This window comes from Patella vulgata, chromosome 3 (assembly GCF_932274485.2).
Source record: "Patella vulgata chromosome 3, xgPatVulg1.2, whole genome shotgun sequence".
Classification (NCBI taxonomy): domain Eukaryota; kingdom Metazoa; phylum Mollusca; class Gastropoda; family Patellidae; genus Patella; species Patella vulgata.
In genome coordinates this window covers 42,376,337-42,448,425 of record NC_065881.2, presented here as the reverse complement: position 1 = coordinate 42,448,425, position 72,089 = coordinate 42,376,337, and the positions used below count along the sequence as shown (strand labels likewise).

General features: G+C 36.1%; 1 protein-coding gene and 1 long non-coding RNA gene across 2 annotated transcripts; one reads left to right on the top strand and one right to left on the bottom strand.

The window, feature by feature from the left end:
• Positions 1–42,500: 42,500 nt before the first annotated feature.
• On the bottom strand, positions 42,501–52,516 carry LOC126814895 (aspartate aminotransferase, mitochondrial). The gene is made up of 11 exons (XM_050540343.1): positions 52,405–52,516; positions 49,957–50,113; positions 49,683–49,811; positions 49,163–49,222; positions 47,457–47,530; positions 46,772–46,859; positions 46,556–46,624; positions 45,132–45,318; positions 44,676–44,841; positions 44,174–44,324; positions 42,501–43,842 (listed from the first exon to the last, which is right to left on the bottom strand). Exons 1-11 carry the CDS (start codon positions 52,482–52,484, stop codon positions 43,720–43,722), a joined length of 1,284 nt encoding a protein of 427 aa, XP_050396300.1. The 5' UTR covers positions 52,485–52,516; the 3' UTR covers positions 42,501–43,719.
• Positions 52,517–67,443: 14,927 nt separating this feature from the next.
• LOC126814902 (uncharacterized) lies at positions 67,444–71,168 on the top strand. The gene is made up of 8 exons (XR_007677791.2): positions 67,444–67,573; positions 67,706–67,726; positions 67,940–68,053; positions 68,643–68,737; positions 69,029–69,125; positions 70,186–70,356; positions 70,641–70,801; positions 71,055–71,168. It is a non-coding gene; the product is annotated as an uncharacterized LOC126814902 (long non-coding RNA).
• Positions 71,169–72,089: the final 921 nt, after the last annotated feature.

The following is a 72,089-nucleotide window of genomic DNA, read 5'->3' as shown; positions in this document are numbered from 1 at the left end:
TAAAAAAAAAATAGACTGACATTCTGTTGTTTAAATATCCTAACGAGGAATGTGTAAATAAGTCCATGAGCAAAATAACTTTTTTACATGTTAACGCGCTTTCGGCACGTGAATAATTTGTGGCTTTTAACTATTTCTTCAAGAATAAAAAAATATCAGTCTAGATAAGAAAGTTTGGCTTGAAATTAGGTTACTTACAAATTACACACTTGAATAATATACAGAAAAAACATACAACATATTATTATAAATACATCAGTAATATGCGATTTGTAATAAGATTACTGTGCAAGAGGGGGGTTGGATGGCTGAATGGTTAGCGTGCGCGCGCTGTATCATAAAGTCTGTCATTGAGTCGACTGGCGTGGTTTCGAATCCCCGGTTGTACGTGGCAAGGAGTAGGGTCGCCTGTCCAACCTCGTGGGTTTTCTCCGGGTCCTCCGGTTTCCTCCCACTGCTTAAGACCCCTACGCGCAAGCGAATTATGTAAATAAAAAATTAAAAACCATATGTTAGTCCCGAAATGACCTAGTCTGTGTCGAGTGGACGTTAAACCCCATTTCTCTCTCTCTACTGTGCAAGAATGGCGATAGGTGCATACATTGATCAGCACAATTATCTTTTCTATATTTTCAATGTCTAATAATATTTTGACATTCAAAATTTCGTAGTGTCATTTTCTTTGCCATTCTCTGATCTACGACTGACCTGACAACGAGAAAGCTTTTCATTGGTTGAAATTGTTGTAGCAATACGAGCCAGCCATATTGATTCAGCAACAGAAATTTTTTAATGATGATGCATTCGTCAACAAATTCAAGTCGTACGGGCGACAAAAGTAATGTAGAAATCGAAAATCCCTCTACCAAGTATAAGTCACAAGTATAGGAGTTTTTTGGATTTCCCGTTAATTATGACAATAATGGAATTTGTTCAGTGGACCAAGAAAACACCATATGCAGACGATGTTATCAAAAAATCAAATATTACGGCAACACTACAAACATGATAACACACTTAAGTCGACACCATGCTGTTCGAGATGTAACAACAAAACGAAAACCTGTCAACATGACGTTTGTGTCTGTACCTACAGATGAAAATGGGAGGGATTCGCCAGGTGATGTTCCAGTGATTGGTCAGTTGCGTATGCAGTCTTTTTTACAATCTCCATTAGCCCCTAATAGTGCTCGTGCGCTAGCAATTACACACAGTATTGCACTTTTCAGTAAATCAAAAATTAAGTGAGGCTCATTTTGCTAGTACCACCACAGATGGCTGGACATCGAGATCCACGCAAAGTTTCATAACTGTCACTGCCCATTATGTTGATAGCAAATGGAATATTCAGAGTTTTGTCCCGCAGACTAGAGTACTGAATGAATCGCATACAAGTGGAATACTTGCAGACCTTATAGAATGCGCACGAGAATGGAAGCTTACATGGCCAGGAACAATTCGTCGCGTTTCTGGGGAACGGATGAATCTGATATATTTAAGTATTGAGAATTATGCGTTTAAAATTTGCGTTCTGTTATCTGTAGCCACTGTCATGAAAATATGCTGAAAATGATGGAAAGTAATCACTCTTTCAATACAAATGTAAATTTGCTAAATTCACCTTTGTTCTTATTGACCCCAGAGGTCAAAAGGTCAAATTTTTCCATTTTGCACTAGGAAGATTTAAAGCAATAAATGTCAGTGTAAAATATAAAAACTAAAGCGAAACCTGTTCTAATTAATAATTAAAATTTATCTGTAGGTAGGCTTAGCACCGTATGTTTACACGGAAAAGATCTTGCATAACAGAACCAAAACAGCCACCAGCATGTGATGTTACGGTAGAATTAGGTCAGATGACTTGGGGGATAACATGTTTTATTTATTTAGATATAAATATTTCATAATGCTATAAACTAGTGTCAAACAGATGAAAACATGCATAGATCGTGTGAAATTCATTGTTATGAAATTGGCTGCTATTTGTCTTCCAACTATCTGAGTAACCGTACAACTGAACGAACAAACAGTGCCACTGTTAATGCTGTGTTATCGGTATCTGTGTTACGTACATCTGCTAATGTGATGTCACGATAAATAGCCAATATAAATTCCACACCATTCAATCTAGTTTTAGCTGTGCAGTTTGAGATCTAATGCGATAGAAAAATGCAGTCACAAGAACTCGGGAAAGAGACAAAACAATAAATTGCCACTTTCGATTATGCCGTGGATTAATAATAATAATAATAATGAGTTTTTGTATAGCACAGCTTATCCATAGAAAAGCTCAAGGCGCTTGGAGATGGTATGATTCGTATCAATATTACAATGTTCAGTTATAGTACGAGTTGAAAAGAAATGTTTTCAGTTTTGACTTAAAAGTTCAGAGATTATCACATCAATTGCATTCCAGAGCATTGCTGCAGCATGGGAAAATTACCTGTACCTGAAGGTCTTCATATTGTAGCCTGGATTGTGAAGTCTCAGTTGGTTTCTTGATCTGAGGTCGCATGTAGGAATGTAATTGTGTATCAGTTCATGAAGGTACAAAGGGGACGAATCATTGACACATTTAAACACTGTACATAGTAACTTATATTCAATGCCAGTGTAATCCTTTCAGAATAGGTGTGATTTGGTTGAATTTTGGAGACAATGATATAATTCTGGCCACTGTGTTTTGGACACCTTGTAGCTTGTTTAATAGATTTTGTGGAATACCCCACAGCAAACGATTGCAATAATCCATTCAGGAAAGGAACAAGGCACAAACTAACGTATGAGTAGCTTCATGACTTAACGAGGTATAGCACGAAAGTGGAAATAGCAAATTTTGCATAGATGGTTAACTTGTTTTCCCATCGACAGATCACTATCCAGGAATACTCCAAGGTTTTTGGCTGAATAGGAGAAAGCTATATCTGAGTCTCCGATCGTTATGGATTGTTCATGTATGTTTGACCGCTGATGTTTAGTGCCTATTAAAACCGCCTCAGTTTTGTCATCATTAAGTAACAGCATATTAGCGGTCATCCATGACTTTATCGATTTGGTACATGCGGTTATTTTTTCGAATTTCTGCAAAGATGCTGATGGCTCGAAACTTCCAATTATCTGAGTGTCATCTGCATATGCGTGATGATCCAGTGAATGATGGTCAATGATGTTAGATACAGATGCAGTATAGAGCACAAACAACACAGAGCCTTGTGGTACACCATGTTTTAACAGTACTGGTGGTGATACTGTTTTGCCGATTAACACTTTCTGCGATCGATTTTGTAAAAAGGATTTTAGCCAACTCAATGCAGCGTCTGTGATACCAAAGTGAGTGGAGAGACGGTCCACCAATATATCGTGATTTATAGAATCAAACGCTGCTGATAGGTCGAGCAAAACCAAGGCGGCACATCTTCCATTATCTACCACTACCTGAAGATCATTTGCTACCCTTATTAAGGCGGTCTCTGTAGAATGATTTTGCCTATAGGCTGTCTAATAGTCCACTTGTGGTTAAATGATTAATAAGTCGCTTATTTACGGCTTTCTCAATTATTCTGGAGATGAATGGAAGATTCGAAACTGGTCGATAATATCTTCAAGGTGTTAGGATCGAGGTTATCTTTCTTCAATAAGGGGCGTACTACAGCTGTCTTGTGTCAGGAAATGTAGAGGTTTCGAGGCTAAGATTGATTATTAAAGTGATCACAGGAAGTAGAATATCAATATGTTGAATAACAATACTCGTTGGCACAGGGTCCAAGAGACACGTCGTAGGTTTGGATTTGGATGACAGAACTATTTTCCTGAATTAAACATTTGTGAGAGGTCAAAAAAGCGGTTGATTATAAGACTCACAATCCTAATTATTGTAACACGACTGTGTTGCTAGCAAGCCAGTATGTTTTTTTTTTGTTTTTTTTGTATCTTCTCATTGAAGAAGGACGCTAAGTAATCATCATCTTGTTCTTTTGGTACTATGGGAACTTTTGTTTTTCCAAGAAGTTAGTTGATGAAAGTGTACGTCTTTCGTGAATTAAAATAATATGCGCGTTTAGCATCAGATATGGCATTGACTGTTTGGGTGCGTTTTTTGTGATAGATCTGCCTGTGAATCTCGAGACCTAATTTACGCCATGTTTGCTCAGCTTTATGACGACTGGTTTTTGACATGTGAACGTCTTCATTATACCATGTACTTTTTGGCCTAACAGTGACAATTTTCATGGTAGATGGTGCATGCTTGTCTAGTAGACCAGTTAGTGTATCATGATACAATTTGGCAAGGTCATTCACAGAAGATTTTGCAGTGTATACACAGGTATACAACAGCGATTTCAGTATCAACATCGGCAAATTGCCATCGTGATATTCTTAAATAAATTTCTACGGCAATTTCACTAAATACTACGCCAATTACCACAGGTGCCGTCGTGAATTTTGACCCCTGATAGTTTCATAGTTAAACTCCAGCCTTCAGGCCACGTGGATTTCGGGAATCCCAATCTGGGAAAACCGACATTAATCTGTGACTGGAAAACACGTATCTGACGACGTGATTAAAAGTTTGCAAATTTTTTATGAGTTTTCATGAATTTCGCTGAAACATGGGACACAGATAAAACCAACTGATGCATTGTACATAATAGCTCACGGAATATAAATGTCATATAGGTAAAAGTTTGACTGGATTCGTGACGCGGTCTGTAGGCTGGAGTCCAGCCATGAAACTATTCAATTGTTTTTTCAGACAACTAGTATCATTATGTATAGCATCCGTTGTGAAACTAAATCGGACAGATTTTGATTTGACAGTATTTACGTATTTTTGTATCAGGTTTCGAAGTGTTTTGGTTCTGTTATACAAGATCTTTTTCGTGTAAACATACGGTGCTAAGCCTACCTACAGATAAATTTTAATTATTAATTAGAAAAGGTTTCGCTTTAGTTTTTATATTTTACACTGACATTTATTGCTTTAAATCTTCCTAGTGCTAAAACAGAAAATTTGACCAAAATTTTACTATAGAAAAGTTGGGTCTGGTTTTGTGCCCATTTGTTGGAAACCCGCCCACACTGAGCCTCCAGACTACTGACATTAAATATGATACATAACCTGGAGGGGGGTTGGGTGGCTGAATGGTTAGCACGTGCGCGCTGTACCATAAAGTCTGTCATTGAGTCAACTGGCGTGGTTTCGAATCCCCGGTTGTACGTGGCAAGGAGTAGGGTCGCCTGTCCAACCTCGTGGGTTTTCTCCGGGTCCTCCGGTTTCCTCCCACTGCTAAAGACCCCTACGCGCAAGCGAATTATTGAAATAAAATTAAACCATGAGTTAGTCCCGAAATGACCTAGTTTGTGTCGAGTGGACGTTAAACCCCATTTCTTTCTCTCTCTCTCACATAACCTGGAATGTTAGATTTAATTGAGTGTGAATATTTGGAATAAAAAACTCAATACAACTTGAAGCCATATTCTGTTTTAAATTAAATACATGTACTTTATGACTGTTAAAAGATAAAATAAAAAATGTGAAAATATATTTCATGTTTTTTTGTTTCAGATTCAATGCTATATGTGTACATCTTTAGCTGCTCTACTTCAAGACTCTCAAAGGTAACATGTAAATACTAATTCTGTAATTGCTATCATATACTCAATTCATCCTAGGTTTGGTAACAGAAGGGGATCACGTGGCTAAGTGGGTAAGATGCTGGCTCGCTAGCCTGGAGGTCGGGTGTGATGAAACTCTGAGTATAGATTCATCATATCATTACCTTGACTAAGAAGCAAAAAGCAATTTGATTGGTCAAGACTTTGGAACATAACAACTTGGCTTTTAATTAAGTGAGGTAGAATGTTTAAACTTGATGTAGTTGTTCATTAGGTGAATGTCTTGACTGAGTTCAATGATTAACATTTCAAGCTGAAGCTAAGCAATTTCATTGGTCGATGCTTTGGGACAAGATAACTTTGATTCTATCTGATAGAGCTAGCTCGCTAGCCTGGAGGTCGGGTGTTCGATCCCTGCATTGGCCGAGAAAGTCCATCCAGATTTTCCGGCGTGGTTTCCCCTTGTCAGTGATGCAGGACGGAGGACCTGACAAGGAAAGCTGTCTAGTCGTTCGGATGGGACAAAAAACCGAGGTCCCGTGTACACATTGGCGTGCACGTAAAAGATCCCTTGGCAGTTGGAATTCGATATAAGAGTAGGCCGTAGTGCCGCTGTCCGGGCAAAATTTCCCTCATAGCACACTGTATGGCGTATGCCCGTCTTCATTAGCCCAGGTTAGGAGCAGAACAGTAGGACGTTAAACTCCATTTCATTTCATTTCATTTCTATCTGATAGAGAGTGATGAAACTTAGTGTATAGTTGATAATCAGTTTGATTGCTTGATACTTATGAAAAAAATAAATGTGCAATTAATATGTGTCATCTATTTATTTTGGGATTTCGGCGAGGGACATCAGCCTCACTGTTGGCTTGTTTATAATCTGTTTTACACTTAAACACAGTTTCAACTGGGGTGAATTGGGCCATATTAAAAAATTTAATCTGGTTCTCATACTTATACTTTCTCATCATTTGAAAAGGCTGCGTGAACTATTTTTATTTCTAAATATAAAACATCAAAACAGAACTGGACAATCGTGATTATCAGGAAATAATCTGTCTGCTTATTTAAGTTTTGAGAAAATCTTTTAAGTCCATACTACATCTAATATTTTTTGTATGATCTCAAATCAAATTTTGTTTTCATTCTAGAAGTTGATAAGAGTAGCTGTTATCTACTTTAAAGTCAGTAGATATGCGTGGCTTGCCATCCCATTCATTTCATTTAGTTCCTTATTAATTATATCCCAAGAAAGTTTGCTTTCTGGATTTCCCAGGTTTACTAAGGGTTATTGTTTATGTATTTATCACTTTTCATCAACTTTGAATTTCAGGGTGAGCATACATGCAAGCTGTAAATATTTCTATAGTAGTGGTCATCAAGCTTACAACTTTGAATTTAATTGCAGGGCCAGTGATATAATTGAATGTCAAAATGCTGTAAATACAGCTAGTGATTTATTAATGGAATCAACAAATCATAATACTCAGGAAGCTGCCATACATTTTCTCTCTTCTTTATCTATGTGGCATAGGTAAGTTGCAAATCTAATGATGATATTCCATAAGATCTCCTTTTATATATGATACTAATACATGCCTTTATCAGAATATGCCAAAAATAATTTTTCGATACTTTTTCAAAAGTAAATGCCTTGACCGAGTTCGATGTTTTCTTCTTAGGCTAAGCAGAGATAACCAATTTTGTTGGCCAACACTTTAGAACATTACAGCAGTACCATGATGAAGTTCAATAATGAGTATTTTCTGCTTAGGTTAAGCGGAGTGATAAACAATTTGATTACTATACTGTATAAAAAGATAACAATGATCTAATTCATGAAGTCAATGTTGACTTGTTATACATTGCTATGGTTGATTTTTGTACGCCCACATTAAAATGTGGTTGCATATTGTTGTCACCTCCGTCTGTCCGGCGTTATTGCGTCCACAATTGCTTGTGGACACTCTAGAGGCTAAAATTAATATCCAATTGACTTTAAATTTATAAACAGTGTTTAAGGTCATGCGGCGAAGAAACCTATTGATTTTCACCGATTTACGATAATTACTTCCAGAGTTATGGCCCTTGATCACGTTGAAAAATCTTGTGGACGCTCTAGAGGCTAAAGTTAATATCCAATTGACTTTAAATGTATACACAGTGTTTAAGGCCATGAGACAAAGAAGCCTAGTGATTTTCAATGAATTCCGACAATTACTGCCAGAGTTAGAGCCCTTGAAAAATCTTGTGGATGCTTTGGAGACCATAGTCATCATCTGATTGATTTTATATTTATACACCATGTTTACTCCTATATATAATTGTTTGAATTGACTTGAGATTGATACACAGAGTTTAAGGTCTTGAGACGAACAAGTATATTGATTTTCAATGATTTTTGATAACTTGAACAGCTAAATCCATGATATTAAGTGTTTTCTATACTAAAACTTAGCATAGGCCAAACAAATTCTAATGATTTTCTGATAATTACTTAACCCTTTCATTGCGTCTACCCGGTAGTACCAGGTATTATAAAATGTCGTTAAAATGCGCGTACCCGGTTTTACCAGGTACTTAGTACGGCTCTCGCTAAAATTAGCACCATAACTGCAAGTGCCATCTATTGTATTTTCTATACACTAGAACATATTTCCAAGTGATTCAAAGTGGCAAACCGTAAAATGGCTGAGTGGACAGTGACAACAGAGACGATGCACCCTCGGAGAAGTTGTGAATGACATCTTTGCTGACCAAGACAGTGTGGACAATATCGAGGCGGGTGATACACATATTTCCTTTCCAGTTAGTTGAAAATGATAGTAGCCAGGACAGTGATAGGTAGTATAAAGTGTGTGATTCGTTGTGCAATATTCCGCATATGGCTATGTCTCCCGTGCATGATGAACAAGCCCAATATGAACACGATAGCCCTGCATGTCTGCAGTAGATTCTGACGATAATTCTGATGTTGATAATATTAATAATGCTGGCCTGCTGGATCGTAAAAGACATAAGCAATTCCTGAGTCTCGAACATATAGATCTATTGACTGACTATAGTGATAATGATATGGGATTGTAATCCACACATGGACATGGCAGCGGGAGATGTGGTCTACGTGTTTGTGGTGTCATTGCTCGTGGCTGTTCATTTTATATAACTTTATCAAAATCCAGTAAAAAAAACAATATCCCATAAGTATTTCATGGAGAAAAATTCGTTTTCGTCTTAGCTTTAGTGAGAAATGAGAAATCCAAAATGGTCGCCATGATGTCACATGACTACATGATTATGCAAATTTCAAAAAATTTATTTTTTCCTCTTAGCCCAACCTCATGCCCATCCCAACACACAAAAAGAATTTCCATAACGGCTTCCATAAGTACTGTTTGGCATTTATTTCCAATTCCCCTTTTTTCCTCAAAAAAGGGTCTAGCACAGGCAGTTAATTCACATTAGCATTGAAAGGGTTAATCAGATTTTAGTGTATTATAAATATTTCATTACCAATAAAAATATGCGACAACTCTTGTTGACTGCCCAGATGATTTAGCTGCTGTGGGTGTATGTTTTGTTGCCTGGCAACCTATCTTTATATAATGATTATTCTATATTATCGTTAATAGTGCACAGAAGAAAATTAAACGAGAAGACGTTATATTATCTGTGATGAAATTTATGAAGACATCTTTATGTAATATAGTAAGATTAATACTAAATGGTTGATTTTAACTAGATTATATTTGTGATAACTAAAATCTCTTATTTTGTACACTAGGACATTACTGTTATTTTTTATGAAATAAAAACTCTTATTTTGTACACTCGGACATCACTGTTAATTTTTATGAAAAAAAAAAATGTATATGTAAAGGATTTTTTTCCATTGCTATTGCCATATGTATATTTCCTTTGTATATTTAACAGTGTTTACATCATGGTGTTATGTTATTTCAATATTTATCTCAAGCCAGTCGGAAAAATAAAACATTGTTACTAGAGAAAGAAATATTTGATGTTTTGAAAAGGTATGTAATACAATTGGAATAACATTTATGGAATTCATTCAAAATGATTAAACAAATAATTGCTCTGAGTGTTAACTACATGTGTTCTAGCTATAAAATTATAATCCAGAAAAGGTATTGAACTTTTTCCTTTTAAAGAATGGGTTGAGGAAAAATGTTTAAACATGTGCATGCACTGTCAGGGCTTCAATCCTGGGTTTGTATCTGACACGGACTGAAGGAGTGTGATAACCTGCCTCACTTCGTAGGTTTCCCCTACACACAAAGGAATTATTGGAATTAAAATAAACTGTATGTGGGTGCCGAAATGAGCTAGTTAGTGTTAAGATGTTAAACCCATTCATCTCTTTGTTTTTCAGGTTGATATCGATAAATATTGATCCTAAAACAAAGATATTATGTGAGGAGTTACAATCATCATTAGCTGTACGAACACCTCAACAAGATTTATCTTCAACAATAAACCATCAACAACACCAAATACCACAAACTAATGGCAATACGTAAGACTAGGTCTTCTTTTGTCTACTGATTATAATCTTATTAACAATTAAAGTCCATTATTGTCAAATTTTCTGAGTCCATTATTGTCAAATTTTCTGATACCATGTAATTACGTTGTAATAATTGCACATGCTTTATCAAGAACAGTCATATAAAAGAGAAAAAAAAAGGTAATTTTGCTCTCTTAGAAAATGATAGATACAATTGTTGGGTTCACAAGTAGGTCCTTCCTTAAATCTCCTAATGTTGATTTATAATATAAATCAATTTGAAATATTATCAGAATAAGTAGCTTTGTTAGTAGAAAAATCTGGCACTGTGCTATATGTATATAAGTATGGTAGTGTATAAGGCACTAGATGAAACCCAGGTTCAATTTTATATGCCCACATTTTCATATGGACGTATGTTGTCGTCGCCCCTGTCTGTGGACACTCTACAGGTCACAATTTTTATACGCCCACATTTTCATGTGATATAAAATAATTAATAGAATTCAATATCAAAAAACCATCGTTTTATCCAACGTTTCGTCAGTAAAAATACTAACTTCTTCAGTCAAAATTGATCCCATCAAACCGTCTGTATTTGGTTTGTGTTTCCTGTTTCTACTGATTGGAAGTTTCACATTTTCATGTGGACGTATATTGTCACCGCCCCTGTCCGTCCACAATTCTTTGTGGACACTCTACGGGTCACAATTCTTATTTGATTTTGACGAAACTTGAAATATAGGTTTATCTCCAAAAGATCTCGGCGGCTGTCGATATTGGCATGTATCGGATCGAAACTTCATGAATTATGGCCCCTGTTTGTACAAAAAATCACGTTTTTAGCTTGTGGATCCTATGGAGGTCACAATTTTAATCCGATTTTGTTGAAACTTGAAATGTAAGTTTATAACCCAAAGATCTTGGTTCCTTTCGATATTCGCACATATCGGACCGTAACTTCCTGAATTATGGCCCCTGATTGTACGAAAAATCGCGTTTTTAGCTTGTGGACCCTATAGAGGTCATAATTTTTATCCGATTTTAAAAACCGTATTATTATATCACTGTTACACCCTAAGGACAGCTGGGTTCGAATTTCGTGAAAATCGGCCTAAAATTGACAAGACAAAATGGCCGCCGTTCGTTCTCAAATAGCGTAAAAATATGGTATATCAAGGTTGTGGACCCTATAGAGTTCACAATTTTTATCAGATTTTGTTGAAACTTGAAATGTAAGTTTATAACCCAAAGATCTCGGTTCCTTTCGATATTCGCGCATATCGGACCCTAACTTCCTGAATTATGGCCCCTGATTGTACGAAAAATCACATTTTTAGCTTGTGGACCCTATAGAGGTCATAATTTTTATCCGATTTAAAAAAAAACGTATTATTATATCACCGTTACACCATAAGGACGGCTGAGTTCGAATTTCCTGAAAATCGGCCCAAAACTGGCAGACAAAATGCCCGCCCTTCGTTCTCAAATAGCGTAAAAATATGGTATATGAAGGTTGTGGATCCTATGAAGGTCACAATTTTTATCCGATTTTGTTGAAACTTAAAATGTAAGTTTATAACACAAAGATTTTGGTTCCTTTCGATATTTGCGCATATCGAATTGTAATTTCCTGAATTATAGCCTTTGATTGCAGGAAAAATCACTTTCTCTCGAAAATGTGGGCGTATCCTGCCTGGCAGGCGCTGATTTTCCTGTTTTGATGAAACTTGAAATATGGGTTTATCTCCCAAAGATCTCGGTTCCATGCGAAATTGCCATGTATCGGACCGTAACTTCATGGATTATGCCCCTGATTGTTCGAAAAATCATGTTTTTATAAGCCCACATTTTCATGTGGACGTATATTGTTGTAGCAACTGTCCATCCGTCCGTCCACAATTTCAATGAAACTTTAAATATAGGTTTATCATCCTAAGATCTCAGTTCCTTTCGATATTGGATTGTATCGGACTGTAAATTCATGGATTATGGCCCCTGATTGTACGAAAATTCACATTTTTAGCTTGTGGACACTGTAGAGTTCACAATTTTTATCCGATTTGGTTTAAACTTGAAATCTATGTTTATAAACCACAGATCTCGGTTCCTTTTGATATTTGCGCATTTCGGACCATAACTTCCTGAATTATGGCCACTGATTGACCTCTATAGAGGTCACAATTTTTATCCGATTTAAAAAAACGTTTGAATATATGACCGTTACATCCTAAGGATAGTTGAGTTCGAATTTCGTAGAAATCGGACCAAAACTGACAGACAAAATGGCCGTTACACCGTAATGATGTTTGATTTCGAATTTCGTGAAAATCGGGCCAAAACTGCCAGACAAAATGGACGCCCCTCCAATTAAGGTAATGCTTTATTTTGCAGAGATGTAATGCCACCAATAAAATGGAGTCAGAATACGTATAAGGTTATTGTAACAGTACAAGTGCATGGCACTACACCTGAAGATTTTACTATTAAAGAAGAGACTATTCACTTTAGGTGAGCTCATAATATTTGCTAGATTAATATTAACCTGTTTGACTAATAGAATCTGTGACTAAATAAGGTGTTCACATGTTGAACCAATTTGTTGTTCTTAATGAAGTGTCACATTATTCAACCCTTTATTTTTGTACACTTTGATTAATGCCATTTCTCATTCTCAATCTAGTGACTTTATTAATTCCAGTGCTAAATTGGATAACAAGAATTATTGTTTTGATTTGGAATTGTTTGATAAGATTCAACCTAGTAAAAGTCAGATTTGTATTATTGGTAACTGCTCCATGTTATCATTACGTAAACAAGAAAAGGGAAAGTGGAGTCGGTTGCTTAGACAGAAATCAAAGGTATGATATCTTCCAAATAGGGTTTAGTTTTATTTTCCAGTCTGATCAGAACAGTAGGATGTTAAACCCCATTTCATTTTATTTTTCTTTGATTAAAAGATGAGCTTGGAAGCTTTTTTCTTCAAGAATACTTCTCTTTTCTCGTTGTCTCATTAAAATTATTTTATCCTGAATAAAAAGTAAAATCATAACTTGCTATTATTTAAGAGCTTTCATATTATTCTGGACAACAATACAGACACAAGTATCTAAGGATTTCACTAATTGCCAGAACTTATTCCAAAATTCTTAATTAACTAACAAGTACCATTCATAGGATCTTAAATAATGGTCACAAATTCTCAATTGTTGAAGAATATCAGTTTGAAAGTGATATTTTCTACTCAATATTAGGTAGCGTGTATAGTGGTGGATCATGATAAGATAGTAAATAGCTCAGATTCTGAAGATTCAGATAATAATTTTACCTTGGTCAAAGGTAGGTACTGGTTATAATATTTTATTTGTACTAACATTGAATTATTATTCCTGACCAGTAAGCAAGTTCCTCATAACAACTTTCACTACAATTTATATAACATTTTATTATTTATTTGTGGTGTTGGATATCACAATTCTTGTGTAAAGTTATACAGTAAACTTTGCATAAGTCAGATCTAAGTGGACTGACCAATTTTATCCGATTTAAGCAAAGATCCGAGTTAGCCAAAGACCGAAATTCAATCTTAGCTCGATTAGAAATAAACTGCAAGAGCCGGATAATAATTGATTCAAAGGCACATTTCAAGCTTTTTTTCGTATATGCGAGTAGACAACTTCCGTTTTGGTGCGAGTAGATAACTTCTGTTTTGTCGCCATCTTTAAAAAATGTCCTAAATTTTTTCGTACAGCAGACAGCAAGTTTCGAATTTTCCGGGAAAATTCTATTATTGTGTCGCGTCAAATAGACTGATTTGAGTCAAAATCATAGGGGAAGTATTTTTGGGCTCTGTGCATGGAATACCCAACTGCATTTTTGACCATCGGGACAAAACTAACTTAGTCAAATTCTGAACATACTGCCGATCCGACTTGGGCGAAGGAAAAAAGCCTGAATTAGATCAAATGGACCAAACATTTTAATCCCAGTTGAGTGAAGATCATACTTTGGAAATCCGAATTACGCAGAGAAATTTAATAAGAAAAACGTGCAGGATCAAAAGGTCCAAATGATTTTATCCGAGTTGAGCAAAGATCCGACTTGTACGAATCTGACTTATGCGATGGAAACTAAATACGAGACTCCAAAGCATTCAGCATTACACTTTATTCCTCAATCTATATGGGATTTAGCACTAGACTTTATAGTTATTGCTCCTGGCAGAAAACATAAAATCCAATCTTCAAAATACTGCTGGTGGGCATATATACAGTAGAATCTGTATTAAGTAGCCACTCTAGGGAATTTGCATGACTGACTGCTTAACGGGAGTGATCTCTTAATAAAATCTCAGTGTTTGTTAGTGCTGACATCAAGTCAATTTTATGCTTGAATGCATTAGGCGCAAACATCGGTAAATTTGGCCGTCGCTGAAGCTTGCTTGGAACAAAAATTATTTGACTCAAATCTTTGATATAACTTGTGTAAACGTGTCATTTTGTACCAACATTGATACTACTGTCTACCATTGTGATGTATTCGATAATATTTATCCATTTTTTTGAAGAAAATCCATGAATTAATTTTATTTTATCGAAAAAGCACATGTCCCATAAAACATCGCTGAATTTGTCACCGATTTTCAGGGGGTGTAACTCTGTAAGTAATATAGGAGGCACTAAAACTTCTGTGTAGCAACAAAGTGGCAATGGAAAATAGATACTAGATGATCGTGACAAAACTCGGCTTTGATGGTACTTTTAGTTTATTTAATCAGTATCAAATAATGTTTCTCGTTACATGTGAAAACAAGGATCAGCAGATCAGGGTTTGTCATTTAATAAAACAAAAGATTAATTAACAGATAATCCCGGGTTTATTGTTATTTTCACAGTTCTTTTTAACTGATCGGTGTGGAGGGGGGGGGGCAGATAATTAACTATTAATCACGTGATTAGCGGAATAGCTACGAAGTTAACGAAGTACGACAAGATGGCATCATTCAACAATGACCGTTGAATTGGTGACGTTTTGTTAAATTTATTAGTAAAATAGTGACCGCTGGTCTCGTTAGAGGAGTGACCGTTGATTAAAGAGATGAAACGATGGAATTTCTACGGGGGGGAATTTATCGTGACTGCTTACAAGGAGATATCGCTGAATAGGAGTGGCTGCTCGTACAGATTCTACTGTATTTATTGACTGGCAATACTGTTTTCTCTTAATTTGATAACTATAATTTCATGTTTTTTTGTTTGTACTTATGATGAAATATTTTTTATGTAATGACTTTTGACAAGACATTTGATATTATATTGTCATATGGAAATCTGATTTTCAGGAAAAACATCTCGCTTGCCAAAAACTGGTCCCGTGCAAAAACTGAGAAGTCCATTTATGGACAATGATGACAGTGAATCATCACAGGACAGTTTAATATTACTCAGTGATGAAGAAAGATTTGAAGATGATCCTTATAATTTCTTTGAAGATAAGAATAAATATTAAGTGTATCACATTACTGTATATTTGTACAGTTGTAAATACATCGTTACCAAAACTACATTTGTTGATCAAACCTTCCAGTATTATTAAGTTTATGTTTTATGTTATTGTGATACAATTAAGTGTTTAATTAATTTTAACATGTATATATTAATATCTGCAGAACAACTTATGTCTTAATGATGGTGCAGGAGGACTGCACCACACACAAACAGAAGATAAACTTGCAGATAAAAGACACACAAACTACATAGACATTGCAAGCAATAAACAACAAACAAATCAAGTGATTGAGTACATAATAAATTATGAGCCAATAAGTTAAAAGTTGACCTTGCAATCATTTAAAACTGTCAATCAGTAATCATTAATGCAAATAGATTTTATTATTCTTATAGATAAATGTCAACATTATTGAAAAATGCTGTAATGGACTTCATTACACCCTGATTAACTATTTTGTTGATGCTTACTAATTAACAGCTTTGTAATATATTTATGGAAATTTTGAAATACAGCTGTCCATCCATATAGTAATTGACTTTCTTCTTTTTCCTATACTATTGTGGAATGTATAACATTTGTGTTTTTGTGCTACTAATTTTCTGTCAAGATCATATCTCACGAACCATATGAGTCGTCTTTACACCACTGTAGTAATTGAAGTAGATTGTACAAACTTGATGTGGAAGTTCATTAGGTGAATATCATAACAGAGATCTAATGGTATTCATAAGGTAATTATCTTGACTGAATTCGATGATGAATATAATTATTCTAAGCAGAGTAAGCAATTTGTCAATGCCTTAGATCACCATACATTTGATTCCAGTTGAATGAGAGTATCATAAAAACATGAGAGGTAACAACCATGATGTGTTTTCTGTAAAAATATTTTATTCTATAAAGATACAATGTCCCTAAAATATTTATCGGGTGGTTATTTCCAATAAAAGTATGACAAATTTGGTATGTATGGAAAGTATATACACCCGATCTTACTAGTAAAATACTGGATTACCCGAAAAACACTCATGGGGCAAGCACTGGGCCAAAATATCAGGTATCACTAACTGGCAACCCGACTGTTGTCTGCCAGCTTATTGTGTGCTAGCTTGACTGAGGGAGCAGTTGTTATGTCTTAATCATATTGTTAAGTGGTTTTGGGAACATTGAGGGGTGTCAACTTACAAAAGACTCTGCAATTAAACGGCGGAAAATAATTAAGAATTTACTTAGGCTTCAATATGTATGATAAATGGACAGTAAGTAACATAAAATACATTCTGAAAAATGGACTTGAGTTGACAGACATGGCATCTAACAACAGTTTATTTATAGCTTGCAGTATCTCCCGACAAATACAAAGTTTTGAGGGGGATTTGACTCAAATTTTTGAAAGATTAATAGTTTTAATATGTTTTTAGTCCAAATATATCATCAAATCACACAATTTGTATGCGGGAATGTATCTTTAACTATTTCTGAGATATGTCCAGAAATACCAGTTGTATACCAAAATTAAAGTCAGTATGATTTGGACCAAGCTTTTATACGCCCACATGGAAATGTGGTCGTATATTGCCGTCACCCGCGTCCGTCCGTCGTCCACAATTTCTTGTGAACACTCTACAGACTACATTTATCATCTGATTGTTTTGAAATGAAATGGGGTTTAACGTCCTACTGTTCTGCTCCTAACCTGGGCTAATGAAGACGGGCATACGCCATACAGTGTGCTATCGAATTCCAACTGCCAAGGGATCTTTTACGTGCATTCCAATGTATACACATCCGAATGACTAGACAGCTGTCCTTGTCAGGCCATCCGTCCTGCATCACTGACAAGGGGAAACCACGCCGGAAAATCTGGATGAACTTTCTCGGCCAATGCAGGGATCGAACACCCGACCTCCAGGCTAGCTAGCCAGGGTCTTACCCACATAGTCACGTGATTCCCCTGATTGTTTTGAAATTGATATATGTTGTTTGCATTAGTGTGATGGCGAAGCCTATTTAATTTCAATAATTTCCGTTAATTTCTTCGGGAATTGTTTCACTTTGTTGAATCTTGTGAACGCTCTAATGACAACATTGAATTTCAGCAATTTCCGTTAATTGAATCTAGAGTTATGGCCCTTGTATCACTTTGATGAATCTTGTGAACGTTCTTATGACACCAGTTATCATCCGATCTGTTTGAAATTGATATGCATCATTTGATTTAGTGCAACGAAGATGCCTATTGAATTTCAGCAATTTCCGATAATTACGCCGTGAGTTATGGCCCTTGTTTCACTTTGTTGTACCTTGTGAATGCTCTAACGACAAAAGTTATTATCCGATCTGTATGAAATTTATATGTTCGTTTAAATTAGTAAAACGAACAAGCCTCTTGAGTTTCAGCAAATTTCCGTTAATTACATCTAGAGTTATGGCCATTGGTTCACTTTGTTGAACCTTGTGAACGCTTGAACGACAAAAGTTATCACCCAATCTGTATGAAATTCATATGCATCATTTAAATTAGAGAAATGAAGAAGTCTATTGAATGTCAGCAATTGTCGTCAATTACTTCTAGAGTTATGGCCCTTGTTTTACTTTGGTGAACGTTCAACCGACAAAAGTTATCATCTGATCTTTATGAAATTTATATGCATTATTTGAATTAGTAAAACGAAAAAGCCTGTCGAATTTCAACAATTTCTGTAGATTACTTCCAGAGTTATGGCCCTTGTTTTAGTTTTTAGAACCTTGTGAACCCTCAAGCGACAATAAATTAAAATGTCATCTGTATGAAATTGTCTATTAAATGCCCCTAATTACCTACAAAAGAATAAATATATGACAACCCTTGCCGACTACTCGGCCGATTTAGCTGCTGTGGGCATATGTTTTGTTGCCTGGCAACCTATCTTTTTTTAAAATTAGCAAATGGCACAACTGCCAGTAATATAATAGATCGATGTCAGACAAGGCTCCCTTTAGTCTATGGCAATACTACTTACCTCATGATATCACTAATTTCAAGGTATTTGTCGTTTTTCATAGACTGGTGAGTATAAATGATATCATAATTGATGTCTCACTCATGCTTGGGCAAACATTAATATCCATCATCATCACCACTTTGTTGTTTAACTGTAGTTTCAACATCTACTTCCACAATATCTTCATTGTTGTGTGGTAATACTCCCCTCATTTGCAATTGGTTGTCCCGGAATAAAGTTCCTTATGTTTATTATCTTTCACTATTCTGCCAGGCTTTTGCTGAATATTTATGAGTTAAGTGGTTGGTTATGTCGAAATGTATAGCGAATAGTTACATGGTTGCTAGTATATGTTGCTTTTAGTTTTTTTGTCTCAAGATTTCTATGCTAAACCTTGTACATGCCTTAGGGCAACATGTTGCCACATCTGTTGTAAAAAGTGTTTAATCTAACGAAAAGTTAGAGTCAAGAATAGAGATACAAATTAACATTAAACTTAATTTGAAAATAACTAGTGATCTGTGACTGCAAGATAAAGTAGAAACTGAAAAACAAAACCGTTATTATTTGTGTGTGAACACAGTTTCATACAGGTTTCTTGATTGATTCTTCATCACCAGAATAATAACGGTAAACCTACAGGCCAATTTGTTTTTATGAAAATGTAAGTCCTAACTAGCAGTAGGCACAACTAATTAGATATAGGCTGTTCTACTTTACGTGGCGAGATATATGTATATAGTTTCAAAAATATATCGAGAAAAAATCTTGAGAATTTTCCCTTGTAGCAGAAGTTACGGCTATGGGTCATTCATTCCATGTCAAGTGGGTCCATTTTCAGAAATTTATCTGAAACTCGAGTAAATTATATATACATATTTTGTTTCGAAAACTTTATCAGTAACTCGTGAAACTCAATTTTCAAGCTTCAGACCACAAATTTGGCACGCTTTCTAGTTTTTACATGTACAATAACATATATTTTTTCGAAATTTTTTTTTTTTAAATGAGTTGATTTCCCACCCATGGAACACTTGACATGGAATGACCCCTATTAATTCCATTTGATCTAGACAAATACATCAATAGAAAGAAAAAGTTTTCCATATTCATACAGGTGTATGTTATTGCCACCAAGCCATGTGAACGTTTCAGTTTTTGATATTTCCATTTTAAATTTGCTGTAATTGTTTGTCTTCCCTGAATGAGGAGTCCATTCATGCATCAATTGTTTTTGTTGAGTTTTTGATGAATTATTAACAGAAGGAAATTCAGAATCATCAAAACATTGTAAACATGCTCAAAAGTTATTGAAAATTTGTATATTTTAAACTTGCTGATACCCGTTTGATGCAAAAAAGCGGACCCAATTTCATTTAATTTTACTTTTGTGTTTTATTGTTAAATGATTCTATTGAAGTGTAACCTCACAGGGACTGAGGTGTTTAGTTTGTTTTAGGTTTTATATGTTCAATAAGCAGGAAGCTATATGTAGGTTAATAAAAAAGCTCCTTTATATTTTGTTAAAAACAATTGATTTATCTGGTTGACAGATTGTGTAATTTGTTGACAAAGATGTAAACAAAATTAACTGCATAACTTTTTGTATCTTTTACATTATCTTGATTTAAACATAATTTGGGATAATCATGGCTAGCTGATAGAATGTATATAATTATCTTTTGAAATTCAAAACCATTCGTGGCCATATCTTTTTGTTTTATTTTGTAAAATAAATATATTTGAATTATGTGATACTGCAACTTTTGACAGTTTCACTAGTGAAGTTTTCATTGTGTTATGCTAAATTGTCTGTTTATGTTTATTAATGTTCATTTTCAGCACTGTTAAAATAGTTTTATGTAAATGAAATGTGTTGATTACAGAATGTAGTTACTGTGGCCCATTTTCTATGGGATATTATAAAGTATTCTACTAAATTTGGGCCTCTGTGGGAAGGGAGAGGGCTGTAGGAAATGTCATTGCCCAAAAATCAAATTATTCTAACAGACGAATCTATAGACTATTTTTTGTCCCCCGCCTTTTGAAGAAAGCAGGGGACTATTAAAATGGGTTCGTCTGTCCGTCTGCCTGTCCGTCACACTTTTTTGGGACACATTAACTCTCTTTCTAATTGAGCTAGAATGTTCAAACTTGGTGTAGGTGTTTATTAGGTCAATGCCTTGATGGAGTTCGAAGATGAGCATTTTCTGCTCAGGGTAAGCAGAGATAAGCAATTTGATTAATTGATCCTTTGGGGCACGATAATTTTAGTTCTAATTAAGGAAGAGTGATGAAACTTGGTGTATAGTTTCATTACATCAATACCTTGACTAAGTTCGATAATGAACATTTGCTGCTCAGGGTAAGCAGAGCGATATGCAATTTGATTGGTCGAGAATTTGGAACACAATATAACTCTCCTTCTAATTGAGCTAGAACTTCCAACTTGGTGTAGGTCAGCCCAAATTACGGTGTAACGGTGATATATTTGAACACTTTTTTTTAAATCAGATAAAAATTGTGACCTCTATAGGGTCCACAAGCTAAAAAGGTGATTTTTCGTACAATCAGAGGCCATAATTCAGGAAGTTACAGTCCAATATGCGCGAATATCGAAAGGAACTGAGATCTTGGGGTTATAAACTTACATTTCAAGTTTAAACAAAATCGGATAAAAATTGTGACCTCTAAAGGGTCCACAAGACAAAATGGCCGCCCCTTCGTTCTCAAATACCATATTTTTATGCTATTTGAGAACGAAGGGGCGGCCATTTTGTCTCTCAGTTTTGAGCCGATTTTCACGAAATTCTAACTCAGCCGTCCTTAGGGTGTAACGGTGATATTCTAAAAAGTTTTTTTTTAAATCGGATAAAAGTTATGACCTCTATAGGGTCCACAAGCCAAAAAACAGGGGCCATAATTCAGAAAGTTACGGTCTGATATGCGCGAATATCGATAGGAACTGAAATCTTTGGGTTATGAACATACATTTCATGTTTCATCAAAATAGGATTAAAATTGTGACCTCTATAGGGTCCACAACCTTGATATACGCTATTTGAGAACGAAGCGCGGCATTTTGTCTGTCAGTTTTGGACCGATTTTCACGAAATTCGAACTCGGCCATCCTTAGGGTGTAACGGTGATATAATCATACGTTTTTTTTAAATCGGATAAAAATTATGACCTCTATAGGGTCCACAAACCTCAAAACGTGATTTTTCATACAATCAGGGGCCATAATTCAGGAAGTTACAGTCCGATACGCGCGAATATCGAAAGGAACCGAGACCTTTGGGTTATAAACTTACATTTCAAGTTTCAACAAAATCGGATAAAAATTGTGACCTCTGTAGGGTCCACAACCTTCATATACCATATTTTTACGCTATTTGAGAACGAAGGGCGGCCATTTTGTCTGTCAGTTTTGGGCCGATTTTTATGAAATTCGAACTCAGCCGTCCTTCGGGTGTAACGGTAATATAATTATACGTTTTTTTAAATCGGATAAAAATTATGACCTCTATAGAGTCCACAAGCTAAAAAAACGCGATTTTTCGTACAATCAGGAGCTATAGTTCAGGAAGTTACGGTCCGATATGCACAAATATCGAAAGGAACCGAGATCTTTGGGTTATAAACTTACATTTTAAGTTTCATCAATATTGGATAAAAATTGTGACCTCTATAGGGTCCACAACCTTGATATACCATATTTTAACGCTATTTGAGAACGAAAGGCGGCCACTTTGTCAGTTTTGGGCCGATTTTCACGAAATTCTAACTCAACCGTCCTTAGGGTGTAACGGTGATATAATAATACGTTTTTTTAAATGGGATAAAAAATATGACTTCTATAGGGTCCACAAGCTAAAAACGTGATTTTTCGTACAATCAGGGGCCATAATTCAGGAAGTTACGGTCCGATATGCTCGAATATCGAAATGACCGATCTTTGGGTTATAAATTTACATTTAAAGTTTTAACAAGATCGGATAAAAATTGTGACCTCTATAGGGTCCACAAGCTAAAAACGTGATTTTTCGTACAATCAGGGGCTCTAATGCATGATGTTTCGGTCCGATACATGCCAACATCGAAAGCAACCAAGATCTTTTGGAGATAAACCTATATTTCAAGTTTTGTCAAAATTGGATAAGAATTGTGACCTGTAGAGTGTCCACAAATAATTGTGGACGGACGGACAGGGGCGACGACAATATATACGTCCACATGAAAATTAATACTGGTCCATTGCATGTCCCACTGGTCTACACCAACCGGCATAATGAACACGAGGTTCTCTATGCTAACGAACAAAGCAAAACATACCCCACAATTAATTTTGTACTTTTTTATGATTAATTATAGAAAATGTGTACTTTTGCGTTGATTTATACTTGACTTGATATTAGATTTATCTAATAAATTTAAGAATAATGGAATGTTGTAATAAGGATTAAAATATTCTAAAAGCTGTCTGGTTTGTTTTAGATGGGCATCACAGTCTTACCATTTCTAAATCTCAACAATGAACTGACCAGCAGACATCTAAGTGAAGTTTAATGGTTGAAAGTGAGACATTAAAGGACAATATTGGTGCCAGTCATTATCACATATGTGATAGAGCTGGTTAAACACATTCCAAATATAATTTTAACACAGAGATCATTGATACGATAGCTGAGTAATACAGGTTTCCTGAGTTGGAAGTGACGAACGCCAAAGGAAAACAAGAGTCATCTCTCTATAAAACTGACTGATGTGACGAGTGATAACGGATATACGGACGAATTTCTGCTCACTAATAATTCCATCGAAGACCAAAAGTTGATATATGGGACTGTAAGAGGATACCTGACAATTCAATAAAGTAATTGAATGTCATTAGATAAGAGAACACGAGAAAAATAGAAATAGTCTGTACATTCCCTTGTTTATATTCATTCTATATCTTATAAAAACATGGTAATGCACAGACTTTTTCTGTTTTTCTTTCGTGTTCACTTATCTAGTGGCAGTCAATTCTTTTCATGAATTGTCAGATATCCTCTCACAATCTCATACAACAACTTTTGGTCTCCGAATGAATTATTTGTGAGCAGAAATTCGCCCGTATATCCGTTATCACTCGTCACATCAGTCAGTTATATAGAGAGATAAGATAAGATTTTATTGTATCAAGACATCCATTAAGGACAGCATACAATATGAACATGTATATAAAAGATATAGTATAACAGATAATAGATATATACATGTATTTACAAACAAGACAAATGATAATTTTACATAATTACACATTTACTAACAGGACAAACAGTATGATAATCATCTCAGAATACATATTTACCACAAACTGGTCTGATAATGACACGACTTTCAACACAAGCATGATGGATGTGTATAAATATAATAAATACATAAATAACAGAAAGACTTAGTATAGGTTTTGACATGGAAATATGATATAGGAATGCTAGAAGCAAATTACATGAATCGATTAATAAAACGTGGAATAAAATATATCAATACATGGAAATCTAGATAATAATTTTGATACAGAAAGGTATATGTAGTGATACATGTACAGCTACACAATTTATGTTCTTAGATTCATTGCATGAAATACAAAAGCACTAACTGATTTTGAAACTGTTTTTGGTGGGTTAAATAGATTTTCTAGAGAATAGGGTAGATAATTATCCGTAAATGTTGGGTATATGTAAACGGTACGTAAATTTTCATACAATGGACATTCTAGTAAAAAATGTGCTTCATCTTCAGTTTTGTGCATAGAGCATTGTTGGCATATTCTTAGATCTGGGGGGACATTTTTGTATCTGCCCATTTCAATTTGGAGTGAGTGTGAACTAAGTCGGAGTGCGGTCATGGCTATTTTATAGTTCTTGTTATGTACATAACAGAGATATTCAGCAGGTTTATTGATTTCTGTTTTAAATAAACTGTAGGTCCTAAGTTTTGAAGCTTTAAATGGACTGGAGTGGCATGATTCGGTGAAAAGGGAGTTGAATTTGGATTGAAGTGATGATTTGATATTAACTTTAGTGAGGTTTGACGGATTTATATTGAAATAATTTATTAAGTGTGTTATAGAGGCAGTCCATGAGAGTTTAATATTAGACTTAGCTATTTTAATATCATCATTATAGGCTTCGGCTAGTAACGGATTTGAATCCTTCATGTCAGGATGGTTTAATCTTTTATAATAGAGTAGCATTCTATGGTATATATCTAGTTGCAGTGGGAAAATTCCCAGCTCAGCAAGACAACCCATATTAGTAGTTTTAGGGGGTTGGCACAATATTGACTTACAGGTTTTTATGGTTATCTTGTTGTGTTCTATATTACTCCATTTAGATAAATTTAATTTTACATTGTGCACTAACTGGGAACCCCAAACATCAGAGGCATACAATCCAATTTGCTTTACAACAGAGTCGTACAGTTTAATTAGAACTTCTGTAGGTAATTGATTAGAGACGCATACTTTACTTTTAATACTATACCAAGCTCGCCTTGCCTTTTTGCAAAGGTCAGACATAGCTCCTTAAAAGAATTGTTATAAGTTATATTTACGCCTAAATACATATATGAATTAACGATTTCCAGAGAAGTATTACCAAAAGTAAAATTTACATTTTTGCGCTTGAAGATTTTATTATCTTTGGGGGTATTTATGAAACACATTATTTTAGATTTAATTGGGTTTACTTCCAATTTCCACTTAGTACAATATTCATGCAGCTGGTTAAGAGATTTTTGGAGACCTAGCGAAGAAGTTGAGAATAATACAAGATCATCTGCAAATAAGAGATGAGATATTTTGAGATCACCAAGACAAGGAGCTGCTGCGTTACCAATATAAGTTTGCAAATCATTAACATAAATATTAAACAGCGTGGGGCTTAACACACAGCCCTGTTTGACACCGATATCTGAACTTATTTGTTTGGAAAGTCCATTGTTGGTTTTAACTATATATGAAGTACCGCTATACATTGAATGTATTATGTTAAAGATGTTTCCATTTATGTCATGTTTGAGTAATTTAAGTAAGAGCCCCTTTCTCCAAATGGTATCGAATGCTTTAGTAAAATCTATGAAACTGATAAAAACATGTTGATGCTTACTTTTATATTTATTTAGGATCGTTTTGAGAATGTATATATTGTCCGCAGTCCGATGACCCTTACGGAAGCCACCTTGTGCGGGATCTAACATATTGTTTGACTCAAGATAATCTGTAATTCTATTATTAATAATTGACAGGAAGCATTTAGAAAGACAACTAGCCAGGGCAATTCCTCGGTAATTCCCAGGGTCTTCCTTTGGACCTTTTTTATGTATTGGAACTATGTAGGATTGATTCCAGCTTGAAGGTATTACTCCGGAAGCGAGGATTAAATTAAACAATTTCATGTACTGATCTATTAGAATTTCTGAAGAAGCCTTTAGCATTTCATTTAGTTTAAGTCTGGGCCATTTGATTTTCCAAGTTTTAACTTTTTAAATGCATTTCTTACTTCTATGGCTGAAATTTCTTGGTTTAATTCAAGGTTTACATTATTTGGTATTTGGAGATTGTGAATTAATTTATCTATTTCCTGAGAGTCAGAATCGTTCATATTATTATTTTGGAATAATTTATAAAAATGCTGATGCCAGTTATCAATAGAAATGTCACTGTCAGTTTTAGGGTTATCATTTTTATCATCTAACAAAGAATTTACCAGCTTCCAATAAATTTTGGGATCATTTGTCTCTAACTCATTAAGCTTCTTAATAATTGAATTTTTAGCTTCACGGCTTTTATATTTTGTTACCTTTTTATAAATTTTCTTTCTGCTATAATATATTTCTCTTAAGTAATTATTCTGTGGGCTATTGTTGAAATTATGTTGGGCCTCTAACATGTCCCTACGGGGTCTTTTACAGTCTTTGTCAAACCATTTGTGTTTTTTTAGTTGATTTTCTGATCCTGACAAACCTGACACATGCCCTTGACGCGTCAAGTAAAATGTTGGTCAGATCTGAGTTAGCCTTGTCTGTGTCATTAGCATCAAAGGACTTCGACAAAAATCTGTATGCTTGAGTCCGGAGAAAAGGTTTATTTAGTTCTTTGATAAAGGATTGGTTCGAATCAGATTTCCATATGAATTTATAAGGTTTCTGTATAGGATTTGAGGGGGTATTTCCAGAAGGGTTACCTAATGTAGGGGATAATATGACCTGATTAGGTTTGGACAAAATCTTGCAAGATATAAGACAATGATCCGACAAATAGGTCAAGGCCGAAACTTTAAAACAATTAATTTTGTCAGTTAATGATGTACTTATAAGAATGTAGTCTACCGAGCTGCAGCCTATATAGTTAATACAAGTATGGTTGCCTAAGTAATCACCAAGTGTTCTACCATTAAGGATATACACGTCTGTTGTATTACACAGTTGGACAAGTTCCCTTCCCCAGGTATTTATAACAGAGTCTTTATTATTCCTAATTTTTGGAAGTTTATCTTTGTTTATATTATTTGAGTTGTCAATTTGTGGAAAAGGTTTATTACTATTAGACACATCTATATCTGAAATGAATATATCTGGGAGATTAAATGTTCGGGAATTAAAATCACCTCCTAGAAGTATATCGCCTAAATCTTTATATTTACTAATGTTATTCTCAAGTTCATCGAATGGATGGTATTTTTTCTTTTGCCAAATTGGTGAATTTTGGGGCGGAATATAAACAGAAGCAGTATAAAGATCATTAGTGATATTGAAAACAGATTTGTTTAATTTGAACCATATTATGTCCCCATCCGAGGAGTCAAGAATTTGGATACCATGTTTATATTGATCTCGTATAAATATTGCTGTACCGCCTCTCTGGCCGAATTTTGGAGAGTTATTTCCCTTTCTACTGAATATAAATCCTGTGTAACCACTAAATACATTTTGTAGTAAATCTAAGTTTTCATGCTCATCATTAGACCAGGTTTCAATTAAACAGATAATATCCAAATGACAAAAATACTGAAACATATCATTCCGAGCTTTGTCATTATTGAGTTTAGATATGAGGCCATTGACATTCCAGAAACCTATCTGTAAGGACATAATGAGTGAAATATGGCAATATAATAATAACAGTGTTATAATCTATAAACAATGAGTGTGATAATGAAACAAGCAAGCAATCACAATGAACATATAATTACTAACAGGATACTTGATGGTAATAGATTACACAAATATGGATAATTTTACAAAAGGGCAAACCTATAAATACAAAGTGTGGAAAAATAAAGTGAAATATAAGTACTTGGCGTACATGTAGAATATATACATTATATTATTGATACAGGCACATGTCTTTAACACAGATACATTGTAGGTACATTGTACCTCGATTAACCTTTGTGCATTCCTTTGCCTGTGCTTAGAGTGGGTACATTATCATATTTACAATGAGTAGTGCAAACATTTTACATTCATTTAATTAATAAAAATAAGCACTATATTGGCAATTGACTATATGGATAAATGGACGGCAGTTATATTGTACATTATGATACACCACACCTTGACAGCTATAGCTACATGTAGATTGTTATACTGTAGGTATCCTTCCTACATGTTTATTCTATATAAAAAAAAACCCAACCAACAAAACTGTCAAAGTCGATCTGGATTCTGGAACCACATTCACAGCACTTATTTTATAGCAGCACTCACAATATGCCTTTTAGATTTTTTAAGTCGAATTTTTAGAAAGTGTTTATACTACATGTATCACACAGGTACATGTATTATACACTGAATACACTACACACGTAAATATGTTTATAACTATCACAGGTATTACTACCCACGTAAATATGCTTTACCCCAAGCGGTAGTCTTGATTGTTGGTTGATACTTGTTGCCATAGGGGAAGGCAGCTGAATTTTGGACTGTAGAATTATATGTTTTGCCATAAGTGAAAGCAGCTGGATTCTTGACTGGTGCTCGATATGTGTTGTCAAAAGGAAAAGTTGGTAGATGACTGGGTGGCGGAAACCGCATATCTGCCATGGGTGGGAGCAGCCAAAATGGTAGTTGTGTGATCCTCGGGGGAGGGACCATACCCCTGTCATTGAATGCAGGGTGTGGAGATTTCATATTAGCCTGTCCAAACTTTCTTACTTCAAGGTTAAGGGTAGCTTTTAGATGACTTGCTAGTTTAGCTGAGCCTTTGTAGTTGGGATGTGTCCCATCAGCATACAGATATTCTTTGATTGAATTATCTTTAGTAAAGCAACTAACATGGTCTGAGATATAGGTACAATTATGTTCACTGCATGTCTGTTTAAGGACTGTGTTTAGGGATTCAAGCTGTTGGTTGAATGTGGTGGATCTTCTAGGCAGAGATGACTCGTGTTTTCCTTTGCCGTTCATCACTTCCGATTCTGGAAAACTGTATTACTCAGCTATGGTAGCAATGATCTCTGTGTTAAAATTATATTTGGAATGTGTTTAACCAGCTCTATCACATGTGTGATAATGACTGGCACCAATATTGTCCTTAAATAATATATTCATAACTGTGTGGTTTTCCGGATCTTTGGTATTAAAGAACACAACGTGAACAGAGTAGTGAAGTCCATATTGAACACAACGCGACGTCAAGGATTTTTGAGAGCTATAACACAAGATCTGTAGTGATTAATGATACATATTCTTTTTGCCATAAGCCTGTGACCAGGATTGGGTTACATTTTCGATCGGTTAATTTTGAAATTTTCATCTACGTGCATTTTATTAACTTACTGCAATCATAATTGTTGATCATTTCAAGCACATTAACTTTCACTGTAACATTGGTACCGTTTAATGTTAATTTCTACTCTGTGTCCAATTATTCATAAATATTGTTGAATTTCGGCGAATAGTGCTTAATTTTTACTTCGAATTTCAATCTCACTGTTTAATTTTGATTACCAAGCGTCTAATTAACTAGTGTTTAGTTTCTCGACACGTGTTGAATTATAATTAAGCGTCCCGTCTAATTAGCACGACTGTTCAATAATTAGTTGGACCGTTCAATTTCCCGAGCCGTGATTAAAATCAGTCAAGGTGTCCAATTACGCAAGGTGTTAAATTTTGTTGTCAAACATCTAATTTCATGTGCGATGTTCAGATATTACGATGTGTTTAGTTGTTGGTCATCGTTCAGTTTTGCAGCACAATGTTCAAATACTGTACTAATGTGGTAGAGTGATTTTATTTAGTTTATGGGTATTTTAATATGATCACAATACTAATGTAATTTTAAGTAATATGTCACACATCAATGCATCTTTAAACTATCCTGTTCTGTACACTCTTCTAACCAGTGAGTTCGAGTTCATCATCTGGTCACTGGGATTCAATTTTCACCTTTGACCCAAAGGTTTCTTGGATTTGTATTTCCTATCTCCTTGGTCACTTACTTATAGAATCTTGTAGTGTGAGGTTGAATATTTCATTCAACCTTGGTAGTGATTTTATATTTAAAGTTTCAATAGTTTCATTTATTCGTATCAATTGTGTGTATTTGGTATTGGAAGAATTATTATCTACAGATTTATTGTTTACAGTTTAAAGGTATGTGTGGCTATTTGTTTTATCAGTTTTATAAGTTTATATATATTTTATTTGTCTTTGTTAAAGTTGGCGGACATGTTGGTTTTTGTTAATTACATTCTGCAAATACAAGGCATACAGTTTATAATAGTAATAATAGTAACGCTATTTAAAGCATTTCGCTTTAATAATATAATTAATATCAAATACCCCATATTTTATTACAGACAGAGCTATAAGGTACTTCACCTTGTTTCCAGACTCTGGTTACTTTATTAAAAACCCCTTCATGGGTAAGAACATTATTATTATTAGTAAGATTATTTAGATTATGTCTGTATATTTCATACGGGCTAACAGGAGGTAGTTTCCCTTTAAAGTATTTATATAGACTAAGTATATATAAAAGTAGTAGTTAGAATAGAGATTTTAGTGTTAATATGTAATATATTATTTTAATGAATATGAATGAATTGATTTTATATGTTGGATTATGTTATTTATACTGTAATTATATAATTTCATGGTTTTTATTATAAGGTAATAAATTGCTGTTTTACTGAACCCTTGGTGTGGTTATTTACTTAATATTTGACCCCCTACAACATTTGGAGCCCGATAAGGGACTAATGGTAAACAGAAAAAAAAAACAACAGTACTGGTGTGAATTGATCAAACATCTCAACATAACAGTGAGCTCACACGCGTGCGCGTTCGCGAGATCTTCAATTTCAACAGATAGTGGCAGTGCAGTGACATTAACTTTATTTGTGTATTCATTTCTGTGTTGTTTCATATGTGGATTATTATAAGGATGTCTATATATAAGGTTCGTTACAACTTATTTAATTTTCATATATATATATGTATTGATGTGTGAATTATCTCCCTTCACAGTAAGCTTTATTATATTTTTATTTACTTAAGTAAGTTTAGATTTACTAGGTACCGGTAATTACTATATTAATTAGAATATATATAAATATAATATTTTCTGCTAGGTATATTCAGTAAACCTTTATTATTTGAACTCAAGTTCTATTTAGTGAAAATTAGAGAGCATTTGAAATTTTGGGTACATAAAACTTTGGCCATTTTGTTCACATTTTCAACTTCCTGTTGACATATTTATTTATAGCTACTTCCTGTTAACCTACATTAGATACTTCCTGTCCTGTTCACCTACATTTAGCAACTTCCTGTTTACCCATTTTATTCACTTCCTGTAAGTTTGCATACATATTTGTTTTAAAATAAAAAAACATTCTACATTTACATTAGGAAATAAACGTTAGTACACACTACAAACATTCAATAAATTTATACTATACTTATAAATTGGTGTTTTAAAATTAGTGATTGTTTTCAGAATTAATTGTGTTTTTCAGAATTAGTATTTTGTTTTCAGACTTTGTAAATTTAACTTTGGTCTTTACTTTCAATTTGTGGATTTTGATTTTCAGATTTTGGATTTTGATTTTCAGATTTTGGATTTTGATTTTCAGATTTTGGATTTTGACTTTTGAAATTGTAACTTCGTAAACTTTTCAGTATTTGAAATTGTGTTTGAGGTCAAAGGTTTTGTTTACATTTGAGTTCATTATCGATTGAAAGTTTTGTGTATTGAAGTTTGGGTTTGGTGTATTGAAGTTTGGACTTTAGTTTGTGGGAATTTATTTTCATGTTTTGATTTTCAGCATTCTTGTTGTGTTGATATTTCATCATCGTTTATTTTGTTTCGACTTTTCATTTTGTACTTAAACATTTGAAAAGTATATTTTCTTGTATTTATATGGAAGTTTTTGTCTTCTGAAGTATATATTCCACTCTGATCTGTATTTTTTTTTCCGTCTTCATTTCCGTCTTATACCACTGCACTTAATCACTAACTAACAACCTGCACTTATATATTTATTTGATTTATATTGAGGGTTGGGATTGAATATTGATGTCATTATTGAATAGTGTTTTGATTTGATTGTGGGATTTATTTGTCAGTTTAGTATTTCGAATTTTGTTTCGAAATTATTTTCAGTTTATACCGTTTTGATTTCATTGTGTTTTGTTGTTCTTAGTTGGTCGTTTGATTATCAACTGATGTATTTTACAGTGTGTACTATTAGCGAACAGATCCAGCATTAGTGTTTGTCGTTTCCTGATTCCAGTTTTAGTGTACTTCATACTTCAGGGAACAACGTGTTGTATTTTTATTTGGATTGCATGTATCTTCATATTTTGCGTTTTAGATTTTGATAACTTTGTGTTTTGCGTAAAGATGGCAACAGGTGGAACTCGCGAGAATCCTGATAACTCCTTGTCGGAACAGGAAAAACAGAATTTAATCGACGCATTTTCAAATATGGGTGTTAAGGCGAAAACAGAATCGCCAGAACATTTGATTGACTGGATGTTTGGATATCTGAAGTCACAGGGTAGGATTAAAGACGAAACACCTGAAGAACGAGTAGAACATCAACAAGGTCAACTACCAACAAATTCATCACCACCAGCCGCAGACAGATTTAAGTTTGTTCCACAGCTGCCCAGAGTATCTACTTTCTCAGGAGATCCAACGACGAAGGGTGATACGTCATTTGATCTTTGGAGATTCGAAGTATTGAGTTTAATGAAGGACAGACAGCATTCATCAGATTCAATCAAGTTAGCGGTCATGAAATCTCTGAAAGGGGAAGCTGCTAGAGTGTCAATGCGACTGGGACACAGTGTTTCAACAAGAACTTTGTTAGATAAGCTACAGAGCAGATTTGGAGAAGTTGAACAAGGCCAGTGTCTTCTTTCACAGTTTTACTCTGCTACCCAAGCACCTGGTGAGTCAGTTTCGAAGTGGGCCTGCAGAATCGAAGATTTATTGGATAAAGCCAAAGAAGAAGGTGAGGTTGACATCGAGACATTCGATACCAAGCTGAAATCAAAGTTCTGGAGCGGTTTACACCAAGATTTAAAAGACAGATCAGCTCACAAGTTTGACAGAATTATGGATTTTGATGATCTGCTAAGAGAAGTGCGCCGAATAGAACGGGATACTGCCGTAGCCTCATCGCCTACTCCTGCTAAGCCTCCTACCAGATCACACATGAAGATGGTACAGCAACCTGCAGAGGACGATTTGAGAACACTAGTGACTACTTTAACTGCGTCAGTGCAATCGCTACAGAAAGAGATGAAGGAGATGAAAAAGGAGAAGGAAAGACCATCAACATCATCATTTTTACCTTCTCAGGCATCAACACCACTACCACCACGTCATACTCCATCACGAATGTCTACGCAGCGCCAACCTGTACCCGACAATTTCCGCTGTTACAGATGTGGACAACAGGGTCATATTGCTTTGGGTTGCCGGATGATTTTGCCTGGTGATTTAAACTAGGAAATGTCTCTGTCGAGGGACAGCCAGATGACATTTGTAGTTCCAGTCCCAAGAAAGTTATTGGACACAGCAACACGACTGGTATAGAGATAAACGATAGAGTGTGTTCCTCCTTATTGGATACAGGGTCTACCATCTCAACGTTGTGTCAGTCGTTTTACGAGAAATATATACAGTCAGAAGATTGCGTGATGACTCCACTGGACCAGTTGCTTCTGATTGAAAGTGCCGGTGGCCATAGTTTACCATACCTAGGATGTATTTCAGTTACAGTCAAGATTCCCAGTTTAGAGTCAGAAGCCATCGACTGTTTGTTTCTTGTGGTTCCAGATACGTCGTTCCATGCTACAACACCAGCTCTTGTAGGAACCAATGTGCTTAAGCCCATGCTGAATCAACTTCTAGCAGTTCATGGCCACAACTACCTCAACCAGTCAGTGTTGCCGGAAATTTGGAATTTTACTTTTAGATGCATGCAAGTGCAGGAGAAACAATTGGATGGAAAAGTTGGAGTTGTAAGGTGCTCAGAAGAATTACCAATAAGGCTGGGTTGTAACAGATCAGTGTGTCTTGTGGGAAAGATCAAGGATTTGAATTTAAACCATCGGCAACGTTTGATTTTCCAGAATTCACCCGATTCCCTGATATCGACTTCGATTGAAGTGACGCCTACCGTTTTGGAGGTATATCCAGGGGAAGAGGAGAAAGAAGTTATCGTTCGTGTGTCAAATCTATCCTTGTCACCAGTGAGAATTTACCCACACAGTATCCTTTGTGAACTTCAAGTAGTAGACCTAGTTCGGAAGACGTCAGTGAATAGTGTTTTGCCATCATGTAACACAGACACCCCAACTACTGGTACTTTCCTTGATCAGATGGACTTTGCTTCTTCAGCGTTGACTTCTGACCAACTCCATTCCTTCAAGAACTACTTTCTTGAATGGTCGTCTATCTTTTCGCAGAGTGATAATGATATAGGAAGCATAAGCCTGGTGAAACATGAGATCAACCTGACTGATAATGTTCCTTTTAAACAACCACATCGAAGAATACCACCTGGGATGTACGAAGAAGTGAAAGACCACCTTCAAGATTTGATGGAAGCGGGAATAATCAGGAAGAGTCATAGCCCTTACGCATCACCAATAGTGTTGGCAAGAAAGAAAGATTCATCACTACGTATGTGCGTCGATTACAGAATGCTGAATAAGAAGACCATACGTGATGCCTATGCTTTACCCCGCATCGAGGAAATGTTAGACAACTTAGCCGGTTCCAAATACTTTAGTGTTGTTGATATGAAGAGTGGTTACCATCAGGTCAGCATTGAGGAAGCAGATATTCCTAAAACAGCTTTTACTGTCGGACCTCTAGGATTTTACGAGTACCAGAGACTTCCTTTTGGGCTAACGAACGCACCAGCCACGTATCAACGACTTATGCAAGATTGCCTGGGAGACCTTGATTAGAAGATCTGTGCTATTTTCATCGACGATCTTATTATCTTCAGTAAGACGTATGAGGAGCACCTTGACAGGTTATCTAAAGTGTTTGAGAAGCTGAAAGAACATGGCATCAAGTTATCACCGAAAAAATGTGAGTTCTTTAAGGAGAAAGTGAAGTATCTCGGCCATATTGTGTCTGAAGATGGTGTTTGCACAGACCCAAAGAAGACCGATAAAGTTGAATCTTGGCCTGCTCCTACCAATGTTGATGAACTTCGTAGATTCCTTGGATTTGTAGGATATTACCGAAGATTTATTAAGGATTTTTCGAAGATTGCCAAACCACTAAATGATCTGTTAGTTGGAGGTCCAACTAAAAAGAAGAGGGGGAGAAGAGTACAGGAGAAGGAAAAGAAAGAATGGAAATGGGAGAAAGAACAACAAGCGGCATTTGAGAGGTTAAGAACATCATTAGTGGAGCCACCAGTTCTTGCGTATGCTGATTTTTCAAAGCCTTTTATTTTACACACAGATGCCAGTGGTTTAGGACTTGGAGCAGTACTCTACCAGGAACATAATGGCTTAGAGAAGGTGATTGCCTATGCCAGTAGAAGTCTGAACCGGTCGGAACGTAACTACCCAGCACACAAACTGGAATTTTTGGCATTAAAGTGGTCTGTAACAGAGAAATTCCACCAATATCTGTTCAACAACTATTTTACAGTCTACACTGATAACAACCCTCTCACATACATCCTTACAACAGCGAAGTTGGATGCCACAGGACATCGTTGGTTAGCTGCCCTCACCAACTATAACTTCAACATACGATACCGAGCTGGAAAGAAGAACATGGATGCTGATGCTTTGAGTCGGAATATGAAAGGAGATTTCATAGAAGTCAACCAGGATGTGGTAGAAGCCATAAAGAACATCGACTTGGACGATGGCTACATTCAGACTGTGAGCATGTCTCATCAGGTGGTAACAGATATTCTAAACATCACCACACCTTTAGCAAGTGTCGCAGAGTGGCAGAAGAACCAACATCAGGATCCCTTACTGTTTCAGTTGTGTCAACATATAGAGCATGGAAGACCTGCTAATCACACTCCTACATCTCCAGAAGAAGCTGCACTTTACCGCGAATTTGAACACTTCGTTCTCAAGTCAGGTATTTTATACAAGCGTGCTACTGTAGCAGGAGAGGAAATACTTCAGCTGGTTTTACCTAAAGCCTATAGAAAGTCAGCCATGGAAGGGGTACACGACGAACTAGGACACCAAGGCAGGGATCGTACCATCAGTTTGGCAAGAGAACGGTTTTATTGGCCCAAGATGACAGCGATGATAGAGAGCTACGTTCAGAATTGTCCACGCTGCATCCGAAGAAAGAGTTTACCATCTACATGCCCCTTGACCAACATTACCTCCAGTCAGCCACTTGAACTAGTCTGCATGGATTATATGTGCGTAGAAGAGTCGAAAGGAGGCTACGACAGTATCCTTGTCATCAGTGACCATTTTACCAAGTATACTCAGGCAGTTCCAGTTCGAAACACCACCGCCAAGACAACGGCTAAAGCGTTCTTTGATTATTTCATTGTGCACTACGGGATTCCTCAACGAATACACAGTGACCAAGGTCAACAGTTTGAGGGAAAAGTGATCAAAGAATTGTGCCAGCTGACTGGGATGGAGAAATCTAGAACAACACCGTATCATCCACAAGGGAATGGCCAATGTGAGCGTTTCAATCGGACTTTGCTCAACATGTTAGGTACTCTACATCCTGAGCAGAAGTCTGATTGGAAGTCTTACGTTGCGCCGCTGATTCATGCCTACAATTGTACCAGACACTCTTCAACAGGGTATTCTCCGTATGAGTTAATGTTTGGTAGGAAGCCAATTTTAGCTGTTGATGTTATGCTCGGACTCGTACGGGATAAAGAGGCCGCTAAGAGCTATCATTCATACATTGAATCCCTGAAGGAGAGACTGGAACATGCGTATTTAACTGCCTCAGCCCTTGTGGATAATATGCACCAGAATCAACAAGATAAATACAACTTGAGAGCTAGAACAAACACCCTGGAGCCTGGCGATACCGTTTTAGTTAGGCGATTGGCATTTAAGGAAAGAAGGCATAAGATTGCTGATAAGTGGGAGGATAAGCCATACAAGATCCTCAGAAGACCCAATCAAGACATTCCGGTGTACGAGTTGCAGGAATTAGGTGGAAACAGAAAGAGAACTCTACACCGTAACCACCTTTTGCCAATCAGCAGTCTTCTAGCCATCGAACCAATCCATCGTGGTCCAACACCAAAGCCGAGAAAATTGCAACCAGCAAAGGTGACAGAAATCACAGAACCGGAAGAGGCAGAAAGTGACGAGGAGGAGCTTGTTTATCTGGTGGAAAGTGCAGATTTCCTGCACCAAGCTAGCCCACCAGAGTTACAGGTCACAGAGGATGTGGTGGAATCTGAGCTTAATAATTCACATCAAGATGATGCAGACAGGCCTGATGCGTCAGCCTCAGATTCAGAGACATCGGAGGAATCACACTTGCCAGAAGATCCTACTCCTAGAAGATCAGGAAGAGAGAGAAGACAACCAGCCCGGTATAACGACTACGTCATGTCGCAGCAACAACCAGTAGCTTCTACTCCACAGTTTCGTGCGGATTTGGCGAAGTCTCTTCTACCAACGGATTTCATGAGTTTGTCACCTGATCGGTTACAAGTTGTTTTAAATTCATTACCATCTTTGTGTAAGAGTCTGTTCCCGGATGTGTTTTACTAGTTTGATGGTTTAGATTTAAATGTTAGGGACAACATTTTCCCAAAGGGAGGGAGTATGTGGTAGAGTGATTTTATTTAGTTTATGGGTATTTTAATATGATCACAATACTAATGTAATTTTAAGTAATATGTCACACATCAATGCATCTTTAAACTATCCTGTTCTGTACACTCTTCTAACCAGTGAGTTCGAGTTCATCATCTGGTCACTGGGATTCAATTTTCACCTTTGACCCAAAGGTTTCTTGGATTTGTATTTCCTATTTGTATTTAAAGTTTCAATAGTTTCATTTATTCGTATCAATTGTGTGTATTTGGTATTGGAAGAATTATTATCTACAGATTTATTGTTTACAGTTTAAAGGTATGTGTGGCTATTTGTTTTATCAGTTTTATAAGTTTATATATATTTTATTTGTCTTTGTTAAAGTTGGCGGACATGTTGGTTTTTGTTAATTACATTCTGCAAATACAAGGCATACAGTTTATAATAGTAATAATAGTAACGCTATTTAAAGCATTTCGCTTTAATAATATAATTAATATCAAATACCCCATATTTTATTACAGACAGAGCTATAAGGTACTTCACCTTGTTTCCAGACTCTGGTTACTTTATTAAAAACCCCTTCATGGGTAAGAACATTATTATTATTAGTAAGATTATTTAGATTATGTCTGTATATTTCATACGGGCTAACAGGAGGTAGTTTCCCTTTAAAGTATTTATATAGACTAAGTATATATAAAAGTAGTAGTTAGAATAGAGATTTTAGTGTTAATATGTAATATATTATTTTAATGAATATGAATGAATTGATTTTATATGTTGGATTATGTTATTTATACTGTAATTGTATAATTTCAGGGTTTTTATTATAAGGTAATAAATTGCTGTTTTACTGAACCCTTGGTGTGGTTATTTACTTAATATTTGACCCCCTACAACACTAAGTGTTAGCTTTAGTACTGACCTGTTGCGATACGGTGAAATATTATTTTTCAGGATTCATACGACGGCAGGTATCTGTAATGCCTGTCATTATCCGGGGATTATTTTTCAAGATCACTACGGTGAAACAGATGTTGGATTTTTAATGGCGACAGAACGGTTCCGAAGCAAAGCCTTCTTGAGATGCACATACGTGTATTTATATATCCATTTAAAACAGTATTTCCCACACTGACAACACATCCACGAATGATAAATATCACGCATCTGATTTACATATGTTTCACGTCGACTCCCTACCAGGCCCGTAGCCAGAGGGGGGCAAGGGGGGGGGGGGGCAATCCCCGAAAAAATGTTTTGCCCCCCCCCCCCGAAAAAAAATTGCCAACCATAGCTCTAAAATACCTACTGTAGACTGTGCCAGGTGTGCCCCCCCCCCCCCCGCCCCTAAAAACTTCACTGCCCCTCCGAAGCTATAGCAAGCTGGCTACGGGCCTGCTCCCTACCCTGATTAAATCCTTTTGTTTAAATGTCTTCGCAATTAAGACTAACAGCATGGGTATTGCACCAGTCATATATTACATAATATGGGATCTATAGAAAGCATTTTGGGTTGAAGGGTAGTGCGATTATTTCTGGCAATAAACACAGAATGTCTGTCTGGCAGTGGTAATTCAGGATCTCTGTGGTGGTGCTGAACAACTTCCAAGCACTTTTAGGTGGTACGGACTTCAGCTAATCTAGCCTAGTTGGGGGGGGGGGGGGGGGGGCGTGGTATTTTCGTTGTGCGGTAACCCACCGCATAAACTGTCTGGCAGTGATCATTCATGGTTCCTGTGGTGGTGCTGAACAACTCCAAAGCAGTTTTAAGTGGTAGCCTACAGATTTCAGCTAATCTAGCCTAGCTGTGGTCTGGCAATTACATAACTCTGTCGGGGGTACCCCACCACTAGAAATGTCGGTCAAAATGTTTTTGTAATACTTGAAGATGTAAGGTTTACGCTGCTGTACCATTTTCATGTGGTACACTTGAGCTAATCTAGCCCAAGAATTCATGCCCAAAATCCCAGCCCTCACAGCCACACCCACCACCAGATACTCGGCAGACTTACTAGGCTAACCTCTTGGGCTCCCATTCTAAAATTTCCGGGAGTATGACGTCATGGTAACGGTTAATCTGCGGTTAAGACGCCATTTTCAATGAAATCCTGTTTAAATCCAAGCCATCCGTGGGTCTACATAGTTGTGTTTGTGCTTGTTGTGTAAATAAAGATCCAATTTATAATTTCTATGACATCTGAAGCCTAAATAAAGACTTGCAATAATCAGATTTAGCTCTTGCATAATGTATGTTTAAAGATACATTATGGGAGATTTTAATAGAGAGTTGGCCATTCTTGCTATAACAGTTCAAAAATAGATGATGAAAGAAGAATATATTGAAAATTTCAGTCAAATTACTTTATTCTGAACAAAGTTATCACCATTGTAATTTTTGACTAGAAATAGGAGTCAACTCTCTCTTCACCGTCTCCGAGAATGGCCGATCGATTGATTGACAGGCGTTAACTCCACCTACATAATCTCGATTATCAAGTAACGTTTTCAATGGCTGTGGTACCGTTAGCCTATTCGGTTTTAGACGGGGTTGCAATTCAATTCGTATCACATTTATTTTTACTACAAATTAAAAATAAGACTTTTAATATATAGATAAGAAGCGAAAGTTTGAAAGGAATGGACCAAATCAATGAGGCATAATTATATCCGACTTCTTTTTAGCCTGCGTGTACTCTTGTACTGTAACTGGTAGGCCTACGTAACTCCCAAAGTAGACAAATAGGAAACTGATCCAATGGGGCTGTAATTCAACTGGGGTGATGCGATGTTCAATTTCCATAATTTTTCTGTAAACGCAAGCGACAAAAGAGCGTATAATACTGACATCCAAACTCTCATATCAAAATATATCGAACTTTCAATCAAATTGACTGACATGCGGCCTCGCTAAACAGTGGCCTCGCTTCGTACACTCTATCATTTAGTCAACGTAACGGTTATTCTCCGCTTTCGACGCCATTTAAAAATTTAATCAGTCAATGAAATCCTGTTTAAATCCAAGCCGAATCCAAGCCATCCGTGGGTCTACAGAGTTGATTTTGTGCTTGTTGTGTAAATAAAGATCTAATTTATAATTTCTATGACATCTGAAGTCTAAATAAAGACTTGCAATAATCAGATTTAGCTCTTTGTCGTGTTGGTGGGTCGATGTCGTCGGGTTGTGAATAAGTCGAAGGCGACATAATTGACCCGACAAGTCGACGAAATGAAGGCGACGATCGTCAGGTTATTTTGTCGTGTAGGTGGAGTTAACGCCTGTCAATCAAATGATCGGCCAAGGTGAAGATACATTTGACTACAATTTCTAGTGAAATATTACAACTATGATAACTTTGTTCAGAATAAAGTAATTTGACTGAAATTTTCAATATATTCTTCTTTCATCGTCTACTTTTGAACTGTTATAGCAAGAATGGCCAACTCTCTATAAAAATCTCCCATAATGTATCTTTAAACTGGTTGGTAAACTTGTCAAGGGACTGGCTACGATACGTTTATAATGAATAAAAAACTCATTATTGCGGTTTGAAACCCTCTTAGACACATTTGTTCTAGCCCTTGCAGAACTATATTTAAAGCTGGGCGATACTTTTGCCCGGATATCCAAATGAACATCAATGAGTCCATTATGAAAACATTTAAATTAAGATATGTAGATTATGCATATATATCTAACTTTCTTTGTCGATTACTTTTTGCGAAACATTGGGCGCTACTGACAAAAAACCAACTGCTGTCGATCATTTGTAGGATGGTTTGTGAGGTCTGTAAAACAGTATATTCTGATCATCCATATACACCCAAATCAGCGGCAACATTCAACATACAAACATGGCCTACATGATGCGAATATTGGATTGAAAAAAAGAGATGATTTGCGCCCGTGTCTGTATCGGTTGATGTGCCGAAAATAAAGATTACTTCGCCTAAATTCGTAGTTAATTTCTGTACGTGCCTAAAACCATCAAAATGCCTTACTTCTTTATATTACAATAAATATTAGCCATATAAATTATGTATATGGGTGAGAAGCGGCATCCGCCCATTGATTCTTCATCGGTGAGTCGCTCTAAGTTTCAAGTCCAACAGTGTTTTGAATTCTGGTATTATAGTTGCTGTTCCTCTATACTAGAGAATCTTATTTCTGTAACCCTTACTCCCTAATCAAAACTGGCATAATTTCAAATACATATTGGTGTGTTTTGTCTATTAATTTCTTCTTCTAGTCGTTAGGGTGGTATGGAAATTCGAGGTCCTATGTTCACATTGGCATGAACACTAAACACAACCTTTGAAAGTTGGAATTTGAAAAAAAGAGAATGCCAAAGCACAGATGTCCAGACAAAATTTGTCTCACAGCACATTGCATGGCCTACTTCATTCACCCAGGTGGAGCAGAAAAGTAGGACTTTAACCTGCTTTCAATTCATTTCCCAATATCAGTTAAGAAGTCGAAAATGTAAATTGCCTGTGAATTGATATACAAAACCCAGATGGGTTAAAAGAAAAATAATGACTCTTTCTAAATATTATCTTTAATTATTTCACAATTATAAAATCCTATTTTCATATCACACAAATAAAGTCTTATTTATACAAACATCACTGATGGCTTGCATTAATAGATTTATAACAACATTATTGTATTCAATTTGTAGTAAGCAAATAGCAGGAAGTATAAGTTTAAATTATATACCCTAACCTTATTATATCAAATTAAGTTTTTAAATCCAATCTTGTAGACCACTTCATAAATTTAACATATTTTGTTTATAACATAATACAGTTAATCATTAAAAACAAATGGAGTATTTCACTAAATAACAAAACATAATTTGAGCACTTGATCTTAAAATTAATTATCACAACGCACCAATGTTCCAATTGCACCAGTATTATTTCAAATTGTTAATACAACTATTTACTATAATTTATGATTTCTACATAACAAAAACAAATACATATCAGATATTCACCATTATACTTAAGATAACTTTAATTTAATATTATGGCACTTTTCTATATTACAAACAAGGTTATCTGGCCAGAAAATAATGAATTGAGACATATGGGAGCTGGACAAAGTGACAGTCAGAAGAATGTTTGTACGACAAAGTCTGAATTTAATTCTGTGACAGGTGCCTTATTACTACACTATAGGTTTATGGTATAGAATTATTTTTGACAACTGGTTTCTGAAAAGATAGGTTGCCAGGCAACGAAACATACGCCCATAGTTCTTCCCAATGCTAACATTTAGTAAAAAAACATTTAACATCATGGATTTAGCTGTTCAAGTTATCAAAATTAATTGAAAATCAATAGACTTGTTCGTCTCAAGACCTTAAACTCTGTGTATTAATCTGAAGTCAATCAGATGATAACTTTAGCCTATAGAGCGTCACAAGATTTTTCAAAGTGATTATGGGCCATAACTCTGGCAGTAATTATCGGAAATCAATAGGCGTCTTCGTCTCATGACGTTAAACACTGTGTATAAATTTAAAGTCAATCGGATATTAACTTTAGCCTCTAGAGCATCCACAAGATTTTTTTGACGTGATAAGGGCCATAACTCTGGCAGTAATTATCGGAAATCGCTGAAAATCAATAGGCTTCTTCATCACATACACTGTGTATAAATTTAAAATTAACTTAAGGCCGGACGGGGGCGACAACAATATACGACCACATTATAATAAAATTATTTGACTATATTATACATCTCATTTCTTTTCATTTGGAAACTTGGTGAATGGCATGCGCCAAATATGCTACATTACTAGAAGCAATTCCAGCCACAGAAATTCTTCCATCTTTAGTTAAATAAATTGAAAAATCTTTTGTTAATCGCTCAACCTGTAAATACAGAAAGAAAACATTTAAATATGATATAAATACCGCTATGATAAACAGTGTTATAATGAAGGTGTTCTATAATACTTTGTTAATGATAATGTAACATTTCAAAGGGCAGAATATGAAACACAACCCAATGTTATAGTAAGACTTACTACGAATTCTAAGGAATATAATTAAATCAGATTAATAATCAAAACTGTGAGTTCTTATTGCGTCTGTTAATGTGGGTTGCATATTTATTATAATTGAACAGCAAATTCATGTTATATTGAAACTTATGAAAAGTATCAGAATTAAAATATAAATAACTACCAATGTACTATCTTACCTGATCAGGTTTAAGTCCAGTGAAACAGAACATGCCAATTTGATCAGTGATATGTTGCCAGTTGTGAGATGAACCTTCTTTCTTTAAATTATCTTGTAATTGTGTTCTCATACTAATAATACGATCAGCCATACCCTTTACATCTTTTAACCTTTAAAATAATAATAAAGCAAACATAGTAACACAAAAGGTTGATTTTTTAAGTCCAAGTTTTAATGGTAATTATTTTTAGTCAAATATAAATTTTATTGATGATTTAAGTTTTATTGATGATTATTTATAATTAGTAAAGTATACATTATTTTATAATTCTTTAGTATTGTTTTTTTTACGAGTTTTTAGTAAAATAAATGTTTAATAGATGATTCTGTAGTAAAATATAAGTATGACTTATGATTCCTAAGTAAAATATAGATATTATCAAGACCCCAAAAGAGATCACCAAAAACGATTTACATAATGAAAGCGTCCATATCTAGTATCACATCACAATATGACTTACCATTCTGATCTGAGATCAGGTGTATTAAGAATTTTTGAAACTAATCTGGCTCCATGTATGGGAGGATTGGAATACATAGGACGAATAATGATCTTAATCTGTGACATTACTCGTTCTTTTTCTTCAGCTGACCCACAAACAATAGTAAAAGCACCAGCTCGTTCACCTAATAGAAAAGAGTCTTACAATATATTGGTAATACCAGTACCTATTACTTTCCAAAATCAGATAAATGTAAATTTCAGAGAGCGAGAGAAAGAGAAAGATTAACAACCAATCAGGACTAATAGGTACAATTTCATTTCAATAATTTGTTTTAGGGGTATTTATCGGTGGGAGGACCAGGAAAAAACCGACTCAATGACAGACCTTATGATCTACAGCACACCCAGTAGCATTAGGCCATCCAATTCTCCCGCTTCAGTCTGACTATATACAATCTGTTATGATACATACCATAAAGACCCATATTTTTAGCATAGGACTGACATAAGGCTATTTGGTGACCTTGCTCAAGGAAATGACGAACAGCAAAAGCATCTTTATTAATATCACCACTTGCAAAACCTTGATACGCCATGTCGAAAAATGGAAAAAGTTTCTTGTCTTTCATAACTTGGCATATCTCCTTCCACTGTTCAGGCTACAAGACAAGATATAAAAATACTAATTAGTTTCCTGTAAACTTGTCCACCACACCCCATCAGGTGTTTTGACTTGGGCAAAAATGATTTAGCCAATTACAATGACCAAAATAGGACTATTCATAAATACTGGTAGTTGAATCTTCATGTCAAACTAAAATTACACTTGAATGAAATACAATTTTAATTAAATTTTGAGTTCAGTACATGAGGCATAATATAGTAGTAACTAATGCAATATAATATAATTATCAACATGGTATTTCATGCAAGTGGATACCAGATAACTACAAGTACGTCAGATGACAATCGATTAACCTTTTCATTACCGGTACTTGGGCTCCGTTTCAATAGGACACAGTTATATTATTACAATAGACTATAATAGCAGGGATGTGCCCACGCCGGGCAGCACTATTTTTTGCCGCCCAGCACAAAGAAAAAATCGAACAAAGCCGCCCAGTCGTATTTAAACACCTTCGTTCTTCTCTGTACATAAATTCAGCGCTCGAAATTTACCACAGCAAACGGCAAAGCCATGGTAAACGCCGACGCAAACCATGTCTGCCACGGCATAATTTATTTTTGTGTGCCGTAGTAGACGCAATCATCCCAAATTAGATTAAAGAAAGAAATATTGGTATTTTGTTTATTTATTTTTAGAAGTTGTGTAGGTCTATTCATTTTACAATTCTACGGTCTTTAAATTTGTATATTTGCCATAAATAGGTCACCCAGACTAATTAATGGTACTCCAATGTTAAAGGTTTGGATGTCGTACTTTCGGTTTTACAATCAATTTTTAATGTACTCATTCTACCGTTAATTCTACCGAATCTAAACTAAATCCTAGAGACAGCTGGGCTACAGCCCTTTTTATTTACACTTGCCACAAAAAAATAAATTAGGCGGCAAGGCGAGCATACTGTTTTACTTGTTCACTTATCACTAATAAGAACGAAAGGCTTTTGACTTTGAAACAGTTCTTTTTGAATTTGGTAAAAATTTGAATACATAAATGGAAATTTGATTTGCACAGAAGCAAATACAAAAGGCAGCAGATGCTCTGAAAATACACCAAGAAGGGTTGAATTTTCATAAAAGACCACGCCACCCTCCAAAATCCTGGGCACATCCCTGTAATAGAAATGTTAACAAGTAACAAAAGGATTTTTAAACGAATTTATCGAGTTCAATAAATATTCATAAGAAGAATTTAGTCTTGTCTATGTTTACCTTTGGATCAACACCAGTAGGATTATGTGCACATGCATGTAAAACAACAACACCCCCTTCTGGGATTTTCTGTAATGAAAAAGAAATTTGTTGGTGTATGAAATAAATAAATGACTAATATGATTTGATATTAAAAGAGTTTGTATTCTTAATAATTAATATTTTTATGTATAAACATTTCTCCTGTTGTAAGTAAAAATATGTATGGTTACTTACAGAAATATCTTCTATAGCACCTTTGAAATCAAATCCACATGTGCTAGGTTCATAATATCTATATGATTTGACATTTAATCCAGAATGTCTGAAAAATAGGATGAAAATCTTCATCACTTTGCATAACACTCCAGGGGATCACGTTGGCTAAGTGGGTAAGATGCTGGCTCGCTAGTCTGGATGTCGGGTGTTCGATCCCTGCATTGGCTGAGAAAGTTGATCCCAATTTTCCGGCGTGTTTCCCACTTGTCAGTGATGCAGGACGGAGGGCCTGACAAGAAAAGCTGTCTACATGTACACATTGGCATACTAGTAAAAGATCCCTTGACAATTGGAATTTGATATAAGAGAAGGCTGTAGTTCCGCTGTCCGGGCAAAATTTCCCTCATAGCATACTGTATGGCGTATGCCCGTCTTCATTAGCCCATTTCGGTGCAGAGCAGCAGGACGTTAAACACCATTTCATTTCATTTCATAACACTCCAATAAATAAAAGGGGAGAGAGAAAATCGTATATTTTAGACCATAAGGACTCTCATAAATTTTTATTGTTTTGATCGCCAACTAGCAATAATACATGATGGGACAAGGAGTAGCTCTGTGTCTGACCCAATGTGTATTCTTATGGAAATAAGAATTTAATTGGCCTTGAAGCAAAAGGAATGAATGATTTGCTAAGACTTACTTAAAGATGGGAGTGTGGTTACCCCAAGATGGTGAAGGGATATAGAAATCTTTACCTTTTGTATACCATTTTGCCTGAAAATAACAGATGATTATAATATTAGAATGACAATCTATTCCCATTAAGTTTATCCATAGCCATATCAACAAGTGTTCTATTTTAAAGATATATGCCACAATGATTTAATAATGGAAATGAAATGAGGTTTAACGTCTGCACCATCTGGGTTAAAGGACAATATTCGTGTCAAGTCATTATAACTGGTTAAACACGTTCCAAATATTATTTTAACACAGAGATCATTGCTACGATAGATGCGTAATGAAGGTTTGAAGAAACGGACGCAACGAAAGCAAAAGGAAAAAAACAAATTATCCTTCTGTATAACTGACTGGAGTGACAACATATACACCGACAAATATGTAATAATGATTGTCACCAATATAGTCCTTTAATGAAGACATGCATTGTGTTCTTAGGACAATTAGGCCCTTACAGAGGCACCACTAACTCTTATTTCAATTTCCAACTGATATGGAATCCTTAAGGATCAGCTAATGGTGTATATGAGACCTCAGTTTTTCGATGCAACCCAACAACTAGAAGCCCACTTTCCTGCATCACTAACAAGGGGAAACAAGAAGTGCTCCTACGACTAGTCGGATAGCCGTAAACGGTTAGAACTGGACGGTTAAACGGTTCGAATTCAACGGTACAGTTATTCGGAGATGTCCCCCATTACATAGAGTTGTGGATGATTATATTCCTCTTTATAACAAAACTTGCCCGTCGTCATTTTGTATTTGATGTTTGAAAATCTTAGAATGTAAGTCGTCCTACAATGTCAACTGCTAAAAAAACAATACTATTAATAGCACTCGTTGTAGTCGTACGGCAAAGTCAACGGACCTTGTTCTAACTTTAGCTATTGTTAATCCAATCTAAATACTTCTCAGCATTTCTAACTATATTCTACCTTGTTTATTATTAACTTAAAAACGTAACCACCATTCAAAATATAATCATAAAGGCTAGAAAATGACATTATACTAGATTCGTTACGACATTCAACACGTTTCATATCTCGTAATTTCTCGCAAGAATTCCACTTTCGTTTTTAGTTAAATTAACCAATCATAAAAATTCTACTTGCAAGCGAGGAATTATTTCTTTATTGTCCAATCAATAGACGCCTTCCAATTTACATTATTCTATTCTTAGTAACAACATTGTGTAAACGTAATATTATCGCCATCTGTCACGTACGAAGGTAAACAGAGTATTGTTTTGTATATTATCGTAGATATATATTGAATTAAAAAATGTTTCAAATGAACCAAGTTAACTAGGTAAACAATTAACTACGGCCTTTGATAGTTTAAAGTTTCATTAAAGAATTGTACATGTCTGAAAAAATTCCTGAAATTTTTGCACATGTAATGCCTTTTAGGCAAGTATAGCGTGCGCACGAGTAATGACTTGCACCTCCTGACATGTTATGTTTTATGTTTGAAATTGATACCATACGGTTAACGGTTACTAACCGGTTAATAGCTACGGCTATTCGAATAACAAAAAGTCCTAACCGTAGGAAGACTAGAAAATCTTAGGGAACATTCACCTCCAACTTAGTGAGCTAGTGCCATTTATGTTATATTTTCAATAAAAGAGAAAAGGAACATCAATAGAAATAAAAATCTACTTACAAAGAAACTGCCCCCAATTCTAAGAGAACCAGTTCCTGAGATACCTTGAACTGTTGCATTCTAGAGGGAGAGAAAAAAAGTTTTGAGTCCTTTGTTTTGGAACATAATCTTACAGATTTCTGACTTTAGATTGACCAATAATAAAAAAACCCAGCATATTGTCAATCACTATAATGACAGGGTTTACCCTTTTATGATTATGTCAAAATTGATACCATTACCAAGTACATATAAAGCGACTGTAGTCTTTCAAACACAAAATGTCTTTGGCTGAATATCACCCTCTGTGTGTGTTTGAAAAACCATTTGTCACAGAAAGTCTTTCTGATTTTCAAAAACAAACTTGCAATATAAAGCAACAAAAGACTGGCGACTATATTGCTTATCAACTGTGCTGTCTATAAGAGTCTGTGTGTTCATGTCATATGAATCATCATGTTAGTTTTAGCATTTTGAATAAAATTGGTTACAAGTACAATATCAAAAACTAGCAGTAGATGGAAACAAATTAAATATTTACCAAATTATTCTGTACAGCACTGCTATTATCTCCGAAAGCTAGTAGGGCAGATGCCTTACAAAAATCAGGAGTACCAATAATTGTTGCATATTCATGGTCTAGACCGGATTCGAAAATAATTTTTTCAGCCTATAAAAAATAAATATATCAAATATTACTCTATACATTGAACTATACATAAATTTACATAAAATTTCACAAAGATTGCCAGTTACTCAAATTAATTATTGAGGTGGAATTGATATTGTCTCTTAATGAAAGTTGACACACATACCTTTCTTACTGTTGGTAATATAAATGGTTTACCCTGATCATCTCTGTAGGCACCAACACCCAAATTCATCTTTTTGGGGTTGGTATCTTTCTTGAAGGCTTCTGTCACTCCCAGAATAGCATCTGGTGGGCCCATTTCTACATTCGACCATATTGATCTGTAAACATAATTATCAGACCCATTAGGTACAGTTAGAAATTGATAGACAATGATGCCCTGGTACTGCTGTTTACAGCTCCCTCAGAATAAAAATGGAACTAAATCTGACAAGGTGTGATTTAATTAAGGTTCCTGTGTATCATTGTATATTGCAACATATTCTATTCAGTCTATTGCCTTTAAAGTGTCTAGTTCCTTTCTCAGACTAATCAGACTACTCGTCATCTTCATTCTCCCCAGCAGAGTCGTCATCCCTTGCAGTTCACATGAATGCTGGATTGCGAGACTTGCATGGGAGAATGGTACATCTTATTATTAAATGTAATAATATGTAAGCTTATATTTTAAGAATCATTTAGTGATATTTAATGATTACAAAACTAATAAAATGATAAATGCCCAAAATATCTAACAAAGAAAACTTTTTTTTCTCATTTCAACTTCATTCATTGCTTTCTGCAAATTATTGCAGATTTGCTGCAGTAATTGTACTGGTATTTGATGAATATGAGATGGTATTCAGCATCCTCAATGGTATTGTTCCGTTCTACTCCGATAATCTCTCTGTCCATACATGGGGAGACACAGTCAAATTAAATGCCGTTGATACTTGTGCTAATTTTTTTCAACCAATTGAGTGGGCAAAGGGAAGTAACTGGCATTTTATTGCAACTGAGATTATTGTGGTGAATGTAAACAATATTTTTTTGATTGGTTTGTAGAATCAACCTACAATCAAGTGCAGATAATATGAATTCGTGAAAACCCAGTGAATGGACCCTGAGAAATGAAATGAAGTTTTACGTCCTACTGTTCTGCTTCGACTGGTCTAATAAAGACGGGATGAATCTAGAGGTTAGTGGAGTAGAAGTAGAATGGAACAATACCACTCACCACTTGGGATACCAAGGATGGGTATTCGGTGGTATTGAGCTATTATCTGGTTGTTTTTTTTTCTCCTATTCAAACAATATTTTATTCATGGGATACTGCTTATATAATATAAATCATCTTCTCAAAAACAAGATAACAGTACATAAATGATAAGCTTATAAGCTTACATGTAAACAAACATATATTATATACTATATAGGTGAACATAACATACATGTAGGCTATGTAAAGTGTTAAATTACACATTAGATTACAGAAAGAAACAAACTCAAGTGTTAGCTAACATCAGTATCAAGAAAAGGTCGATACTTGCTTACTTCATTTCACATAATCATAGAATGTGGGTGGATGGGGCAACGTTGGATGATTCAATATGCACGTGACTCAAATAAATTATAAGACCTGCTAAGAATTTAGAGTAAAATATATATTGAAATACTAATACACAGGGATAAAAACAAAAAACTTGTTATCTAATTTGGAGTGTTTAGTTTTAGAGTAACCGGAGTAAGCCCACGAGGTTGAGAAGGTACCCCTCTCTCCGTGTCACTAACGCTGAAACCAGGGATCAAAACCACAACCCCAAGCCAGAGGTGACAGGCCAGCTATATAAGACTAAATTACAGCTTGAAGCGTGAAACTCTAGACGACTAGACCATCCCACCCACCCCCTCCCCTTAATCTGAATTTGAGCCAGATTAATGTGCCTAACAATGTATTTATTTTTTGATAAATATAGGTTTAAAAATTAAAAGTATCCTTTTACCTAAAAATGTTTTAGTATTGTGGAGTCAACACCAATGTGTTTAATTCAAATTTCTTTGAATAGGACTATAGAGAGACATGATCCGGTAGGGTAGCTAAATATCATAATCCTCATTTGTCAATATTTTCTGAGAAAACTGAAACCTGTATCACGTGTAGTTAAAATGATAATTCGATTGGTTAATGATTAAAGTGATTATTTCAAGACTGTTAAATTAGAACTTCATAATTATAACTAACAGGTATTTTATTCACGCTAAGGACTAGGTATTTTATGCACGCTGCGGACTAAGTTTGTCCTTCATGGGTCAATATCAAGCACTCTACCAGCAGTTGCATTGTTTAGCCTCTATTGCCACAATATAGACATAGACAGACGTAGACCGATTGGTGCAATCTCTTGTGCACAACACTGAAGTTTCTTCTACAGCAGCAAAAGTCTCTCACAAAAAAGCATAACAAATACACACTGGGAAGAAGAATTAGAATTACCAACCGAGTCGGGTCTTACTAAAGTCTTTGACTTGAGTAACAATGACACCCACGTGTATCACAAATGAAAGAAAAGATAGGCTATCGCAATTATAAATTCTGTTATGAACATCAAGTCTATTTGTTGTTAATACTCACGAGTGTCTTGCAATCAAACTAGTATTATTGTTAAATAACTTTTTACTAGCAACAACTCGTAAGGTCTGTGACAGAGCCATCTTAGAAAAGTTCAAGGACGAAGAGATTTTGTGAAGGGGAGACAATCTCCGACTAGCATATTGGATTCAGACCGAATTCTTAACCCTTGTAAAAAAATGAATGAATACGGTGGCTGATTTAGGACACGAAAGAAAAAAAAAAAATAATAATATCTCTAGCGCTTGAGATATTAAGTCGAGCGCTTGAGATAGTTAAGTCGAGCGCTCGAGATAATACAATCGAACACGTCTCAAACGATGTTTTAAGCTGTATAATTTGGGCATTATTTAATGATAAACTTGCAGAATAAAGATATTCATTTGTTCGTTTATACAGCCCATCCAAAGCTCCTATGTGTTCGTAACATAATAACACCTTCAGGATCAATGACAATGGCACGTACATAGTCGTACAGTCTCTAGTGCGACACGGATATCATAATGAGCATTTAGTAATTTCCATATCGTTCTGTATCTACTATTTGAATGACTATTGTTTGCCGATCTATACAGCCGCAATCGTCTTTAGATGCGCTTCAACTTTGAATGACTTATGTGAAAATCCGAGTATTTCTTAATAAGTATACCCTAGCCTGAAGTAATGTCCGATTAAAGAGTTCCAGAGAGGCATCAGCAGCATAAACGGACGCGTACTGCTTGAACCTGAAGATGTTGTGTAATTACCAACATATAAATAGATATCTGAAATAAAATTACAATACTAAGCATTTGTTTAATATGTAATTACTTTAAATACATAAAAACCCGGGAGTCGTGGTAGCTCAGCGAGTGCGCTGGCTCGTTAAGCTGTAGGGACCGTGTGGCCGAGAAAGTTCCTCGGTATTTCTTTTACAGGTGTCTTGTAAACATGGCTGAAACTAAGAAATAACGAAACTGAAAGAGTGTAACCTGAAAGAAGCATTTTGTTGTTAATCAAACGACAATCAAAGATAGAATGGCAGCTGTAGTTATTTACGCTCAATTAAAGAATGTGGTGATGATATTAAGTACAAAAGCGACATTATTTCTATAAAACATGACATCTTGATTTACAGTCAAATCGACTATTGACATGATGTAAACATATCGACATAGTTTTTGTCGGCAAGAAGTGAATTTAATGCGTCAAGTCGACTTTATTAAGTCGATTTGTTGTAATATAACTCATGATGTTGACATATTTTAGTTCGATATACTGTGATATTATCTCAATAAGTAGTTACCAAAATACGCTTCCATAGCTTAAAACATCGTTTGAGACGTGTTCGATTGTATTATCTCGAGCGCTCGACTTAGTATCTCAAGCGCTTGACTTAGTATCTCGAGCGCTCGAGATATTATTATTTTATTTTTTTGCGTGTACTAAATCAGCCACCATAAATGAATACATGAAATTGGATTTAACGTCCCACTTTTCTGCACCAACCGGACTAATGGCCATACGCCATACAATGTGCCCCGAGGGAAAATTTGCCCGCATAACAATTAAATTCCAGCTGCAAAGGCTAGACACAGTCCTTGCCAGCCCCTCAGCTCAAACAATACTATTTGCAAACTAGCCCCCCCCCCCCCGCCTACGTACACACATACCCCCCCCCCCCCGCCCCCAGTGGCGGCGCCAGCCGCCGGTGGTTGGATGGGAAAAGCTGGGGCAAAAGTGCAAGGTTACGGGGCAAAGGCACGAGCTTCAACTACGGGTAGCGGGTCCTCCCCCAGAAATTTTTAGAAAAACAGACTGCCGGAAATGCAGCCTCAGTATTTCAGGCACTGATCGTTGAGATAAAGTGTCAAACGACCGAACCTCGACGAAGCCCACTCACGAGCGCCAAAGTAGGGAATCCTTATTTTGAAAAATAGACTGTCGGAAATGCTGTCTGACAGTATTTAGGCACCGATTGCAGTGGCAGCCCTCTGTTTGCCCCCCCCCCCCAATAATTTTGGAAAATAAAAAAAAACAACAAAAAAACTTGTGATACGTTTCGGTAATCAATACCTTCTACAGTGATTAAATCCCACATCCCCCTTCAGTTGCATGTTGTAGAGTCTGAGTGATTTCTTACCAAGCCCATCCTGCTGTAAACCTACTATAAACAATAACACGTGAATCACTTGAGAAGTGCTTTTTATGATCCTCAAAGTTTTTGGGTATATAGGTTCAAAGCGGCGAGAATATGCATTCACTTGATACATGCAAGTCTATGACTGAGTCGGGATGTGGGATTTAATCACCGTAGACGGTATTGATTACCGAAACGTATCACAAGTAATTTTTTTTTATTTTCCACAATTATTGGGGGGGGGGGCAAACAGAGGGCAGACCAGATTATGAGGGGGCAAATGCCCCCCCCTTGCCCCCCTTGACGCCGCTACTGATAACACCACCCACACACTCACACAAACCCATACCCAATTGCGCGAAGGCAGCCGCCCCAAGCCATTAGATTAATAGAGCTTTGAGTTTGGCAGTCAGGTTTATCGTCTCTACTCTTGTTTTAAAGTGTTTATAATAATGCATTGCTCTTAAAACGGTATTTATTTTGTGATCAAATGTTTTACAATGTTATGAAGATCTAATGTGCGAGGTATGAACTTTGGAAATATCTTCGTTAGTATCTTTTGTTACAAATATTGAACTATTTGTTTTCAATGACAGTCATAATTAGTCCATGTGTGACACTATCTTATCAGAACTTCCACGTTCAATTAACTATGGAACACGGTGTGGTTATAACTATATTTATATATCTTCATACAGGAATCTACATCTATGATGGTGCATTAAAGCTGAACTCCAATTACAAAACTACAGAAATAATTAAATAAAAAAAAATATAACGCCCAAAACAACCGCCATACTTGTTTTTCAATTTATAGAACAACAATGGCGATTGCTTTGGGCAGACAAAAACATAGATAGGTCACGCCCACTTCCAGTAAACGCCGTATCAAGCAAACTGTCCACATCCAATTACCTCTTGACTGATTGAAGTTTATGGCGTTACGCTCTTCTTTTTAAGTGTACGTGACAATCTCCCTCGGTCTGTAAGCCGAGGCGGTTAAAGTGCATGTCCCTCTAGGAAGACTACTGCATGTTGTCTCGATCCCAGCCTCTAAGCCGAATCGGTTATACGTCCCTCAAGGAACGGCAATGATATCTAAAGCAAATTTGATGGCGCTCGTTTAGATACGTCGGCTATTAGGACAGGGCAAAGTCGTTTTTACGGGAGATCTATTTTTACGACTTTGAGTGAAGATAACTGAATTAATTTCAATCAGATTGGTGTGAACTTGCCGTAAAGTTGATATAGTAACCATTGGCTAGATGTATCGAAAAGTTCCCAAGCCCATCTTATGTGCACTTTAATAAAGGGAGGCTGTATTGCGCTAAAAGGAAATGAAATGAAATGAAATGAAATGGGGTTTAACGTCCTACTGTTTTGCTCCGAACTGGGCTAGTGAAGACGGGCATACGCCATACAGTGTGCTATGAGGGAAATTTTGCCCGGACAGCGGAACTACGGCGCTAAAAGGATATCCATTAGTCTTAACCTAAAATAGATATAGAGAAAAAACACATTTGAAAATAAAATACGAATAATCTTCCCCAAATGGATCTGATATCAAGCTTCGGCGTTTCTCTCACATAGCTTCTAATTTGTGACGGGTGTCACGGTCGAAACATGCATACTTATTTTTCCGATGTTATCCTCTAGTGACAAGTTCTGCTAGCTGACAGTTCAATATTTATCTTGACATATATGTAAAAGTTTGGATGTTGATGTGGATACAAATGCTCAATTCTTTAAAACAGAAATCTTAACAATATTTACCCCAGCTTGTAATCCAGCTATATACCCATTTTTATCAAATAAAACGATAGTTGCATAATCTCCACCTTTCATGTATCTGTTGCCCCGAAATGATTTGTGATCTGAATTGGGTTCCATTCTAAATGGGTTTTCCAAGGTCAATCGGTGGCAAAGACGTAAAGACAAACCATTATTAGGTAAAAATAAGTTTCTTAGTGATGAGTTGAAAGAAATTATATCAAGAACTGTGTTCACAAAGTACGTATAAAAATGTAAGCGAAGCCTAATTTAGACGTGATTTATGTACCGTGAACCCAACCTTTAACTTTAAAAGTCAAAACGTCACACGGATTTGTGTTATTCCGCGATTAGGATCAAATGAACAATCTGTGTAATCTTAAAACAAATCTGTTCGGAAATCTGCTGTTTTCTCACATGTAGGCGTTTAAATATCATTGAATCTTTAGTGAACGCGCCATTATCATCTCTGAATTTGTACAAGTTTTCATGCCGTATATCAATCTGTTTCACAGAGAATTACGAGTCTCGTATAATATCTCTGTCATAGATGACTGCCTTAACACTTGCTGTCACAGCACGCGATGTGAATCATTGCCTGAATGGCGCGTGCATTGTTTACATAAGACATAACTGCTTCGGAGAGAATGCTGCATTTTAGTCATTTTAATACCCATTTACACTAAATCGGAAATAATTTTTACCTACAAATACGTCAAACGCCTTTATTTATTTTTCCAATATATACAAAAAATGTTTTAGAATTTAATTTGTCGCAGGAAAAAAGTTAATATTTCTAGCTCATTAAGCCGCATCAATGTCATCCTTATCAGTGATTGTCGCGGCCAAGCAAATATTCACTGCGGATTAGTGTGGCCGTATATATGGACAATAATAAATTAGATAAGCTATTGAATTTAATTAGTTTTATAAACTAAATAAAAAAACAACCCCAAAACAACTAGAGGATTAACCTAAAGGCTTTCTGAAAAAAATCAAGCCTTTATTGATGAGAAATGAAATTCTAGATTATACCACCAAACAATGGCGAATTGGTAGATGTCATAACGGTTATTACGCTCGTAAGAATAAACCGAGCTAAAAGAAAAATATTTTGCTATTATGAGGACCATTTCGTTCTGTGCTGTGTAATAAAATACACAAAGGCACACGTGGTAAAACATAAAACTTAGAAGCACAGGATCCAGGAATATTGTACTATAGTAAAACTGGTATTTTCTACTTACCTGCTTTTTGGACTGTTCTTGGTAAGGAAGCAAAGCTAATTACGGTCTAAAGGATTGGGTCGCCAAGTCACTGATATATTTATAACAACTACTTCTTCAAGCGCAAATACCGATGTATCTATTTCTATAACTGGAATCACATTGGATCTACTTGTTTACAAGTATAATAGTCCGATCGTTAATGTAAATCCGTCGGCTTTTCGGGTAGAAATCGTTGAAAAAGCTTTATTTTGTAGGTTTTGATGTTTGATTACAAAAAAACAATGTTGACATTTTTTTTGAGTAGGTCTTCACAGTATGGGAGGCCATTATTTGAGGGTAGCCATTTTGCGATAATATTCCAAATTATTTTTTATTTTCACCTTATTTATAATGTTATCGACATATCAACTGTGATTTCATGATGATATTTCCAAGATGGCGCCCATTTTTAGCGGGATAATCGGTCGATGTGCTGATTTCGATTAAGTAGTAGTGTTTGGTGTCAAAATATATGTTTTCGGGGTCACAAATTACATTCCTGAGACATTAACAACCTTGTAAAATGATCACATGTTCACATACTTAGCATATTACCAAGATGGCGGGCATTTTTGGCGGGAAAATGAGACGATGTGCAGATTTTGATTAAGTGGTCGTGTTTGGTGTCAATATATATGTTTACGGGGACGCAGAATCAATTTCTGACATTTACAACCTTGTAAAATGATCACATGTTTACATATTTAGTATATTTCAAATATTGCTGCCACTTGTAGCGGGAAAATCGGACGATGGGTTGATTTCGATTAAGTAGTTGTCTTTGTTGACAATATATATGTTTTCGGGGAGGCAGATTCGATTTCTGTCATATACAACTACGTAAAATGGCCGTATGTTCACCAATTTAGCATATTTCCAAGAAGGTGGACATTTTTCTAAACACATTATTAGCATTTATTTATCATCGATTTTCCTGGGAAAGTAAAGCCTATTCCCTGGCATGAAGGCAAAAAGAGCATAGCGGCAGCGTGGTGCTTACGCCACGTGCCCATCATGCGCCTGCAACAACCACACCAAGCGCTTACTACAAGATCTTTCTGCGCTCATGGCTAGGTCTGGCTGCGCGAAAAGTGTTCCCACCATGATCTCGCAGTTACCAGTCAGACCGGGATACTTTGGGTGCTAGACTGAAGCTGATGTACGAGGCTCAGTATCTTCCCTATATATACATAAAGGTCGTAACAGCATAGCAAGCATATGGCCAGGAGCTTCGTTCCAGCCTGGCAGCAACGTGGATGATAGTGGTGGGGGCGTGGCTGTAAATGAAATACTTGCTAAGAAGCCCTCATAGCATAGATTATGTTATTAACTGACTTCCAAGATGATTGTAGAACGAACATGTGGAATGATATTCCGCTGAAGTTCAACTACAACATTGTTGGATAATATACCTAATGGGTAAACTCGGCACAGGCTTCCAGCAACGTGCTACAAGCTTATACATAGCAGAATTGGATTCAGAAACCTTTACAGTATAATGTGTTTAGAAAACGTTCTGCCACAAACAAAAATATGCTGAATGTGTGAACATACCACCATTTTACGCAGTTGTAAATGGCAGAAATCGAATCTGCGCCCCCGAAAAAGAAATATTGACACAAAAACTCGACTACGTAAACGGAATCAGCACATCGTCCCATTTTCCCGCCCGACATGAAACCCATATTGGAAATATGCTAAATATGTGAACATGTGGTAATTTTACACAGTTGTAAACGGCAAAAATGGAATCTGCTCCCCAAAAATATATCCTGGTACCATAGACGACTACTTATTCCATATCCGCACATCGTTCCATCTTCCCGCCAAAAAAATGGCCGTCATATTGTAAATGTGCAAAATAATCATTTTACACAGTTGTTACTAACCGAAATGGCTTCTGTGCCCTTGAAAACATATATATTGACACCAACGACGACTACTTAATCAATATCAGCACATGGTCCTATTTTCCCGCCAAAAATGACCGCCATCTTGGAAATATGCTAAGTATATGAACATGTGATCATTTTACAAGGTTGTAAATGTCAGGAATGGAATCTGTGGCCATGAAAACATATATATTGACACCAAGCACTACTACTTAATCGAAATCAGCACATCGTCCAATTTTCCGCCAAAATAGTCGCCATCTTGGAAATATCATACTGAAATGATGGAAAACAGTCTGAAGTATAGTCATGAACCCTGCCAATATTAATACATTGCCAAATCACAGCTGATATGTCGATAACATTATAAATAAGGTGAAAATAAAAAAAATAAGTTGGAATATTATCGCAAAATGGCTACCCTCAAATAATGGCCTCCCATACTATGAAGACCTACTCAGAAAAAATGTCAACATTGTTTTTTTGTAATCAAACATCAAAACCTACAAAATAAAGCTTATTCCATGATTTCTACCCGAAAAGCCGACGGATGGGAATTAGGTAACAAACCGAATCCGACTATAACCGGAATCACGATGTAACTACCTGTTTGTATAACCAAAATCACAATGTATCTACATGTACTTGTTTGTATAACCGTAATCACGATGTATCTACTTGTTTGTAAAACCAGGATCATGATATATCATTTTGTAAAAAAATTTTTATCTTCACATCGGTCCCATAAATCTGAAATATAATTTTAGAGAATTGATAATAGAAGTTCCTTACATCAAGTTGGTTAAAATATCAATGCAGAAAATTGTACTGTTCATAAATCGAACAAGGGCATTTGGTATGGCGCATAAATTGCGTCCATACATCTGACTTGATTGCACACGTAAAATCCAACTGAGCTACAAATTCTAATCATCGCCTCTAAAAGTATTTTCTCCGTCAGGACTGGTCGTTGATTTTTGTTTACGTCGGCTTCCACCTTGGATGATATCACAGACAAATTGAGAAACATGTGGGTGGGAATGATACCTCGGTAGAGTGCAAACTATCATCGGCCTGTTACTAAATTTTCTACAGCAAAACCAGGCAAAGCAATAGCAACTTTAAAACAAAGAAAAAGGAGCAATTACCTTGACTCAATACAAACGCATTTGAACCTGACACAAAGGTTGCTATAAAGAGCATGCACTTTCCTGAGAAAAAAAATATTGTATTTGGGTGATCTTGGGGCTATTTGAACTAATTGAACACGTTGATAACTTATCTAGTTTTTATATCTGTACAAGTTTTTAATAGTCATGCCAACTTTAATCAGTGAACTCTTGACGCTAAAGCCTGCTAAATTTCCACGCTTTCTAGATTCACATATGTCATATAGCGCCTACAATCACGTGTTATTAATTTAAACAATGTGCCCCTACAACAAGCATACACACATAAACCAGGTCATTTTGGGACTAACATATGGTTTAATTTTATTTCAATAATTGGTTTGCGCGTAGGGGTCTTTAGCAGTGGGAGGAAACCGGAGGACCCGGAGAAAACCCACGAGGTACATTTGAAAATATAAAAAAAAAATATACCGGATATTTCAATTTCATTCGGAAAAAAAGATCAGTTTTCCAATCTACCTAGTAACCACTGGATCTAATATGCCGATGGGTCTATATCAGAGCGATTTTGCACTGTAGCTGATGCTTGGATGGTCTAAACCACGAGCACACATAAAGAAGCTATGCAAATCTAAAATAATTATCACGATTTCTAAGATATGTATAGTACATTTCGCAGTATTTTGTTATATTAGGTCTTGAAAAGTTTAGCTTTATACTTGTACTAAACTCGTATAACCCTATTTAGACAACTTGGTATCCATTCGGATTATTTCATGTGGTTCACACAGTAACCATTTTGGTTGCATGTATGTTTAGCTGATAGTACAGTACGCACTTAGTCATAACGGCGGGACAGTTAAAAGATCTACAACTTTATGTCAATGTACTGGTCATCAAATGCACTGGACCGAGAAAATATGCTTATCAAAATGTAATATGCTTTCAGGAGACGAAAATAGGCCGTTCAAGAAGGATATCGATCTTCGCAGTAGCAAATTATAGTGGAGTCGCCAGCCAGGGCAGGTTGTAGAAAATGCGAAGCCCAATTTGTGAGACCCGAAGCTACTGGATATGAATACATTGCAAAATATGAATAACTTTAACTAGGTCTATATTCATTCATATTGAAGGCTAACTATACTTTACTTCACAATTAGTAATTGATTAATACCCGAAGATAGCCATACGTGACATCCCTGCTGCCAGATTGCCGGAATTTTTTAAAGCTTTTGAACTGCGGGGCCCCTTTCTATAGTGCGGGGCCCAATTTTGGGAAATTGGATAACTGTGCCACAAACCGGCCCTGGCGCCAGCCTCCGACCCGAAGTCTTTTTGAAAAACTCGTTGAAAAGGGGCCCCGTTTACCTCATTGCAGGAGAAATGAAATGAAGACGAGGATACGCCATACAGTGTGCTATGAGGGAAATTTTGCTGCGCTATGGCCTACTCTTGTATCGAATTCCAACTGTCAAGTGATCTTTTACGTGCACGCCACTGTGTACACTGGACCTCGGTTTTTCGTCCCATCCAAACGACAACTGTTCTTGTCAGGCCCTCCGTCCTGGACCACTGACATTAAGGGCAAACAACGCCGGAAAATCCCGATGAACTTTCTCGGTCAACACCGGGGTCGAACCAGCGACCTCCAAACTAGCGAGAAGAGCTCCACATAGGCGTACGGGCTCGATGACAGTTAGGGGGGGGGGCAGAACCCGAAATGCCCGAAAAAAAATTCGGGTTTACAGACAGCGGCGTCGGTCTTCCTCAAGAGGCGAAGAAGCAGAGCTTACCTTGCATGCCCCTCCCCCCCCCCAAAGAAAATTTTGGAATATTTGACGGCTGCAAACACGTTTTCCTGCTATTTCAGTCCTTGAACAAAGTGGTCTATTATAGCCTAACTAAGATGGCTGACTCGAATTCAAATCAAAAGATCAATCGTTTACAGTCCACGAAGACGGGGCCGTTAGCAGAAAATTTTGAAAATTTAACTGCCGCAAACGCGTTTTCCTACTATTCCAGCCTGTGAATACAGCAACTTCAATTTGGTCCAATATAGCCCACCTGGCTGACCCGAATTCCAAACAACCAATCAATCGTCGCGGAGTTTGGAGGCCTCACCCTCCCAGAGAAAATTTTGAAAATTTAACCACCGCATATGCGTTTTCTGATATTCTAGCCCGTGTAAGCAACTCCAACAGTATCCAATGGTTTTGTAACCTAAATCCCATTTTGAATTCCAACCATTCAATCAGACGGTTGCAGCTGCATTCACAAATAAAAATCGATGCCCGAAAAATGTCGCACAAAGTAGAGTTGCTCCAGACAAAATGTTTTAATCCATAGTCAACTCAGTATAAATTCGTGCTATTCAATTAAAAGATAAGTAAAATTAGTGTTTTATTAGGGCTCGGTGACAGTTAGGGAAGCAAAACTAGAAATGCCCGAAAAAATTTCAGTTTTATAGACAGCGGCGCCGGTTTTCTTCGAGAGGCAAAAAAGCGGAGCTGACCTTGTAAGGCCCCCCCCCCCCCCAAGAAATTTTTTTTGAATATTCGACGGCCGCAAACGCGTTTTACTGCTATTCCAGCCCGTAAAATTAGTGTTTTATTAGATTTCGGGCACTTTATTTTGCCAAGTAGATGAAATAAATTTTTTTTTTCACTTTAACCGTCTGCCCGAAAAGTCAACTTGCCCGAAGCGGAGCTGACCTTGTAAGGCCCCTCCCCCCCCCCCCCCAAGAAATTTTTTTTGAATATTTGACGGCCGCAAACGCGTTTTACTGCTATTCCAGCCCGTAAAACTAGTGTTTTATTAGATTTCGGGCACTTTATTTTGCCAAGTAGATGAAATAAATTTTTTTTTCACTTTACCCGTCTGCCCGAAAAGTCAGCTTGCCCGAAAGTTAGGGGGGCAGCTGCCCCCCCCCCCCCCCTGCCCCCCTGGCTCGTACGCCTATGCCGCTCCATCATTCATCAGTGCCGTTATGCGCAGGCTAAGTTCTCAGTTGTTTCCTTATTTTTGTTCAACGCACCGCATTGGCCATTGGGTGCACGTGCAGTGCGCTGGCGTCTGGATATTCGTTAGCGTTAGTTATGGTTGGAGCCTGTTGATATCCACATTCCTCAATATATACTTTGCCATCAGGATTTACATATAGTTTACATATAGTATATATGTACGCTTGTTGTTTATCACTTGCAATGTATGTATTTGTCCGCGGGGTTGTCTTGTGGGCGTTTGTTTATTGGCTATCGAGAGGACCAAACTGTAGCGGGGGAGTTCTTTTTCAGCTCTACTGTGAATCGCGAATCACCCGTGTTCCAGTAAGAGTCAGATTAAGAATATCTCTACCCATCTGAAATATAGCTACTATGAAATAATTTTTCATTTAATCTCTGGGGGCTCTCCAGCTGACGAAGACCTCTGGTGCGGCCCCTAAAGCCCATGGATGATTCAGATCTCGAGGCAGTTATCAACAAATTTCGCAAGTCAGAAAGCTTGAAAGAAGCTTGTTATGTGAATTATGTTGCATGGCTATTGTCTCATAATTAGTGGTGGGATATTTTATGGGGCATTTTTGTAAGGAGTGTGGTGGGTTATTAACCATTGCAACACCACTCTTCAATTAGAGGCCCCCATCTTTATTGGGTAAATTCTCCCTCATAACACGCTTCAATGCGTATGCCCGTCCCCCTTAGTCTAGTTAGTGCACGCGGGCGGTAAGCTCAATTTCATTTGTTTATTGACAGATTTGAACAACGAAATCATCGGTTTCAGATTGTATCTAAACCCATAGGAAAGTCCTTTAAATCTCATCTACGGAGATGTAATTTTCAAAATGTTCTGGGAAACAGTCCGGAACCCAACGTCGCTAGGGACCTTCGGAGCCAGTCGCCTCCGTTGGCTGATCATATAATCCACCCCAATGCCAACGAAAAGATACTCCAGCACTAATTAAATCCTTGTTTCACTGGCTGTTCCTTGGGCATTGGTATTGCATTAAGCTATAAAACAAAACTAACGATCGTAAACGTGTAGGCACACACAGGCGCTCCAATAAATAGCACAGAAGACTACCGGTTGCTTATCGATCAGATCCCGCCGGGTGAAGTTATGCTTTGTAGAGATTTCAACGCAAAACACACTTTGTTGAACTCATCGACGAACATCTGTCAGTGGGTAAGTCTCTGCTCAACAATGGGGACAACCTATGTGTACTGAATGATTGGAATCCCAAATTTGTAGAATAGACAGACCGTCCTGCACATTTGGACCCCACTTTCTTCAAACTGGCGATAGCAATCCGCTGTGAATGACAAGTATACATTGATGTTACACAAAACAGTGATCATCTGCTATTAAATCAACACCCAAGGAGTAGCCACTATAATGTGAAACCCAACTGGAAAATGAATGATGCAGATTGGAGAACTTTCCATTTAGCTGACATTTAATAATGCCCAAGTCGATGCGTACTCTGCTAACTCCGTGGTGGTCGCCCGCGTGTCAAAAGCACAACGACACAAGCGTATTATCCAAGCGTCATAATGTCGAAGAAAATCACCAACATCAAGACTTTCTGAAAATGAAGTAAGTTACAAGGGATACCATCCGCGAAGCAGGAAATAAACACTAGACGACATTGGGATAAATAATAGACAAAGCGTATGTCAAGTTCAGAAAGCACAGGAATTACAACATACCAACCTGTGCGCTATAAACGGTAATTATCAATCTTCAGCATTTAAGCAGAGAAAGAACTTCTACAGGAAGCTGGAGAGTTACCACTGTCGCTTAGAAGGAAAAAACTTCCTTCCGAGTTCATAGCGAGGCGACAGATCTGCTGTCTTTGTTAACATACACAGCAGCAGATTCAAAAGGAATCCAAGGATAAAGAGTTTCGGATAGGGTATCAAGAAAACAGTCCATGAACTGAAACTGGTTGATCTCGTAATTAACAAACACGAAACACACACGATCTCTCCATACCATGGGTCTTACCTATACCACCGGCCAACCTCGACTTGCAACATATAGAGTGATAAAAAGAATAACCTTTCTGCAGCTCAGCTTGATAAATGGCGTCATGTTTACATGGAATGATCTTTCGGCCCTGAATGAGACACTAGCTAATTTAGAATATAGCTACCAAACATAACACTGTCGTACCTGAAACAATATATTGGATATATCATTAGAAAACGGAAAAGATTGTCAAGTTTCACATAGAGATGACAAGATCAACACAAAGTCACCACAGACGAAATATATGTAAACTTCTATCGCAACTGGGGACGAATGAACGTTTACGAAACTGCAAGTAACGAGTCATCGAATGTGGGGAAGAATGCGTCAGTGAGGACTTTTTTTCTTAAACAATATTTTTATTCAGGATATCTGAATGAGATTGGAGAATAGGCTTAGCCGTAAAATCCCCTCTCCCTCGGGTGAGGATAATGTAGATTAACAACTCTTCCTGAAGGGTGGCCATCAGTATCAGATCTTCGAACTGATTCAAGGCATGATGACTAACGTCATTGAGGGAGGGGGGGGGGCATAGTTTAATTTTGTGTTAAACTCTATTAATATCCTCTACCTTAGGGCCGAGCAACAAACTCAATATATGTGATACGTTTTCAAACAACTTAAAGGAGCTAAATCGCTAACATTTGGGACCTAGAAATTGACAAAAGTGGGTCGCAACGCATATAATACTGTAATATGAATGTATATAAACTGATTTACATTCAATGGTTTCCGTTTTTACTCCAATTTCAAATCAGTTATGTTCGGCGAAATAAGCCAGCAGTCTCAAGCGAGTGCAAATTTCTAGCGTCTGGTTATTCCAGTCTACATACGCCGTTTGATTTGGTGCAATGTGTCTAGCCTCGTCCCTCGAGTCTCTTGATACAACTGGGGCTGAAGCGCATTATGGTACACGATTCGTGTACCAATGGTAAAATGTTTATTTTGTCTTAAATATTGGATATCAAAAGCCCATCTTTTTCCGGTAAGATCACAACATGAATGTTGATTTAATTTGACAAATAAATCGTGTTTTCAATGTTGAAGATTTTGGATGATATTGAGTTAGAGACTTGGCTACTTTAAACCAGTCAGTCTTAATCTGGAAATGGGGACCAGGGTCCAAAAAAACTGTATTATGCGGTGTCTGGATAAAAATACAGCACATGGGTCATTCACCTCTGAAGGAACGGGAATCGATTATCAGGTCACCAAACGAAAAAAAATGACCCGAAATCTTAAAAGGGTTACGTGTCCGGATAATCAGTTTTGACGTTCCTGTCCAAACGACTGAATATTTTGAGCTGAAATTTTGGGACAGGGTAAATACACCTTAAGTTTCATACGTACTCGGACTTTTATTTTTGAGACTGTTCAAATCGGGATAGTCCCTTTAGAGGCAACGAATTCCTACTAAACCCATCTCTGGTCACAGATTGCAAAATTATACTTCTCATAGTTCGTAGCTACGACACCACTACTGTGGAAACAGAGGATAAACCACTGGCTACTACTTCTATAATGTCGAGTCATAATGTCATTTCTAAAATTCCAGTTTTAATACACGTTTTTTTTTTAGATTACAAAATTACATAGTCTGAAAACGAACCCCAAACCAAACACATACAAAATATTGACTCTCGGATGACTAGGAATAACTCTAATTATCATGAATAGGTCAGAATTTATGAGCAGATGTATGGTGAATCTCGTAATGTTTTAGTCAGGTGAATTTATTTTTGAAAATCATTCCGGGAACAAACAGATGGTACAAATAATCTGCATGCTGTAGTGAATTCTTATCTAATGGACTATGGTTTTGGCTTAAGTTCAGCTATTTAAAAGAAATTGAAGTGATATTTCATCAGTTTGTTCAATTTTATACCATGATGAAAGTTGTGTCAGCGCTCATTGTTCTGGTTGTATCAGTCAGTGTGACCCAAGGACTTTTCTTCGGAAATTCCAGTGAGTTTGTTAATATTACATAATGTATTAAAATGGTATGGTAATATTATATATATGTATATGTATATGAATTCTCAAAATTCGGTCATGCGTTTACTAAATAATTTTTCTATTTTCTTTCGTTTCTTACAGAAAAATGGGATGGTTTGAAAGGTAAGACGAGACATTATTTATTTGGTAGATTCGAGTTTTTGTCAGATAAAATAAACTTATTTATAACATTAGAAATTAATGATTAGAGATGAATACTAGTATATTTCTTTAATCACAAGTCAAAATTTAAAGCAAATGAACTTGATATTAATAGAACATTATAATTTTTGGTTTGGTAGTTATAACATCGGCTGTTTGTGTTTTTTTATCCAGTGACTTGGGGCGTCAATCCTCTAAATTCACAATACTTTTCAACGTTACCAAGAACAGTTGCCGACGCTACAAAAGCAGGATTCATTAAAATATCTACTGATTGTTCTAACAATGGTATAGTATACAGTTCAATATATATATATATATATATATATATATATATATATATATATATATATATATATTCATAAATATATATATATATTCATAAATAAGTATATAAATATATCAGATTAGATTTATGCATGATTAGGTGTACAGTAGCCTTAACAGTGCTCAATAAAAACGCATGTAACAATCAATATATTCGACTGGGATTTCAACATAACTTGGCAGGTAATTGCTATCCAGATGGTGCTAGTTCAGATTTGTTAAAATGATGTCCATTAGACAGTAAAACATTTTACATTTTCAACTTCTTCTAAACCAGTCAAAGAATGACCGATAAAAAAAATATTCAATTAAAACCCAGACTTATTTTTGAACCCCTTAAGGGAAGCATTTTTCATATGAGTGTGGAAATCTTTTGATATTGAATTAGACACACGGATGTACAATCAACTGAAATAATATTGATTCAGGGTTTAGCTGGATATTCTTTAAAGATCAACCAGTAAAACACCCAGTCAAAACTATATTGATGTGTATAAACAGTTGGTATATTAAAAAGATAACATTAAATAGTCTTTTTTTTATCTTAAAGGTAAATTTAATGGTAACAGATACATTAAAGGAGGAGATTATGCTGTTGTTCTGTTATTTGATAATCAAGGCTACATAGCTGGCCAACAAGCCGGTGTAAGAAAAAAATATACATACAATATTTACTTTTTCATTGGTTTAATTGGTTTGATTAAGCCTAAGGGAGTTCAAATGAAAAATTAGAAACGATAATTGTGTGGCTTGGTGGATATAAATATCATTTCAGCCTATATAGCATGCGAAAAGCTTATGGTTCTCTGTCGAATTACAATTTCTGGGAAGTTTGAATCAAATATTAGCAGAATGTGGTTAAAATATATATACAGTGTATATTGTCGATACGTGACGGGAAATATTAATAGATATATTGATATGTATGTATTTCAGTTGCCAACAAACTCTAACTACCCTTCTCGTAACATTCAACCTCCGTTTGTAGCTGATGGCAACCATTACTTTATGACTGCCTATTATGTAAATCCGTGTAAGTATATGACACGTATAATGCTGGATAAGTAAAAAATAGCCACGCACGCACAGCTCGACAGCAGCTTATCTGAAATGAAAACTTTGATGTTGACCAAATTTAATAAATCTGATCTCGATCGTGTTCATAAGCTTGAAAAAATATGTTAAAAACAGTAATCTCTAAAGCGTTCACAAGCTTTTCGAAACAGCGGGTCAGGGGTAACTGCAGAACGAAAGGTGAAAGGTTGTGGGACATTAATTATTTACAGGGTTCATTTCCTCACCAGATCTAAAACAAATCCATTATCTGTTCGAAGTTAAGGTCAAGTGCAATGTTTAGCACTCAAGGTACAGATACCGATCTTTAAATCCAAAATGGAACAAACCCCTCTACGACCATACGGATTCCATGTAAGCAGTCAGATATGGGACACACTAGATGGGTTTTAAAAGGAAAAATGTTTCCCTACTATGGGAAATATCGTGGGACGCTAATTATTTACAGGGTTCATCTCCTCACCAGATCTAAAACAAACCCATTAAGAAATGTAGCATCTATCACGTTCACAAATTTTTTTGAAAAGGCGGCATAACTCTGGAACGCTGAACATGAGTAGGGTTCACTCTCCCATAACCCTATTGCTTCACACAAAAACTGTAGCTTCTATAACTTTCACAAGTTTTTCAGCACAGGGGGTAACTCTCACGGCCCCAATGCTTCGCGTGGAATTTGGAAAAAAATCCATTGGAATCTGTAACCTCTATCATCGCAATGTGTTCGGCCAAGAAGGGTCTATAAATAGATTTCATCCTTTCGTGGCCACTATGCTTTATATGCGTTCACAATGTTTTAAGAAAAGGGGCAGAACTTTGAGATAGAAAGTCGCGGAACGCTGAATATCGATAGGCTCCGTCTTCTCTTGACCACAAAGCGTTCACAAGTCAGTTACAAACGAATATAATACGCCCTCACTGAAATGTGGCATTATGAAAAGAGACAACCACCAAATAAATAGCCCCACCCCTTCAAGTTTTAAATCATGGAATATTTGAAGTGATTCTTTTTCTTCTGACAGCAACTATCTGTTCTAAGGGAAGGTCAAGTGCAATGTTCAGCACTCAAGGTACAGGTACCGATCTTTACATCCAAAATGGAACAAACCCTTCTACGACCATAAAGATTCCAAGTAAGCAGTCAGATATGGGACACACGAGATGGGTTAAGGGAAAATGTTTCCCTACTATGGGTAAGTTATTTCCTCTTGTATTTGCATATATTTAGAAAAAATCATTAATACAACCTATGTACAAAACCTAATAAAATCAACACACCATTGCCAGAATATAAGAACAAGAGGGTACCCTCACAGAATCTTTATCTTAAAATCATTACATTGTTACAAACATATAATTTAATTTGATCTCTTTGAATCCATTTAGTTATATCAACCAAAAGAAAATATTGGTTGTGCCGTAAACTAAACTGAAATTATTTGGTGATAATGCCTACCGTTATTATCGTTTCCTCCAGGCGTTCACTATTGGTATGAATTGAGCAAAAATACAGACTGCCAGAGAATGTTCCCAGTTTTCTTATTGTACAATAACGGCCATTTGAATGCATTTGGTTGGGCTTTTAATACCGACCAAAGTTCACCCAGATATGAACATCCTACAAAAAATGTCTTTACTGTAAGTATGATTTCCAGGAAATTGGATGTTTCTTTAAAACTGCCATTTAAACGTGACAATATGAATTGATTGGACGAGTCAACATGTTTGGTTTTACTTAGAGATTAATTTTACTTTTTTTAAAATTTTATGTTTATATAATATATACATGCAGTCTATCTTTTGAACATTTTCTGTCTCTTTTAAAAATGTAAACATTTTTTAAAATTGGCTTTATGTCATAGCTATTTAAAGATCTTTATATTCTTTACAGGCATTTATGGAAGAGGTGCCAACATGTTTGGCGTCAGTTGGAACTATTTCTACTATGCATATATACCTGACTAGTAACCCCGTTGGTGATATCTGTTAGATATATTAAACTTTTGAAGCATAATAGTAGTGTTTGTTTGTTAATGTAAACATATATAGCTTTAAGATAATGTCAACTAAACAGTTACAATTAATTTTTTTTTTCGAAATTACATCAACGATGCTCCAAAATGGCCGAAGAAAATAACATAATGACGAAGGGAACATTTTATCAAAGTGAAGTGGTAGGGCGTATAGGGAAATTGTCATTAATTTCATTTCGTCTGTCTAAAATCAGTAGAGAGTTCTCAAAAGTGATATTTTAAATTCAAAATGTAGGAATTATTCGTTATAGGTACCAGGAAGAACCATAACCGTTCATTTTGGTTATAAGGAAAGAATATATCCAGATTTAATATTTCGATATACAGCATTATTAAGGAGTGTTATGAGTTACTTAAAGATTGTGAACACCGTAATATATTGACTTTGACTGGATAAAATTTCCGAAATTTCTCAGTTTTTCTATTAAGGAGTTGCTAATACTTTCCCATCAAACTGTATCATAAGTCATGTCATTGAGTCAATTGGCGTGGTTTCGAATCCCCGGTTGAGCGTGACAAGGAATAAGGTCGCCTGTCCATCCTCGTGGGTTTTCTCCGGGTCCTCCCTCCGGTTTCCTCCCACAGCTAAAGACCCCTACGCGCAAGCGAATTATTGAAATAAAATTAAACCATATGCTAGTCCCGAAATGACCTAGTTTGTGTTGAGTGGACGTTAAACCCATCTCTCTCTCTCTCTCTCTCTCTCTCTCTCTCTCTCTCTCCATCAAACTGATCAGCAGTAAATATTCGCTTGGCCGCTATTATCACTGAAAGAGATGATATCGGCGAATCAATTAGCTCTCAGTATCAACTTTTTCCGTTCATCCGTTCTCAGGTCACAATTTTTATCCGATTCTGACGAACTTGAAATATAGGTATATATCCCAAATTCG

Coding starts and splice junctions, on each gene's coding strand:
- LOC126814895 (XM_050540343.1), bottom strand. CDS start 52,484: ATGGCTCTGTCACAGACCTTACGAGTTGTTGCTAGTAAAAAGTTATTT. Junction 49,812..49,956: donor TATTACCAACAGTAAGAAAG/GTATGTGTGTCA, acceptor TATTTTTTATAG/GCTGAAAAAATTATTTTCGA. Junction 46,625..46,771: donor GTGCTATAGAAGATATTTCT/GTAAGTAACCAT, acceptor TTTTCATTACAG/AAAATCCCAGAAGGGGGTGT.